At 39.8% G+C, this 65,098-nt stretch overlaps 6 protein-coding genes across 6 annotated transcripts; 2 read left to right on the forward strand and 4 right to left on the reverse strand.

Moving 5' to 3' along the window:
• Positions 1–2,764: 2,764 nt before the first annotated feature.
• On the reverse strand, positions 2,765–10,638 carry eif4eb (eukaryotic translation initiation factor 4eb). Its single transcript, XM_087779488.1, has 7 exons — positions 10,616–10,638; positions 9,324–9,427; positions 7,882–7,977; positions 7,744–7,807; positions 5,989–6,102; positions 4,180–4,319; positions 2,765–3,232 (listed from the first exon to the last, which is right to left on the reverse strand). The coding sequence occupies exons 1-7, from the start codon at positions 10,631–10,633 to the stop codon at positions 3,118–3,120; spliced, it is 651 nt and encodes a 216-aa protein (XP_087635614.1). The 5' UTR covers positions 10,634–10,638; the 3' UTR covers positions 2,765–3,117.
• A 120-nt stretch (positions 10,639–10,758) lies between these two features.
• Positions 10,759–23,523, forward strand: metap1 (methionyl aminopeptidase 1). The gene is made up of 11 exons (XM_087780253.1): positions 10,759–10,895; positions 12,608–12,659; positions 12,823–12,932; positions 14,240–14,300; positions 19,270–19,361; positions 19,430–19,513; positions 19,981–20,119; positions 21,444–21,575; positions 21,648–21,791; positions 21,885–21,950; positions 22,293–23,523. The coding sequence occupies exons 1-11, from the start codon at positions 10,779–10,781 to the stop codon at positions 22,457–22,459; spliced, it is 1,164 nt and encodes a 387-aa protein (XP_087636379.1). The 5' UTR covers positions 10,759–10,778; the 3' UTR covers positions 22,460–23,523.
• Positions 23,524–25,630: 2,107 nt separating this feature from the next.
• LOC148060570 (alcohol dehydrogenase class-3 chain L) lies at positions 25,631–29,671 on the reverse strand. The gene is made up of 9 exons (XM_087780001.1): positions 29,531–29,671; positions 28,362–28,463; positions 28,116–28,257; positions 27,957–28,044; positions 27,665–27,884; positions 27,299–27,559; positions 27,088–27,223; positions 26,821–26,959; positions 25,631–25,709 (listed from the first exon to the last, which is right to left on the reverse strand). The coding sequence occupies exons 1-9, from the start codon at positions 29,546–29,548 to the stop codon at positions 25,685–25,687; spliced, it is 1,131 nt and encodes a 376-aa protein (XP_087636127.1). The 5' UTR covers positions 29,549–29,671; the 3' UTR covers positions 25,631–25,684.
• Positions 29,672–29,964: 293 nt separating this feature from the next.
• LOC148060571 (alcohol dehydrogenase 1-like) lies at positions 29,965–33,092 on the reverse strand. The gene is made up of 9 exons (XM_087779334.1): positions 32,968–33,092; positions 32,370–32,471; positions 32,136–32,277; positions 31,328–31,415; positions 31,042–31,261; positions 30,727–30,987; positions 30,532–30,664; positions 30,131–30,269; positions 29,965–30,051 (listed from the first exon to the last, which is right to left on the reverse strand). Exons 1-9 carry the CDS (start codon positions 32,983–32,985, stop codon positions 30,024–30,026), a joined length of 1,131 nt encoding a protein of 376 aa, XP_087635460.1. The 5' UTR covers positions 32,986–33,092; the 3' UTR covers positions 29,965–30,023.
• Positions 33,093–33,569: 477 nt separating this feature from the next.
• LOC148060572 (alcohol dehydrogenase 1-like) lies at positions 33,570–37,860 on the reverse strand. The gene is made up of 10 exons (XM_087779333.1): positions 37,670–37,860; positions 36,544–36,627; positions 35,452–35,553; positions 35,214–35,355; positions 34,982–35,069; positions 34,691–34,910; positions 34,372–34,632; positions 34,168–34,300; positions 33,794–33,932; positions 33,570–33,719 (listed from the first exon to the last, which is right to left on the reverse strand). Exons 1-10 carry the CDS (start codon positions 37,739–37,741, stop codon positions 33,683–33,685), a joined length of 1,278 nt encoding a protein of 425 aa, XP_087635459.1. The 5' UTR covers positions 37,742–37,860; the 3' UTR covers positions 33,570–33,682.
• A 1,144-nt stretch (positions 37,861–39,004) lies between these two features.
• On the forward strand, positions 39,005–51,580 carry LOC148060573 (serine palmitoyltransferase 2-like). Its single transcript, XM_087779853.1, has 12 exons — positions 39,005–39,248; positions 42,917–43,099; positions 43,612–43,766; positions 46,172–46,320; positions 46,396–46,520; positions 46,661–46,754; positions 48,001–48,106; positions 48,166–48,385; positions 48,534–48,660; positions 49,689–49,824; positions 50,852–50,981; positions 51,053–51,580. The coding sequence occupies exons 1-12, from the start codon at positions 39,099–39,101 to the stop codon at positions 51,179–51,181; spliced, it is 1,704 nt and encodes a 567-aa protein (XP_087635979.1). The 5' UTR covers positions 39,005–39,098; the 3' UTR covers positions 51,182–51,580.
• The last annotated feature ends 13,518 nt before the right edge of the window (positions 51,581–65,098 follow it).

Here is a 65,098-nt window from a genome sequence, read left to right on the forward strand (position 1 = left end):
TCTTTGTGACATTTGAGGGACGAGCGTGGAGGAAACTGTTCGCACTATTAGCTGCTAATGTGAGTCTGAAGGGAAGATGGAGAGATTATGATCCATTAGATTTGAAGAGAGGAAAAAAAAAGAAGTTGTCTTTTAGCTGTGATTTTTCTGTTTTTGAGAAAATTCGAATAGTGGGATAAATTTGTATTCTTAGGGTTCGATTTTTATCTTGAGACATTTTTGACATTAACATGACATTTTAAATTGTTCTAGCTTATTCTTGTATGTACCTATTTGTAAAAAATGGGGGAAAAAAAGAGTCAAATTGGTTCAAAACAAACGATTAAACAAAAAATGCATCTAGAAAGTGGATTAATTAATCTAGAATTGTATTTAGAAAGATTAAAAAAGGGCACATTTTATGTTAATGCAATGTATCCTGATACATTGTATGGGTATTACTGTATCCTCTCGTCCTCAGTCATCGGTCTATACCGTGCTGTCGTTAAAAACAACACCTAAAAATTGAGAAAAGAAAAGTTATAATTGATGTTATTTTTCAAGTGTTATAGTTCAATCTTATATATATTCCTATACTAAGAGTCGACAAAAAGTAGGGAAAAAAACGAGATAACAGTTAAAAATTCAACGAAAGGGATTTACAGTTGTGCTCAAAAGTGTACATACACTTGTTAAGAACATAATGTCATGGTTCTCTCGAGTTTCTAGTTATTTCTACAACTCTGATTTTAGTGATAGAGGGATTGGAACAGATTCTTCCTTGTCACAAAAAAAACATTCATGAAGTTCGTTTTCTTGTATGACTTTATTATGGGTTAACAGGAAAAGTGGCAAAATCTGCTGGGTCAAAACTATACATACAGCAACTTGAATTAGCAATTTTGGTGACTGAGAAAGTTGTGTCAATGAAATGAACGTCATAGAATGGCCTCTTAACTTCTTGTGAGTGATTATGAGTGACTACAGCTGGTAACTTCTCTGAGGCCCTATTTATTGGTCTCCTTGAACAAGTCAAGGAAAGTCACTTGGAGTCATTTCAAAGCAGCTGCAGGTCTCAAGAGCAACAGTGCAAACACAGATAAGACCTTCTGGAGGAAAGTTCTGTGGTCAGACGAAACGAAAATTGAGCTGTTTGGCCACAATGCCCAGCAATATGTTTGGAGGAGACAAGGTGACCTTTAACCCTATGAACACCATGCAGAACGTCAAGCACGGTGGTGGTACTATTGTGCTGTGGGGTTGTTTTGCTGCCAATGGAACTGGTGCTTTACAATGAATCAATGGGGTGATGAAGGAGGAGGATTACCTTCAAATTCTTCAAGATCACCTAAAAATCATCAGCCTGAAGTTTTGGTCTTGGGTTCAGTTGGGTGTTCCAACAGGACAATGACCCCAAACACACATCAAAAGTGGTCATGGAATGGTTCAATCAGGCTAGAATTAGGGTTTTAGACTGACCTTCCAAAAGTCCTGACTTAAACCCCATTGAGAACCTGTGGTCAATGCTGAAGAAACCAGTCAATAGCAGAAAGCCATTACATTTAACTGAACTGCACCAGTTCTCAAAGATTCAACCAGAAGCTTGTGGATGGCCGAGGGACATGTAACCAAATATTAGCATTGCTGTATGTATATTTTTGACCCAGCAGATTTTTGCCACTTTTCCTGTTAACCCATAATAAAGTTGTACAAGAACCAAACTTCATGATTGTTTTTTTTTGTAAGTAAGTAATTCTTATTTGTATAGCGCTATTCTAGACCAGGGTCACAAAGCGCTTAAACAATCAAAACAATATTCAATAAAGTATATATTTTAAAAAGAAGAATCTGTTCCAATCACTCTATCAGGGAAAAATCTGATAAATTCTTCATAAGTTCGACCTATTTTAACCACTCAAACTTTTAAAAAAAGGCCAAAAATCGACGTCTCCGAAAATGGATAAACATGTTGGAATACTTAAGTTTAATATCAGACAGACCATGTGAGCGACAAAAATTGTTGCTCAAATGTGTAAAATGTTGTTTTTTGAAGGCTCAAAAGGTAGAATTCGACCTATTTTAACCACTCAAACTTTAAAAAAAGGCCAAAAATCGATGTCTCCGAAAATGGAAAAAAAAAGTCGGAATACTTAAGTATGTTATCAGACGGACTATGTGAGAGCAATTTGAAGGGGGAAAAAAGTTCCTACCAAAACAACATGCCAAAAACCAACCATTTAAAAAAAAGAAAATAAGTTTTATTTAATTCATAATTGTTATTACTATATTAATTCCGATTTATAATGACCGACGAAATAGCAAATAGAAAAAATTGTTTAATTGGTGCAAAACACTCTCAAAAGTTGAGTATATCATGAAAAAAAAGGAACCAAAGATAAACAATAAATAAAAAAAAATGTAGGACAAGATATTTAAAAAATATTATTTAAGAGGACAAAAAGGTTCCTACGAAAATGTTTTTTTTTCCCCATTTCAAATAAAAGTAGACAGCCTGACCTTCATCTTCATGTATATGGTAAACAGGAAAATATTGGTTTAGTTTTTGGAACCAAATTTTTTAATATTAACAAAATTATTGATTTCCTATCATGTCACTTTGTATTTAATTATTTTATGGAATTATTTTTTTGTCACAAATCTTTCTTTTTAAATCAGGAATAAATATTTCTAAACAATTAACATTATTTATTTAATTATAATATATGACTTTCATGCTATGAAACAAACAAGTGATCATTTATTGGACAAAGAGAATCTCAGTTGGTTTAATTGCAAAAACCAAAAGTTTAATTACAACAACACAATCAGCATTGGAACATTTTTTTAAAGGATACATGTGCAACAGTTCAAAAGAGCAAACACCTATCTCGCTAATCATATCCAGGCCATTTTAAAATAATAAATTAAAAGGGTTAAATGCCAGAGAATATATAAAACCGAAAAAAACAACTGATGCCACTGGAAATAAAGGAAAAGAAGGATTAAGCATTTCCTATAATTCAAATAAAGAACAATATCGTTGTAATACTGTTGTCCTGTAGTGTCGGAGGGTTGTCGAAGCTGTCAAATCTTTCGGGATCGGCGTCGTCTCCCCAGCCGGGTGAGAACGCGATCTCCTCAAACCACGTATCGGTTCTTGGTGGTGGAGCCGCACTTGGTAGACGTGTCCACGTGCGACTGGTAGCCGATGGTCATCTTGACGGGCAGCCTGAGGCGCTCCTTGTAAACTCTCCTGGGGAAGGAACGTTAACACCGTCACGCTGGTGAAGTCAGGACTGCAGACTCACCGAACTGATCGCTTGATGAATCCATCAAAATGAATCCAGTAATAAATTCGAATTAAACGACATATAAGGAAATAAATTATTTGATAAATGTCACGTTATTATTTTTAAAGATGAACATATTTAAATAGTGACAATAAAATATTAAAATATTGAAAAAAACGATTATAAAAACGATAAATACAGTAAATCAAAACATACAGTTGGAAAAGGGATGTGATAGAATTTACTTATTAAGCATGAAAAATAAAAAATGAATTAACTGTCAATATCTCATAATTTACAAATGTAAATAGATCTTAAAATATTTATTATTCATTTACATTTTGTTACGCTAATATAGACACAATTCTGAACAATATACAGTATATATGACACATTTACACATAGCTAGAATAAATAAGGATATAAAAAGCTCACAAATATTAAAACATGACAATATAAAATTCATTATTTACAAGTAATTTTATTTATATAGCGCTTTTCCAGACCAGGGTCACGAAGCGCTTATACAATCAAAACAATAATCAATAACGTATATACTTTAAAGGTCAAGATAAAACTGATAACACAACAGGAGTTCCAGAAAATCAAGGAAAAGCCTGAACAAATAAAAACGTCTATGTTTCTTAAAGGAGTCAGTAGATCCATCAAGTATTAAATAAATAAATTATGTAAATAAATATAAAAGTTAAATATTTGTCCATTAAATGCCTAAAAAACAATAAATATGACATAATTTTAATGACAGAATATAATAATTGTAATATTTAACGCTTTTTCTTTTTATTTCATACTTTCTATTTTACTTTCATGATGAGTCGTTTCCGTGTTGGCCACTAGGGGCAGTGCGCACATACTGCTGATTGAAAGCTGTCGAAAAGCTCCGCCTCACCCGATGTGGGTCACCGCCTCCCGGTTCTCGTAGTCCGCAGTCCAGACGGCCAGCTTGTCTCCTTTCGTGCGGATGTTGACCACGGCGCCGCAGACGTCGTCGCTGTAGTCGTCGAAGGTTTCGCCGATGAGACACAGGAGCTGGAGGGGAGCGGACTGTCAATCAAACGAGTCGGAGTAGCTACGACGAGTGATGACAGTCATGGGTTTACATTGTGTGAGGCAGAATCACACACTGACTCACACACACTCGCACACAAACTCTTTCTATCAGTGTCCAATTTGTTCATTTGGCCGGCGTCTATCCCAGCTAGTTGGGGCGAGAGGTGGGGGATACATTAATAAATGGAGAGAACGTACAAACTCCACACGGAAAGACTCCTGCCTGGTTCATATTTTCTGTCTAATTTTGTGCCAAAATATGTCTAAACATCGGGATTCGACTGTATCCTCTTGTCCTCAGTTTTCGCCAGGATCTTGGGGGGTTTAACCGTTCCTTGCTGGAAGCAAACCGACAACCTTTAAGCTGTGAGGCTATGATATCATTTTTTTTTTATAAAAATTTTAGGTCGATATTTTCTGTGTAATTTCTGACAAAATATTTCTAAACATCTGGAGTCGACTGTATCCTCTTGTCCTCAGTCATCGGCAGGTATCATTTCTTTTTGTAATTTTTATGCTAATTTATTTTGGGGGGAGGGTTACTTCTGGTGTTTTGTTTTTTTTTGCTTTACATAAATTCTTGCTTTTTGATTTGTGGTGCGGCCAAGATGGTGGTGGTGGAGTCAGCACTGTAGACTCACAATATTGACCACAACACAAAATCAATTTTAAATCAAAGTTACCCTTTTTTTTTACATTACATTGATATTCAACACCTCTGCATCGTTTAAAAAATATATAAATAAACCTTAATTTTTATAATTTTTCTTCTCTGGTTTACATTTCTACAGTGTGTATAAAAAAAATGATTCAATATTTGTTTGAGTTGCAATTGAACTTCTGGCCGCTAGATGGCAGCAGTCATTACGTCCTCCCATCTGAAGAAACCTTTAAATCCAACGAGATCCAGGCGATGACTGAGGACAAGAGGATACAGTTGACTCAAGATGTTTAGAAATATTTTGGCTTTCAGTTTATTTAATTTAACTAGAGGAGAACCATTACAAGATGTCACGAAATTCCAGTATCCCCTTAAAATTGTTCCGAAAATAATGCAAGTGTATGGAAATACATCGTATTGTGTTGTTTAATGAGGTGAAAACAGTCTCTGTGTATAAATATTAGTGTCACATCCCTGTTTATAATGGTTTCAAAACAGGTCTTTAAAAGAAAAACCCCATATAAATATGGATTCCAAAGCCTTTCTTCTCTCTGCGCCTCTTTTCAAAACGCAGCTTTTGTTCCCTATATTTTCTTCGGCAAGTTGACACAAAGAAAATATAGACGCTCATTCATCCGCCGGGGTGGAGATCGCTCACTCGACCGCCCGCCGAGACCTGCCGGCTCCGCTATTGACTCCGAAATGTTCTGTTTGCTAAAGCGACGCGTCACATCTTTTGATGAGCGATGTGTGTATCACTGTCAGTGACCTTTAGAGCAGCGGGGGGGAGAACATGGCGTCGCCGCTGGAGCTCCAGACTTCCAAGGGGAACCAGCCCGACGCTCCGTTCCCCTCAAAGAACTGTGAGCCCTCCTTAATCAGAACAGGGGAAAGACTGGCAGGAGGGAGATGTCGGGTCTCGTTACGATCGCTCCTCACATGTAGTGGCAGCTGGTGGGAGGGTTTTTTGTAAAGTGAACTACTCACGGTCTCCAGCCAGAAGCGGTCCAGGTCTAATCTCCTCTGCTGCTTGTTGAGTGTGACCAGCCAGCGCCCCCCACGCTTGTTCCTCTCATCCTCCCACATGGGTTCAATGCCGTCCTACAGGAGTCGGTCAACAACAACAATGTGTTTGAACATCAAACAGAGACAACACACACACACAAAAATGACCTAATTCTGTATTTTTATCTCACTTTATAGTCAACAGACCTTGAAAAGCTTCATCGTTTTTAAGGAAAATATCAATATGCTTTGATATCGCAATATTTATTTATGATACCGAATCAAAATTCAATGGCACTGTATTGTAGTTTTTGTTTTCTTAGGCTTTCAAATCATATTCTATTCTTATTATAGTTATTTTATGGTAACTATTAATTAATAATTAATTCTGTATAAAATACAATATTTTGATATTTTTAAACGTGAAAATATTCACCACACCTATTAATTTTTGTGTTGCAATTAAACTTCGGGCCGCTAGATGGGGTCAGTCATTTTGTCCTCAACAGCAAAAGAAACTACTGAGGACAAGAGGATACGGTGGACTCCAGCAGATTTTAAAGCTGATGTTTAGACATATTTTCAGTCCAAAATGTCACAGGGTCTGTAAATTGTGCAAAACCAGAGTCAAGTACTCGACAATACTACAAATATATACTTGTTACTACAGTATCATTATATATATCTCAAAATATCGTAGGTATCATATCACCAGATTCCCACCAATACACAACTGTAATGATGTTGTTTTCATCGTTTTATGCATCCTCTTAATTGTCCACAAGCGGCGCCGCTTCACTGTAAATAATTGACGAAGTCAGGACTGCAGACTATTATGAATATATCATCATCATATCATCACTAAAAAGATGCGATGCCACGGTTATTAATAATAAGGTGTGTGTATGTGGAAAGAATATGTGGAATGGCATATATATTGCGTTACAGTTGGAACAAGGATATATTTGTAGTATTGTCGAGTACATGACTCTGGTGTTAAAGACCACATGACTCTTGACGAAGTCGTAACTGCTTTCATTTGTTTTGAAACCAAAATACGTCCAAACATCAGCTTTTAAAAACCGGCTGAAGTCGAGTGTATCCTCTTATCCTCAGTCATCGCCGGGATCTTGCAGGACATTGTTCCCGTAGCTTTGGAGGACGTAATGGTTGCTGCCATCTAGCTGCCGAAAGATTATTTGCACCAAAACAATTTATTAACGGTGTGAATATTTGCATGTAAATTATCGCTGATTGGTTTATACAACGAGTCCCTTGGAGGTGGAGACTTCCGGGATTGATGACACACAGTGACAAACCTTGATTCTTGACCAATCACAGCAGAGTGGGTGTGGCTATGTAAACAAGATATTAGATTGAGAAAAATCATGCTTTTTTAGTGGGCGGGGCTTAAAATCGTTTTCTAATGTCAATATTTCAATAAAGAGAGTTTTGTACAAACAGAAACACACAATAGATTCAAGGATCTATTTAAGAGACACTTAAATCAACATAGTAGTTGACTTTTAGGTATCATGAGTGCGAAATGTCTTAGCAAAGTACCATCAAACAGCATTAAGTCACATCCAGATGACGTTTCTGTTGAATTGTGAGTTGAATTCAACTCTTGACTGACAGGTCAACAAACAATGCAAGTAAACACTCAAACTTCCCGATAGAAACTTCTCCTAAAGCTCTCGCGATAGACTCGACGCCCATGAATCGGCCTCGGCGTACCTTGAAGACGGAGTAATCGCAGCCGGAGCACAGGTCGCTGGACAGGTGGATGTGGTTGTAGAGCCTGAAGACCGACCACAACAAAAAACGACTAAGACTTTGACGCAAATCTCAGGATCACATTCGTTCCGCTCTTACGCCCAGAAGTCCTCCACCGTGTCGAAGTTGGAGATGAATCGCAGGTTGGTCTGCCAGGTCTTAGTCTTGTCATTCTTGAAGAACCACAGCGCCCACCTGTGGAGGTGGGAAAACATTTGCATAATCCCTGAGTGAAGTACACAAAAGTCGCAGGAGGTGTTGTGTCGGGCGGGGGGGCGGAAGGCGGATATACCAGCAGGACTCAAAAACTAGTCAGGTGGATCGCCGCGTCTTCCTCGCCATCCAATTAACGGTGACGGCGTCTGACACCGGGTTCTATAATTGGCTTCAGATATTTAAGAAGGTGCGATTATAATTCTTCTCGAGGTGTGACACATCTGCACCGCCAGACCGTTCTCCTCTGACACTAATCTCTGCGAGATCCTCCTTCAGTCGACGGGTTTTTTCTTTGTGAGATTCTCTCCTCTGTTATCTAAACACGCTCCTCCATCGATCCGTGTTGGATCACCTGCCTTGTCATTTTCAAACAGAAAGGTTTTTTTTTGTTTTGATTTTTCTGCCTACTTTATTCCTTTCATGTTAGATTCTCACCCACGATCTTCTCTCCCTGCCGCTCACGTCCCGTCAACCTCTCGTCTACCCCGCTACGCCGTTACCTCTTCTGGCACATTCTTTCATGAAGTTTTTTTATATCCAGCCGATTGTCACCTGATATAAGCCGCGGTTATCGGCTTTTTGAAACACCGGCGTTTTCGATCCGACGCCCCAGAGCACATATTTGTAAGCAGAGACACAAAATCAATAGTGTCGGATTTGAAGGTAGTTGATTGTTTCTAGTTGTTTGACGGCCTTTCTTATGGGTCTAGTTTTCCTGTCAAGAAATATTGGAGGGGAAAATAAAGACTGAGCTTGTAAATAAAAGTAAAAAGGAACCAGTTTTTTGGAACAAAATGGAATAAGTCAATCATCACGGAATCTACTTAAGATCCACCATCCAGGAAATAATATCATAATAACTTTATATTCATTGATTAAAATGAATATAATAACTTCTTAAAATGATAAGTACAGCAGCTTCAATATTATGGAGAAACAATATATCCTTCTTTATATAATCATAACCCAAAAATTGTTGTATTGTTTTAGTGATCAATTTAAAAAAAAGGCTCAATCAGTACTAGTTAAGAACCTGTTTATGGCTCCATCTAGTGTCGGAATAGTGTAATTGCAATTTCATTAACTATTTTAGATATTTTTATTTGTGCAGGCTTTTCCTTGATTTTCTGGAACTCCTGTGTTATTCTCCGTGTTATCTTGACCTTTTAAGTATATATTTTATTGAATATTGTTTTGATTGTTTAAGCGCTTTGTGAACCTGGTCTAGAAAAGCGCTATATAAATTACTTACTTACTTACTATTAATTCTGTTTTGCTGATTTTTGTTTTTACATAAAAAAACAAAACAAGAAAACTGTTCAAACCTGTTCTGCAGTGGATGTTTGATGTAAGACTCCGGGCTCACGATCTCCTGTCCGGTCTCCTCAGCTCCATCAGCTTCAGGCTGAGATGAATTCTGTTTAATTTCCTATTGAAAAACAAGATGGGGAAGTAATTTGCTATTGTTAATTGAGTTAATAAAAAAATAAAGTAAAATTAGGATAATACAGTAATTAAATAAAGAAACAAACGTGCTTATGTGGTTTTACAGACATTCCCTGATGTATTTTGGATCAAATATTTGCTTTTATTTTGTTTTTGTTATAAAAAATAAGTCATCATCACTCTTCATTGCTATCATTTTATTTTTCCTGCAGAAAGTAATGTTTTTTTTAAATACAAAAAGTGGAATGTAGATATTAGTCATTATGGTGACTGTGTAAAAACAACATAAAATCCAAAAGTATCAACAGTCCACTTTAGTATCTTGTAACAATACAATAATTACGACGCCAATTGTTTAATTACTTAATGACAACACGAGTAATTTGGAAATAGCAGTATGATGAGTCACAATTGGTTTATTTAAGCTCTAAAAAAACAACACCATTATGTTTTTGTTATTAAGAACATTGTATTGAGTTTTCATTCATATTTTGTTGACTGTAATAACATAGTTTAAACATTAATGTAATTTTTTTTATATAATTTGAAATACATAACATACATTTTTAATAAATTTCAGTTATCAATATTTTCTTTAAATGTTAAACCAACAACAAAAACGCTACAGATGTTTTAATTTTTGATGCTACATTTTATTTTGCCTTCGATCACTATTAAGTTAAAAATAAAAAATAGATAATGTACTCATTAATAATCGCAAACTAGTAGTATTGTGTAATATAAAAAATAAAAAATGACAACATGCTATTACTTCGGTAGTAACAGTATATTTAGCCATAAGTAGTATATTTAGAATCATAGTTCGAACATTAAAATTAAATAACTCTTTTTATTAATTGATTCTAAATAAATAACGGTCACTGTCATACGGTCCAGTGATCATTTCTGACTCATTCCTAAACTTTCCCCCAAACGTGTTCGCGTCTTCCTGAGGGAACGTCATCCTAAAAAAGTTGGGAGTTCACGCTCACATTCCTCCAACAGCAGGACAAGAAAGTTATCGAACTCGCTTTGCCAGCGCGTGAAACTCCCACAACTGCTCGTAAATGTAGGATGAACCGCAGAGAAACATTAAGAGTTGTTGCTTTTTAAAAAAAAAACTTTGCGTCAAAAAAAGCGAAGGTGTTTTTTTTCGGGAGAAACTACTCACCGGTTCGGCGGTCGCCATCTTACAAAAGCTGTGTTAGGGAAACTTGCTTCTGATTGGTCGAACGCGACTCTCGCTCGCCGCACATGCGCAGTGTCCCTCCGCTGCCGCCACCGCCGCTCCCCCCCTCCCTCCCTCAGGTTCCACCCCTCCCACAGACGCAGGCATGGCGAGCACCGAGGCTAGGAGGGAGTGCGAGACCGACGGCTGCGGCAAGGACGCAAAGCTCCAGTGTCCGACATGTATCAAGCTCGGCATCCAGGGCTCGTACTTCTGCTCGCAGGTAAGGGACGTGTTGCCGCGAGAGTCTCGCTAGGTTTCCCAGGCTTGCAGACGGCGGAGCCGAGGGCCCGGATGTGAGGTTATCACGAGGCGGCTAACTTGTCATGCTAGCTCCTCGAAACACCGGCAAATACTTTTCTCCGCACACTTACGGTTGCGTTTCTGCCGTAAACCACATGGTTGGTCTGCGAGTGTCCACCCGCTGCTTCCGTTTCAACCGCGAGTCACGAAATATCATTTGCTTGTTTTAATTGTGTTTGTCATAATGGGCTTCATAAAGTTGTGTACTTTACGTGAACATGTGTCGCAAAAACCCTCCCCTCCGCAAGCTATTAATTAAACCTGCATGAAAACACGCTTCTTTACGTTACAATGTTTCACCTGTTTTAATTGTGAACTACTCATCCAAAGTGAAAGTGTGTGTGGAATGTCATTGATGAATTGATTTATATGGAAACATATTGTTGTCGACTATTCTTTTTTTTCTGTGATAAATATGAATGAAGTCGTGGATTAGTAGAACAGGTGAAAAGGAACCAATTTCTGGTCAATAAGATTAAATATTGTAGGTGTGACCTTTTTTGGTTTAATCCGACCTTCAAAGAATCATGACATACCTAATATGTATCCCTTCTTTTTTAAAAGGTTGGTATCCTTGGGACTAAAAAAGAAAGAATTGGTTTCATTGTATAATAATGATGTTAATCATATTCTATCAATGATGACAGTTAAATAATTAAAAAAAAATATGCATAGAAAAAGCAAAAACTCCATAAGTTATTTAATTGTATAGTGAAAGAAACGTAAAGTACAGTTATTTTTGTGTTTTAAATAGATAGAAAACATGACATTAGCATTCAAAGTGACGGAAATTGTCGTTACACATGACTGGTCAGACTTGACCTTTCGGTGGGTCCGTAAAATAAGTTTGCAAATCCACAAAGTTTAGAAATATTTTGCAGACTCACAAATACGTCTATAACTTGCATTATTATAGGGATTGCAATGAAAAATAATCAGAAAAAAAAATCAGGTTTAATCTACATTTTAGAGGAATTTACTCAAAATAAGAAATACCACTTATTTAAAATGTAAAAACGATATGAATTATATTGGTATTATTATTTATTCACTTTTTTTTTTCTTCTCTGAATTGTCCGCTTTAAACTCCTGGAGCTGCATAAAGGGAGCTGTAGGTTATAGACCACTGTTCTAGACAAAAAAATAATATTAAGTACTGGTTTTCAAATTTTATATGCCTGGTTAAAATGAACCATTGCTTAGTCAAAAACAAATAACAAAACAAACATGAGATGTTCAGTGTCAAGTATTGACACTTATAATTAATATTTAGTCTTGAGATCAGGAGAAACTAGTATCCTGCTAAGAAGATGTAGGTTTCTAGCTTGTACTCTGTGGTAGTACAGTATATTTATTTTATTATGAGATGTTAAGAAAGTTAAAAGAAAACTCTGTTTCATACAAACTACAATCTTCAAAAGAACACATTCAACTTTCGCCACTAATTTCTTAGAATTCCAAGAACAGGTCGCACACATCCTGTTTGATTTCTCCTGACACCTGTTTAAAACGGCATCAAACCTGATTTTTAAATCCATATATGGCCTCCTTACCTTGTGGAAGCAACAGGTGCTTCAACTGTAGATGATCGGAAAAAAGCTCAACCTAATCATTTGACTTGTTTGTTCTCAGGAGTGTTTCAAAGGGAGCTGGACATCCCATAAGCTGCTGCACAAAAAAGCAAGTAGGTATCACAGCCCATGATCAGGTTCTCTAGTGGTGCCGAGTTCCTGTTAAAACAAGGCTTTAGTAACTGCTTTTTTTTTGTAATTGAGTCCTACATGGCGCTTGGGTGTGAACTCACGGAGTCTTGCCAGCTGCTTAAGATTCCATCTGTTTTTTTCTAGAGGAGGACCAGAACCAGAACGAGCCCAAGAACTGCGTGGAGAATGACGTCGACATAGACCCATGGCACGGCTACCGCTACAGCGGGAAACTTCGCCCTCATTACCCTTTGGTAAGTTTAATAATTTAAATCATAATAGAATATAAAAATATTTATAATTTAAATTATAATAGATGGATAAATAATAAACTAAGGTTTCTGCTGCAGATGTTGGCGAGATGCATAAAGATTCACTTTGAAATACAATTATTAATTTTGGTGTGTTTTAGCAAAAAATTAAAGCAGTGTGACGAGCTTCAAAATGTATGTCAGATGTGCAGTGAGAGGATAACTTCCTGTATTTGACACCTAAATTACAAAATACAAACTTTTACAGACCAAGAAAAACTGGAACAGGATAAAGTTTAGGATTTATTCAATATATAAAAACTGTCAAAACACGTTTTAAAATAATAAAATGTTTCTCAAAATAGAAAATGTCATAATTTATCCTCAAATTATTAATTTTAATTATAAATAATTATATTAGGCACTTATTTTCCTTTGCACCGTATTTCAATATCAAAACATTTGAAAACCCTTAAAAGCTAAAAAATGTTTTAGGGTTTATTTTTTAATTCTCGCTTATATATTTATTTCAAGTTTATCGCAGATGACTTCAACTGTTTTATAGCAAATAGGTTAAATAGTCTCTGCAGCAAAGACGTTTTAAATATTCTACCTTAACATTTTCAGCTCGCGTCAAGAGTCTTGCTGGTGCAGCACTTTACTGGTTTCTATAAATAGCAGCGATCACATGGCCAAAAAAAGTGGACTCTATATATATGATGCCATCTAGCTGTTGTTTTCACTCCAACGCTTCATGTGGCAGGAGGTTAACTTCAGGTCTCCTCTGTAGCTGCAAGTTATAACATTTGATTCAGTTAAAAGGTGAATAGAAGGATAGTGCGAGTTCAAGTCTTTCCCCCGGTAGAAGCCAAAAAAGGGAGAAAAAATGGGGAAACTTAAAAAAACATTATTTATGAGGAAAATAAAAGGGATTATAAACAAGGGTAATTTTGTCATGGCATTACAAATATAAGATGAATGATATTATACTTTTTAGACATTTTATTTGTAGGTTTTTAATGTGAAGTTAAGAGAGAGAGGTAAAATATGATTTAAATATCTTAATGATAATAAATAATTTAAAATATTTAAAATGTTTGTGGCTGAGAAAAACAAATATTAACCAAAGGATCAAATAAAAGGACATGGCTGAACACTGCAGTACAATATTACAGCGGGAAATACCGACGTAATAGGGGGAAAACAAAAGGGGAGAAAGATGAAGTTGTCAATCTGAAAGCTTAAAGTGATCATAAATGCTGGCACGTGTGAAAAGCCGTTCATGATTTCTCTCTTTCTTTAAAATCTAGACTCCTTTAAGGACGGTACCCAAAGACATCCAGAGACCAGACTACGCTGATCACCCCTTAGGTAGGAATGTCAACAGTCTTTACTTTCATCTTTTATTTGGAGAAACTCGACATGTTGGAGCCTCGACAAGCTCTACATCCATCCTGTTGGCCGGCCTGTTTTTATTATCTTGTCACTTTATTGTATTATATTCACGAAACTAAGAGCTACAAATTAGTTTTCCAGAAGAAAAAGAGGGGAAATAAACAACTTCCAGAGCCTTGTGTGTTTGTCGCTCGGAGCTTAGGAGATCGAGACGGAGTGATTCTTCTCAATTCCTAGAAAAGATCCAAAAAAGGCTTGAAGATTCATCTCTGCTGGTAAATTAGTTTTTGGTGCAGTCTGGACTTGTGATTCCAGTCCAGTAGCAAAGCTGAGTGGAAGGTTGGGAAGCATTTTCATATTCAACGTTGTCGAAAAGATGCAAAGTAGGGATGCTCAGGCGCCGCCGTGTTTCCACGCTCTGATAATTCCTCGTAAGACAGACATTGAAAGTGAAGAACCAGATGCTTGTTGAGAGAAACTATGGCGGATTATTCACAAACTGACAAATTGAGTTATCACTGAGTTATATACATGAAATTGTGGTTTCACTAGAAAATGACAAGATCACAAATGAGTTTTTCAAAGATCAGGTCATGTTTGTTGCTTGGAATCATGAAGTGGAAATGCAATATTTGAGGTTTAGGGAGAAAATGGAAGATGGTTATATTGAGGCTTTAATACAAGATGGACGTTAGACCAGCACCACAGAGGTATTTGGGTTTGTAAAATGTGTCTTTTTGGGCGAAGACGAAGACAACTGAGCTCTAGTCGCTACATTAAAATGAACATACGTTTTGGTCTATAACTCTTAATAGGACGAAAAATAATCCCAACCCGTAGTCGACATGAGGGTGAGTAGAAAATTAGTGAAGTTTGAATTTTGGCTGTTTCCAATGACTCTGGAAAATACACATAAACCGTAAGTTTAATTTGGATTAAAAGAGAATTTAATGAATCCTGGGAGTAGACGCACTGGTACAAGAGTAAAAATGCTAAATGCAGAAAGTAACCACGTCGATGACTCCAGATTAAATCACATATTTTTGAGAGAGGTCGTCTAAAATCTGATTAAGGCCCACAAAAACGGCCTTTGTCCATTTCTGCGTCTTTTATACAAAAACTGACTCATCTTTTCCCCCTGAAGCCAGAGGGCCACATGAACGCGTAAGACGAATCTACATTTATAACCTGCAAGCTAGAGTGAGTTACTCATCGAATGTTACTTTGAATTTCAGTGCTGGGAATAAAATGATTAATTATGCACCAAAAATAAACCTGACCTGGATAGTAACGCTTTGTTTGTTGCAAAATCGAACGTGCGTCAGATGCTGAGGACAATGATGACCATTGGTGCCGCGTCCAGTGTGTTTGGAAAAAAGCGTCTCCGCTCGCTCTCCAGGCAATAACATTATGACCATTAGTGGCGAGTATTTCAACCGGCCTGCTATGCACCGGGGGCTAAGGTCACATGACCATCAAACATGAGAGGAAACAGGTTTACGCTATCACAATATTTTTTTATCCTACTGAAAATCTGTTTGTTTGCAACCCAGAGACTTACTCACACATCTTTTGTTGATCGGGGGTCTGGGGTTAATAACATGAGCAGTACGCCAACACAGAACCATGACACTCCACGGTTCCATTTACACGCACCTATGCTCAAAATGACCTTTGCACCTCAACCTCCAACGCTGCAATAACAGGAAATATCAATTTTCATTGCAGCCGATATGAGGCTATTTTCTGTGTTTAGAAACACAGTGCAAAAGTGATATTTATTATCCATCAAATGAATATGGTCGATCAGTACCATTAGAATAATAGATGGTTGAATTAAACATTTTAAAATGTTGTATTTTTATGCATTTAATTATTATTTTTGTATTAATTTAATAAAAAAAAAACTTTATTTAAAGGTTAAATTTGTTTTTGTTGAATTAAATCATTTGAACATTTTCTATATTAAATTAATTTTGTATAGAGTTTGATATTATATTTACAATAATAAAAAATAATCAATATATTTGAATTAGGAGCATTTTAAATAAAACATTTTTTTTGAATTCATACCCCTTTAAATTCAATATAAAAATGCTGGTATTATAGTGCCGACCATGCCAAAAAAGGAGTTACTAAAACTCAAACATGGGATTTCGATGGCTGGGGTCTCGGCAAAAAAACATTAATTTTAGAAAATTAACTTTAAATTATTGGAATTAAAAATAAAACAGTTTGGGGGAAAAATTGTTAAAAGTGAACCTTTTTAATATTCCAGATATTAAATTGTATGATAAAATTCCCTTTTTACTTAATATAAATTGTTGAATTCAATATAAACCAATTCAATGATTAAAAATACAACAAAAAAAAGGAAAGTTCCAACATTTAAAATTGCAAAATTTAACTGTCCAATATTTGCCATGAAATTCTCCCATAGATTCAGTTTAACAGTTAGTCAGTCATTGTGAATGCAAGTAAAACCGTATTACAAAACAATCTTGCATTGCTAAAAAATCATCTCAACACTAATAGACATACAACTGATTATACCACGTTTCCATCCACACTTGGATCATCCTTGCAGAGGCCGATGGCCACGTCTTCGCGCGGCTTAATTTATGAAGATAAGATGCAAGTCTTCTCGCCTCTGCACTGAAAATATTCTCATCTAAGCCACTACAGAAGTGTTCTCTGCTGGAGGGATGGTTTTGGCTCATTTAGTACATCGATTATCTCGTCGAGACCATCTTTGTTGACATTCAAAATTCACAACCAGGTCCCGACGACGAGCCGCTACACTCTTAATGCGTAGAGATACGAGTTTATAGAGCAGCAACAGCTGATGCCGTTTTCTCCTTCATCGATTCCTCATTGTTTGGAGTTAATTAGAGTTGTGAGTCTTGCCTTCAAGTGTGTAGTGGGAGTGGACGGCACAGCTGTTTTGACACAGTGGTGACATTTCCACAAACATATGATGTGCGTTTTAATTAAACTCCAGCTGTTTCAAGTCTTCCCACCATCAACCTACGAGTTCCTCCTTTTGTTTTCATTCTCGCCAATTATATGGTTCCCGTGGCGCCGAGGTTCCTTTCGAAGGCTACCGTCCCCTCGGTCAATACGTCTCCAAATTGCCATCAAACCGTAATTGTGCGGCGTTTAATCTACATCTCCCCCCCCAGCCAAGTCATCCGTCCCGCAACCATGGCAACCCCTGCCGCCCCATCATCTCCACGGCACAGATCTGTGCTCAGGTAGTCATGGTTACCGTGTCATTCTCCCCGTGTTTCCAACATCAACTTGGATCCATAGTCTCTCCACTGATTCCGGTGACGTCTTCCGTGTCGTGTTCTCCTTTGTTGCGTCCCACCTCTTGTTAGCAAGTCGAGTTATTTAATTCATCAACATTTACCAGCTTCCTGACTCGGATCAAAAAGGATGATCTTAGTTGTCACGTCTGAGCTTTGTTGCCAGGCAACGGTTCATGCTCATCCAGCAATCACCTCGAGTTAATAAATAATAGATCAGTGAATTGTTGATGACTCGTGTGCGTTGACCAACACCTATTTAAACTCCACAACATAGTAGCAAACCCTGTTAAATATCAAGTTGGGCTCAATAAATGTGAGCGAGCACACACACACACACACATGCATGTGGAACCGGCCCCTCCCTTCCTTCTCCTCTGGGCCCGGGTCACCGGTGTTATGGGACCATCAAGTTCACCGTAGCAGAGAAATAGAACGCTACCGCCAGACACTCGCTGTAGATGTAGGCGACATAGCGACAGCAGGGACGGCGCATGTAAAGAAGGGAAATGTCATGTGAACCACATGAATTAAACATGAGTTTTGATGAGGGGGGGGGGGTCTGTGTAAAACTGCGGTGAAGAAGGAAGATGCTTAACTGAGCTGCTCGTAAGCTCAGTGGGCCGGAAAATAAACCAACGGTGAAAGCAACAAGCGTTGTGCGACGGATCTTTGTCACTCTGCACCTCCATAAACATTTGTGTGTGTGTTGTGGGAATATTTAACCGCATCCAGTTGGGCTGAATCCATTTGTCGTGTGACTTGAATAAACCTGTAATTTCTCCCCAGAAGATGAGTCGTGCTTTCATTTTTTTTCGATTGCTTTATTTGAGAAAGTAAAGCGTCAAATCATTTTCACAGTGTGATTGGGGAGGGGAGGGGGGGCTAAATTGTGGAGTAAATTAGTTTATTTGTGTTACATGAAGCACTTTAGTTGTCGTCAAATTGACAAAGTTTTACTCAGCGTCAGATGCCCCATGTGACTGCTTCAGAGTTTTAATGAAAACATTTTATCTCGATGTGTTTAAGATGGAAACTGGCTCACAATCTCGGGAAAACGTTGTGTATTTATTTAAGCGCTTACTTTGTTAGGTCAGTATCATGGAAGTTAAAAGTGTCTCCACCAAGTTGGCATCTGTATTTGTTCACAAAACCAAAGAAAGGTTCTTGTTGTGCCAGTTTTCTCTTCCTGGAAGTGCAATCGACTTCCCCTCAGTACATCGGCGACAATGGAAATGAAGGCAAGTGCCGCTCCGACCCACTGCCGTAAATCTCTATCGCTGTGGTTATTAATATAATAGTTAGAAGAGAAGATCATTAAAGAAAAACTTTCTTTAAAATGTAAAAATTTACATGGTGTAATCCGCCACTGAAGTTACCAGAATGTAACTCGAGTTCTATGAGATGCAATTCCTCTACTGCCATTAGTTGTGTATTGCGAAAATCCTTGGGTTTGTTGTGGGGTTTTTTTTGCGATTCATCGTAATCATATTCAGTTGAATGTTAAATCGTTTACTTGCTACTTTTTAAGACTCTTTCCTTGCAATTCTCCAAAGACATTAATTCAGAAACACTGAAAGTTTAGTTTTTCATCCGTGTTTCGCATCATAGCCTCATGGCTTTTCCTCTCATCGTAGGAATGTCGGAGTCCGAGCAGTTCCTCAAAGGTACCTCACAGATCAAAATCCTCTGCCCCGACGACATCGAGGGCATGCGGGTGGTGTCCACGGTAAAGACGCGAGCGCTTCGACGCTCCACTCCGCGTTGGTCCGTCTGACGATTGGTTTCTATTCGCAGCTGGCACGAGAGGTCCTCGACATCGCTGCCAAAATGGTGAAACCCGAAGTCACGACGGAAGAGATCGATCACGCCGTGCATCTGGTAAGCTTTGGCGTAGACGTGTCTGAGCTGTCGTTCCCCGCCGAGGCCCCCCCGTCGTCCTTAAACAACCCTTTTGAGCAGCTCGCGGGTCTCGCTGCGCTGCATTTGAATCGAGTTTTCCCATCAGGGAGATTAACAGTGTTTCGCCTTTTTAGCGTTGTCCTCGCGATTTCAATCAGATTCCTTTGAGCATCGGCGTTCACCACGAAGACGCAGCCGGCGGCTTACGCAACAACGGCACACCGGGTGTAATCAAAGACCCCCTCCCACCCCCCCGCTGCGCAACATTAGCTCAATTTCTATTAAGTTCTCATGACGTGACAGCGCACAGGCTGTCGTGTTTAATGGTTTCCAACACATGCGAGCCTTCATGGGCTCTTAGAGACGACCTGCATGTTAAGTCTCTCACTTCAGTGTCTCGTCTGTTCACGCTTCACCGTCTGATCCTCCTTTTTTTTTCTGTTCAGGCCTGTTTAGCCAGGAACTGCTACCCCTCCCCTCTCAACTACTACAACTTCCCCAAATCCTGCTGCACTTCCGTCAATGAAGTCATTTGCCACGGCATCCCCGACCGGAGACCCCTGCAGGACGGAGATATCCTCAACGGTAGGAAAGCTGTTATGAGGAGAGTAAAGAAGTGCAAATGCTTTGTAACTAGTGTTAATTTTTGGTGTTTTTTTTGGTCTCTGTTGTCGGTGCCCGAATTAGTTTTATTTATGTGAGCGCACTTTTACGTCTATTCACATCTCTAAGCCTTTTTTTTATCTAGCTGTAAAACGGTTCAGTTTAATTAAATCGTGTTTGAATCTATTTTAAGTAATGCAATATATTCAACTCAATCAATAAAGTATGTAGTATTGTCGACCAAAACGTTTTCTTTTGGCCAAATCCATTTCATTCTTCTGTTATTTGTACCTTAAATGCTACATATCAATTAATTCATTTTTATTTTTTATACATACTGTAACAGTCATAACTCATGCTCCCACTAGGGAGCTGGAGACGCTTCAGTTTTCACAATAATGTTCGAACAGTGAAAGGTGCTAGACAAAAAAAGGAGTTTATTTTTTATTAATTATTTCAGGGGAGTTTCATACAGTTGTTGATGTGTTCATTAGGAGTGGTTAAAATTTACTCTTGATTTTTATACCTGCATTTTATTTTTACCTTTTTTTTTCTTTTTTTTTAACTATGTTTAGATTTCATTTTGTCTTTTTCTCTAGCCAGTTGGATGACAACAGCCCCTTTCTCTGCACCACATATATATATATATATATATATATATATATTTTTTTTAACATTCAAGAATGGATTTCAACATCAAAAAATTGTCTATTGTATATTGGATCAGTTCTGATCACAAGCCCAGAATGTCTGTTGCATCATCTTGTTCTCGGCCCATAATATAGGACTTTTCTACTGGACTTTTCTTGTAACCTCGAAAGGACTCAGAGACGGACTCAAAAGTAGTACCGCACATCACCAGAAGACAGCCTTGTAGGTTCCTGAGGATGGGAAATCTCAGAGAAACGGATGAAAATCGATTTATAGTGTCGGTGTAAAGTCAGTATTTTTTGTTTGGACGTCGCGGTGTCGTAACTAATGTGTAGCAGCTGTAGATAATGAAGGAATAAATAATTTCAGGTGTGACAGAATTTGCCTTTACCTGCTTGATAAATGGGGCGTCGGCGGGAGTCGTGCCTCTTTTAGTATCTTTATGAATATTTCTGTTGAGACCTGGTCTTCAATCCCAAACTCCCCCCAGAGCAGCTGATGAAGTGCTCGCCGCCTACTCCTCTCTCGCCGCGTGCGCCGACAAGATGAATCGTTTCATTAAAACGCACCAGTGGGGCTCCGCCACTCACGACTTCCTCCTTTCTACTCTTGTTTCGTGGTTAAAGTGTCTCTCTCTCTCTCTCCTACCGATCAGTGGACATCACCGTCTACCACAACGGCTTCCACGGCGACCTTAACGAAACCTTCTACGTCGGCGAGGTGGACGAGGCCGCCAAGAAGCTTGTGACGACCACTTACGAATGCCTTATGCAAGCCATCGACTCTGGTACGACCGACCCGTTTAAGGAAAATGTTCCTCCTTCTTTGCCTTTCGCTCAACACGGTCTTCCCGTCACAGTGAAGCCCGGGATCCGCTACCGGGAGCTCGGCAACATCATCCAGAAGCACGCGCAGGCCAACGGCTTCTCCGTGGTGCGCAGCTACTGCGGCCACGGGATCCACAGACTTTTCCACACCGCCCCCAACGTCCCTCATTATGCCAGTGAGTAGCGCCCCCTGCCTGTCTGGAGGGACATAGCACCTCACTGTGTCCGGGAGAGCTTTCGGGGAATTAATTTTGTCGTTTGTTTCCCAGAAAACAAAGCTGTCGGAGTGATGAAGCCTGGACACGTGTTCACCATCGAGCCCATGATCTGTGAAGGTGAGTCGTTTAAGCGCTTTGTGACCCTGGTCTGGAAAAACGCTATATAAATACAAATGACTTACTTACTTACATTTGATGAGTGGCAAACTATGGTTGGCCTTTAGTTTAGCACCTCCTGTGAGGTAAATGTCTTGACATCTCTGCAGTGGGTATTTCAAAGAATCGTTAAACCCGGTCAACACTATGAGCAACTCGTGTCTATATAATCCAGTATACTCTGTACTAAAATTAGACAAGTGTATCAGTGGGATTTAAGACCTCTAGTCGATCCACTCATTACCTTCATTTTCTCACATTCGATTCGGGGCAGAACCTTTAAATAAAATGGTATTTGTTCAGGGGGGTGGCAGGACGAGACGTGGCCCGACGGCTGGACGGCGGTCACCAGGGACGGGAAGCGCTCGGCCCAGTTCGAACACACGCTGCTGGTCACGGAGATCGGCTGCGAGATCATGACGCGTCGTCTGGAGGACAACGGTGAGGCCCACTTCCTGAGCCAAGTGTAACCCCCGGGAGTGGACCAAGCCTGTCGCTCGGAGCTCGGCTCTTTAAGTTACGGTCCTCGAAAAAACGAAGCAGAAGTACTTGAACGTGTCTTTATCGTACAGTGGGACGGGGTTTGTTAGCGAGAACTGTTTCGGAGAAGTATTTATGGAAAGGGAGTCGCGTCGGCAACACGGCGCACAATCTCACAAATAAACTTAAGACAAACGAGACGTTTGTACGCAGTTGATTTTTACACAATGGAGAATAGAAACATTAGAAGTCACTCTTGAAATAAAATCAGATTATACCGTTTTTTTTCAATGTGAAGCTAAATCGATCAAAAGAGAAATCTACAGCTGTTAATATTCGGGTCAAAGGTCAACACCTTTCAATTGAACTTCTTTATTTACTTCCAACTTTCACACATGCTGGCCTTTTTTTTCTTACTTTCTTTGAAGTTCTGATTACTTGAACGCATCGTTTATCACTCCAAAGTAAATTGCCTTAAACTCAGATAAGTGAAGTATTAGTTTTCTTGTAGGGAAAAAATGTATAAAATCTTTCTATGTCGTGTTTGGAGTCATAATCGCTGCATTCAAGGTCAACGTTTTGGACGATCCGCCTCCAGGTTAAAAAAGGGCGTTCACTTTTTCCTGCCAAATAATTCGGAAATTAAATTAAAAATGAAATCTTTCATTCGAGTTTGGCCTTTAATTTGACATTTAAGCCTGAAAATGTGACGAACCTCTCAAAAGCTGCCTTGAATCAATTTTAGAAGGTGTCGTGAACGGACGGAGTTTTACATCCAGGCTGGTTTCTGTCTGTAATCATCTCACAGCTACAAACATTGAGGGTGTTTTTTAGAGGCTCCGTCTGGATGTATGTGGCCGTCTGGTCTTCAGCACACGAGCTAGAGTAGACGCCACTTCACAAAGGAAGGCGACGTTCTAAACTTGTAGCAAAAGAGCCTTAAGTTTGTGAAACTCATCCCCCTCAGCTGACGTTCACCTTCATCCACAGTTTCTTGTTCTTCAGCGATGTCTGGTTGTTTCTTCTCATGGAGTGAATAAATGACTCTTGTGTAGCTTTCGTCTGCGTGACTTTCTTCTCGACACGAAGCTGACCCGAGTGGCTGCTTGAGGTCATGGATGATTGACATGTGAGCAGTAACTAGTAGAGTGTTTGACTTGAGAGACCAATGGTTACAAAATAAATGGTGTCTTTGAAATGGCCAGAACATGGAAAGCAATACCGGGTTGTAGGTAAACTTGTCACACTTGGATAAATCATTAGTTTTACATGAGGAATTTTAACTTAAATTTAACTAATGTCAAAAAACAACTTTCTGACTAGCATGTTTTCACTGCAAGTCTTCCTCTCCAAGATGCAGTAATTCCCTCATCATAACCATGTTTTGAACTTATTTCTTTATAAAATTCTCCCCAGTCTGAAATCTCAGCGAATGAGTGGTTATGAGAGCAGAGTTCATTATGACGTAATAAGGGCTTCACTCCTCCTCCAGCCAGCTGTAATCACGTCCCACTATGTTTATACAACGAGTCCCTTGCAGGTGGAGACTTTTGGGATTGATGACACTGAGTGACAAACCTCAATGTTTGACCAATCACAGCAGAGTGGCTGTGGTTGGTCAAGTTAAATCTCAAAAAAAAAACTTCAGTGGGAAGAGCTTAAGATAATTTTCTAATGTGAAAGAGTTTTGTACAGACAGACACATACTGATGAGTGCAATAGAGTCCAACATCTATTTAAGACGCACTTAAATCAACACATTAGTTGCCCTTTGACAAAAATAAATAATTTTAGAATGAATATTTCGTGAGCCTATTGGTGTTGACAAGATGGAAAATGTTCATGTTTTTGCTTAAAAAAAGTATATATATTGACAATAATACACACGTAACTCTTTTAACTTATTAGTTTAAAATAGTCTTACCCAACCAGATGACCTGCTACTGGTCAGCATTGGTTTATTATGTTCAATTGTTCATTACTGTCTGTACGGTGTTCTGTTTTGAAGAAAAAGGACCTGGATTTATACAAAATAACTTTAGAACGTGAATCGCTGCGTCAAGTTCACAAACTCTATATAGGATTGACCAAGAGCTGCTGCTGATTCAGACATAATCACACAACAAAGTTTTTTTTTGGTGGCAGAAAAGAATAAAAGAATGAAGAAAGATAAGCAATAGAAAAATGGAACCAAGCACCAAGGCAACCATTCTGCGCCCCCTTAATGCTATTTTATTGTCGCTGCTTTTATCCGGAACCTCGGCTTTAAAACACATTATACGTAACACTGCTTCCAGATCCTGTTGTCATAGTGCTTCCTGGGGTTGTGTTACCAACACAAGTAGATAAAGGAAAAAAGCTTCCTGGCTTAACATCTTTAACATCCAGCCACACATGTTTCTGTTCTTCTCTGCAGTTGCAAATGGTCGACTAAGGATCGTCCTGATTAATGTAAACGGTTAACGGAGGAAATTGGACCATTTTTTTTAAAGCTCTTTATTCAATTACTATCATTGGTTAAAAATGCATACCCGTATTGGTCTGGTGACCCGTCCAGGGTGTTCCTCCTACCTTTGGTACACCGACGCCCTGGGAATATCTTGAAGATAATGAGTGAACTCATTGTCTTCTGTGATCTCCGTCGCGCTGCTTTCGTCGCATCGTTTGCATATCAAACGTGGACAAAAGTCTAATATAAGGAGCAATTATGACGCATCTATAAATGTCTTTTCTTTTCCGTTTGAACCCCGGACCAACGGAAGAAAAGATCTATAGAAAATGAGAAAGCTTAAGATCAATTATTAATTAAAGGCCTGGAGTCTTTTCAAGTGTCCACTTCGATATTGCGTCCTCTGGTGCCAGAATCCTTCATGTCTTTCCCCCCAGAGCTCTGCCTCCGCTCAGAAATAAAGACGTAAAGTTCTGAATGAAAATAATCTTGAAAGACACGTTCGGTGAGCCTTATCTTTTTTTCCTTGAATACAGTTTGTTTGTTTTACTTATTATTCAGACGAACCGGATCAAAGAACGTTTCTGAATTCTAATATTGTTTTTCCTCTTCCAGTGGTGTGTGTGCAAGTGTGTCATTTCTAGGGTGGAAGTGATGATCAAAGGCCTCTCTGACTCCACATTGTCTCGATTGGGGAAAAAAAAAAAGAACATTGTAATGATGTGTTTTATTTAAGTTTGAGAGAATCGGAATCCTTCTCTCGCGTCTAGAACTGGAGGACGACGCGGATGCTGGAAGACAAGAAGTGGAGAATAAAAGTTGGAAAAAGATTTACCATTAAAGCTTAGAGACATAAATCACAGTTGCTTTACTTGTAGGGGAAAACTGAGGTGTTCCCAGGTCAACCAGGACATGTCTCTACAGCGCCCCCTCTCTATGGGGGCCTCATTCATGTTCAGTTCAAAATAAGAGTACTCGATGTCTATGGCCCCCTGGACCGGCGGAGTTCTCTCCTAGGTGGACTTCTCGCCTTTGCTCGAAGGGAGAGCTCAGACACCATTACAACCAGTGTTGACTGCCTTGGTAAATGTGCCTGTGCCCCAACCTGGATATAGACCTTGGTCTAGGGTTACGAAATTTTGTAAAGAGTTATAGGTCAAGTACAATCCCTTGCTTCTGAGTGGGGTAGGATTGAGGGGCTGTTGGGGTCTTCAGGTCCTTATTTCATTTGTGTTTTGTTGTAAGGCCCATGACTCCACAATGACATCTGGCCACCCAAGTGAAACCCCCTCGGGGGTAAATGTTACCCCCGATGGTCATTTTGTAGCCCAGTTGTGGTCCTTTCTCTGGACCCAGAGCCAGCTTCTTCTTCATTCGGCCACGTCAGACAGGGATTTGACGGCCTGTGAGAAGGCCTTTCCTTGCACTCCCATGTCTTATACAAGCTTGGCTGTTGACGTCGAAACAAATCCTCTCATCCTCAGCCGCTAATCTTTGAAGCTATTCCCTAGTTATTCATTAATTTTCCCAAATGAAACCAAGCCTTTCCAATATCTATTAATCCATCCATTGGTACAGTTAGCAGAAGGACTCCCCGAATTCCTGTCCAAGGTATCCCTGACCAATACACCGCAAAAACAGACTCCTGTTCAACTCTTGCCTTTTTTCTCCAGGAATATGGTTGACATTGAGGTCAACACATGGCTATAGCATGTCTTTCTGTGCCAGAAAATTCAATTTAAAAAGTTGATTTATTGTGAAATGAAAGCCTCCCGCACAGCGCGACATGATTTCCATCGACCAAACAATTCAATGCTTCAGTGCTCCCCATAGGGCAACAGTCTGAAGCCCAGAGGAGAACCATCGTTCTGCATGTATTAACATACTGAAATCACTGCTCACCATTTCCCGGCGTGCATGAGATCAAAACCCTCTGTGATCTTGTGGAAAGGAAGCTTGTGAGTGACAAACTCATCCACCATCAGCTTCTTGTTGAGGTAGTCCTCTACCAGTTTGGGCACACTCTCGACACTCTTGTACCCTGTTGGAAATGAGGTGATGATTTTAATGTGATAGTCTTGGAAATACTTAAATGTAGTGCTCGTACTTTAAAAGCTACAATTGGCTTAGATTTACAGCCATTTTATATTGTCATGACAGAACATTCACCTCCAAAAGCAGTGCCCTTCCAGGTCCTCCCAGTGACCAGCTGAAATGGTCGCGTGGAAATTTCCTGTCCGGCTGCTGCCACACCGATGATGACGCTTGTGCCCCATCCTTTATGACAGGCCTCCAACGCTGCCCTCTGGTACCAAAAGCAGGAACAGAATCAGTACCCTTTAGTACCCACCCCTAAAAACAAACCTTCAAAACAACCCACCATGATGCCAACATTCCCCACGCATTCAAAAGAATAGTCCACACCGCCGTCCGTCATCTCTACTAGAACCTCTTGGATGGGCTTGCTGGAGTCCTTCGGGTTCAACACATCTGTTGCACCGAACTGACGGGCTGTTTCAAACTTTTCCGGGTTAATATCAATTCCAATGATTCTACCGGCACCAGCGACTTTGCAGCCCATAATAGCGGCAAGGCCCAGTGCCCCTAAACCAAAGACGGCGCAGGTGGAACCGGCCTCCACCTGAAAGACATTTTAATTATATTTTATTTTATGTGACGTTTAAAAGGACATGCTTAAGTGTTGTTTACGAATCAAATGAGCATCTCAAGGACAAAGTTGACTCACTTTGGCAGTGTTCAGTGCAGCACCGTACCCGGTTGTGATGCCACAACCCAGCAGGCAGACTTTGTCCAAAGGTGCCTTGTCATTTACTTTGGCCAGGGAGATATCAGCGACGACTGTGTATTCTGTGAAGGTGCTGCATCCCATGAAGTGGAACAGACTCTTGCCCTTGCAGGTGAAGCGGGTCGTACCATCGGGCATCAACCCTTTTCCTTGAGTCAACCTGGAAGTACCAAGCAGTTACAGAAATTCGCTCACATTTGCTGTGATAGGTTGTACTGAGAAGAGGACTTGCCTTATCTTCTGACACAGATTTGTTTTCGGGTTCACGCAGAACTTGCATTCACCACACTGTGGAACATACAGTGGTATGACCGTGTCCCCTAGAATACAGGAATGAAAATGTAACTTTGTGGTGCATCAAAGATCATTCTCTCGTTCATGAAATAAAAACCTGGCTTGAACTTGGTGACTCCTTCTCCGACACTCTCGACCACACCGGCACCTTCATGGCCCAGAATTACAGGGAATACCCCTTCAGGGTCAGAGCCGCTCAGTGTGTAGGAGTCTGTGTGACAAATTCCTGTTGCGTCAATCTAGAGTAGGACACAATTTGTAAGATTTCTTTGTTAGTCATTACATAGTAAGAGGTTCCTACATACAGTATTTCACACTTCAAAGTCTGAATGTCATCTATTACCTTCACACGGACTTCACCCGCTTTAGGGGGCGCCACCTCCACCTCCTCTAAGGTGAGCGGTTTCCCTGCCTCCCATGCTACGGCAGCCTTGCACCGGATTACCTACAACATGAATAAATGTTCTATAAAACCAACAAAAAAAGTCCATCAATCTCTTTAGCAGTTTTTTTTTATCTCTCAGAACTGTCTTTGACCCTTTAACAAGGAAATTATTGCAGGTTAAAGGTTACCGATATTTCTTGACTAATAACTATAATGAACGTTAAATAATCTAATCTTAACAATCTGAAAGGATGATAACATTTATTGTACAAATACGAAGAGTTCCTGAGCAGATTTGTACTGAAGGATTTTAAGTTATTAAACGTAATACATCCTTATACTGGATTTACGACACAAAAAAACGCTTTCTGTCTGGATTGAGTCAGTCTACAGTTTGAGGTAAAGTTCTGTACTGTTGTATGTTAGCATTAAAAATATAACTTACAGTACTAGATTCAGTTTATTTAGAAGGACATGTGCAGTTCAATTAAAAAGATGGCTGCACCAGATTTAGCACAATGCTACTTCCAATCTGTAGTCCTCAACAAAGATGCAGACAGTTTACATAATACATCATATAAAGCAAAAACACGATAATGCATAATATGCACAATAATAATATGCATTCTAGGAAGTAGAGTAGAATTATTGAGTTTGAAAAAGATAATTTGTTAAGCTAAATGAAATATGCAGCCAATAATACTGTACATTTTAGTATAGCAATATGATAGCAGAAGGAATTTTGCTTAGCTGTATATGTACATGTCAAAATGAATAACTGTTAGCATAGCATAACCTTATTTAGCATAGAAAACATCAAGTAAGTAGGCTAGCATTAGCATGAATGGATGATTTAACTTTTAAAAACAGCTTTGGCTTCAAAATAATTTCAAATAAACAAGCCTATTTTACAATAAACAAGTATATTTAAGTTTAGCATAAAACTATTAACTCAAAGTAAACTCATAAGAATAAGAAAACAACATCTTTCCTTCAACTAAAGCATGTGGTACAAGCTACATTTATTGTGCTCTTGTTTTTCTGTTTACTTTGGTCGACGCCCAGATACACTTCACTGACATTTAACTCTAAACGTTTACTTAAACAGAAGATATCAAAGTTCTCACCTTCCCTTTCGTCGCCATTCTGCTTCACCACCAGTGTGGACTCGGGTTGTGCAAGAGACACTTATCGCGTAGAGAATGGAGTTCCTGTTTGTGTGTGTGTGAGTGTGTGGATGTGTGTGTGTGTGCATGCATGCACACGTGTGCTAGACATAATCTGTGTATACATTCATCAAGAAACCCTCCCACTTGTAAGTTTCCATTCTAGCTCTTCCTTTTCTCCGGGAGCGAGTCGAGACCCTCATTGTAAAACTATAATCTTTGACCAATGATTGGACTTCTGATCTGGAGAAAAGCCATGGTTAATAGTTAAAGCAAAAACAAATAGTTTAAGAGGTTTTTCGAATTGATCAGTGTGACTACCAGAGCCACACTGTGACATGTCGTAGCTACAAGGATTTGTAGCTTAAAAGAATACGTTGCAACAAGAGAATATTGTTAACATTCTTTATTGAAGTGATGTGTGAAACTGGCCAAGCTTCATTTGACTTCTTCTTTATTGGAAGTTAAAGACAGTCCGGATGCTGCGTCAAAAGGCATAAATAAATCAGTCAAGAACGTCCGATATATATAACGTTAAACATATGATGAAACGTTCCCAACCATTTCCCTTCTTCCATCAGTTGAAAGGCATCGTTTATGCGTTCCAGCGGCATGTTGTGAGTGATGAACTCATCTAGCTTCATCTTCTTGTCCAGGTATGCCTTCACCATCCCAATCACTCCATCTTTACCCTTGAACCCTGAAATACATTTGTTTACTTGTTTACGAACACATAGATACCCAGAGACCCTATTTTATGTGCACAAAATTCCACAATCTTGATAATATGCAATCTTACAATAACTGACCCGAAGTTAGAGTTGCATTGGGGCATGACTTCTAGGAGCTTCATTCTATTTATTGGTGCTGGGGGCTAATGAAAGGTGGGACTGTAAGGTTCTCATGGTGTTTGGCAACCCATGAGAACCCTCAATTGTAGTGGCTATCATATACTAAGTTACCTCCAAAAAGAGAGCCCTTCCATATTCTTCCGCAAACGATATCAACAGGTCTGGTCGAAAGTTCGTCCCTCTCTGTCCAGCCGAGGATGACGCTGACCCCCCAGGCCGGGGAAGAGGATTCCAAGGCACTCCGCTAGTTAAGGGGGAAAACAGAAATGTGTGCTTCGGAACTTAAAGGTTTTTGTCTATACTCACCATGGCGGCAACACTTCCAACGCATTCCAGAGAGAAGTCAACTCCACCGTTGGTCATCTCACAGATGACTTGGCTGATTGGTTTGTTGTGATCCTTGGGGTTCACAAAGTCGGTGGCTCCAAAGACCTTGGCCTTGTCAAACTTGTTTGAGTTTGTGTCAATAGCGATTATCCTCGAGGCCCCAGCAACCTTGCAGCCCATGACTGCAGCCAAACCAACTGCTCCAAGGCCAAAGACGGCACAGGTAGAGCCTGGCTCGACCTGAAATGGACAATCTTTAGCCACTACTGCGCCAGAGAAACCATATCCACATACCTTTGCAGTATTCACTGCACCACCGAATCCTGTGCCAACCCCACAGCCAATGAGACACACTTTTTCCAAAGGGGCAGTTGGGTCGATCTTAGCCACAGCGATCTGTTGAACGACTGTGTACTCGGAGAACGTGCTCATTCCCAAAAACTGCACCAGCTTCTTTCCCTTACAGCTTAGCTTGGACTTTGGCAGACTTGTTTTAGTGTGAGGAACCACGTCCCTAGAAAGAGGGGGAGTATTAACTCTAAGGTTGTTCTATCTTGAATGGGATGGTTGTCTGACTTACCATGCTTTCTCGCAGTGGTTCGTCTTCGGACTTTTACAGAAGTGACATTGTCTGCACTGGGCCATCACCACAGGGATCACTTTGTCTCCTATAATACCCCCAAGGAAATTATATCATTATCATATCATAATATTCGGACAAATCACAGCAGTGTGGGTGTGGTTGGGGTAAATGATGTCACATACTAATGAGTACAATAGAGTAAATAAGTAAGTAAGTTATTAATATTTATAGAGCGCTTTTCCAGACCAGGGTCACAAAGCACTTAAACAATCAAAGTAATACTCGATAAAATATATACTTAAAAGATCAAGATAACACTGAAAACAACACAGGAGTTCCAGGAAATCAAGTAAAAGCCTGCACAAATAAAAATGTCTTAAGATGTTTCTTGAAGGAGTCAGTAGATCTATCAAGTGCAAAGAGAGAGGAAGATCGTTCCAAAGCTTAGGAGCAACAGCCTGGAAGGATTTCTCTCCAATGGTCCTTAACCATGTGCAAGGAACCATCATTAGATTCTGATCCATAGATCAGATCACTGATGGAAGGAAGAGTCTGACCATAATTAGCTCTGAAAGTAAGAACCAGAATTTTAAAGTTGATCCTGAAAGAAACTAGTAGCCAGTGAACAGTTTTAAGGATCGGAGAAATGTGAGTTCTTCTACTTGAGCAGGTCAGAATTCTTGCTAGAGGTCCAAGATCACTTAAATCAACATATATACGTTTGCCCTTATAGGTTCTAAGCCTGCATTTCTCGAACCTAAGACATCAAAGGATGCTTTCAACAATTAAACAACTTGGAACGAACCTCGCTGGAATTCTTTTACACCTGGACCAACGCTCTCCACAATGCCAGCCGCCTCATGGCCAAGAACCAATGGGAAGATTTCTGGCCACTTGTCCTCGGCCAGGTAGTACAGATCAGTGTGGCACAACGCTGCAGCAACGATCTGTAATGAAGACGTTCACATCTCCTGATTAAGAATGGGACGGGTTGATTTGGCTTGCTTATAACTAGTAGATTATCTGGTTTTTGCTTTACCTTGATGCGGACCTCTCCATCCTCAGGGGGCTCTACCTCAATCTCTTCAATCACTAAGGGTTTGTTAGGAGCCCACGCAACGGCTGCTTTGCACTTGATGACCTGAAAGACAAGTCAAACAGGGCTACAAGTTGGACCTGACACGCAACGCGTTTAGTTTTGCTAAACGTGCAAGAACATCGGTTGCACAACCTAAATGTCAACTTTACACCTCAGTATAAACATCAAGCTCAACCCAAAATAACTCTAACTATATTTAAATAACCATTTTAGGGAGTTTTACTTATTTTTTCCTCCATATTATACCATATTTAACTGAATCAAAAATATAGTTTAATATGTCATGGTCTGCTCTTTTATCTCCGTCATGGCATTTTAGTAGCCCCTGCTGGCCGAAAGGAACGAACATAACAAGTAGGTCCAGACAGAGAATTGACAAAACAGATTTACAAGAATAAACTTTCAGGCAAGTTTTAAATACAATCGCGGAAGTTACATTTGAATGAAAGCAGAGGCCAGAACAATATCTGTAATAAAGACACACTAGCTACTTTATAAAAAAAAACATGACTAACTCCCACCACCTGAAGACACCTACCTTCCCCTCCGTTTCCATCTTGACGCCAAATGATGAAGGACAGTAGGCAGCTTTTTGGGGAGTTTCCTGAAAGTCCAATATTTTAAATGGTCCGGGAAGGGCAGGTAAAAAGCAGACGGCAAGAATTTAAGACACAATATCGCCACCCTCTGGTTCAAAGTGTCTCTGCTGTAGGCAATAGAAAACGCCTTTTACAACTGTACATGAGGTTGTGCTAAAAATAGATGTTAAATCTCCACTAAAACTTCCTTTGACTCAAACATAAAGGTTACATTTAGCCAGAATAATATGTATATGGTTGGTTATGAATGAACACGGTTAACCCGTAAAATTGTAGTTCAAATGGGCGTTCTTAGTGGTGAGGACTTTGAGACCAACACGGATATAAGCAGTTAACTAGTGATGCAACAAATTAACCTGTAGCATTTAATCCAAAGTTTAGTTTAGAAAATAAAAAGCATGGGCTCAAATGTAACATTATCATTTTCAAGCGATTCCTGTGCAAGCAATATTAGCATCTGGCTAGGGATTTTTTTCGTGGTTTTCATATATAAAAAAAACACCATAGCTAAATGTAGAGTAGTCACGAAGACATTTGAATGTTTTTTTATTCATTCATATGAAACACCTTAAAATGTTGGCATATTAGCATAAAGTCTTTTGACACATGCTGTAGAGTCGGGGCCGATGTCCAGCTGATAGTGCCATGTGTTTCCTACTTAGCTGGTGCAAAGTTCATGACACTCCGGATGCTGTTAAAACAAGACAAAAAAAACATTTCAGTCTACAATGTTTTTGATTGCTGCTATAAAGAAAGTGTACCAACCATTTTCCTGCCTTCAACAGTTCAATCGCCTCATTTATTTTTTCAAGCGGCATGTTGTGAGTTATGAACTCATCCAGCTTAATCTTCTTGTCGAGGTACGACTTCACCAGCCAGGTCACACCGTCTTTACCCTTAAAGCCTGAGAAATATTTATGGAAAATTCAATTGACAGACCTTTTTTGATGTTCAAAAATATAATGCCGATCTAAAATGGCCTGATGTAATCGATTATCTCTGATGTCTGTCTTTGGTAACCTCTCCCAAAAAGGTCCAGTCAGGGACCAGTATGTATCTTACTCATACTATTTGATACAACAAGTTATAACAAATAGTTTTAGTAGTAGATTTAATAGTGATAGATTAAGTTACTACACCTCCGTACGCAGAGCCCTTCCATGTTCGGCCACAGATCAGATCACCAGGTAGAGCCGAAAATTCATCTCTCTCCGTCCAGCCGACGATCACGCTGACCCCCCAGGCTTGTAAACAGGATTCCAAGGCACTGCGCTAGATCAACGGGAAGCAAGACGTTATGCCGAGGAACTTAAAAAGTAAGTCTCAAGGCTTTGCGATCTCACCATGACTGCAACATTTCCCACACATTCCAGGGAGTAGTCAACTCCACCATTGGTCATCTCACAGATCACTTGGCTGACTGGTTTGTCGTGATCCTTCGGGTTGACAAAGTCGGTGGCTCCAAACACCTTGGCTTTGTCAAACTTGTCAGAGTTTGTGTCGACAGCAATTATCTTGGTGGCCCCGGCAGTTTCGCAGCCCATGACTGCAGCCAAACCGACCGCTCCAAGTCCGAAGACCGCGCAGCTGGAGCCTGGTTCGACCTGAAGTGGAAGATCTTTTGGTATCTTCGGCAAACAATATCACACATGGCATGCAAACCTTGGCAGTGTTCACTGCCGCTCCAAATCCTGTGCCAATCCCACAGCCAAGGATACACACTTTTTCCAAGGGAGCGGCAGGGTCGATCTTAGCAACTGCGATCTGTTGAACGACTGTGTACTCGGAGAAGGTGCTGGTTCCCATAAACTGCATCAGTCTCTTCCCCCTGCAGCTAAGCTTGGATAGTGGAGCTTTCGCCAAATTGTGAGGAACAACTTCCCTAATCCATGAAAAAGAATACTTCACAAACTCCAGGATGTGTCCATCTTGCAAGGGTTGCGTTAAACTCACCATGCTCTCTCACACTGGTTGGTCCTCGGACTTTTACAGAAGCGACACTCTTTGCACTGGGCGATGAACATGGGTATGACTTTGTCTCCTGCGATAGTAAGTGTATTTGCCTCAAGAAAAAATAAGCGTTCAAGCTTACAAATACTGCTGAAGGACAGTTGACCTTCTTACACGTTCAGTTTCTGCTGGATCAATGCAACACCTGACTTATGGGAGCCAATTCTAAATATACCTTGCTGAACCTCGGTGACACCTGGGCCGACGCTTTCCACGATTCCAGCCGCCTCATGGCCAAGAACTATCGGGAAGATGTCTGGCCTCCGATCCTCAGCTAGATAGTACAGATCGGTGTGACACAATGCCGCCGCAATAATCTGTAATAAAGAACCCCATAATGAGGACGTCTGTAAGGAGTTTGCGCTGACCAGGTTAGTAATGTTTAAGTTTGATTAAATCTACCGCTTCCTTACCTTGATGCGGACCTCTCCTTCTTCGGGGGGCTCTACCTCAATGTCTTCAATCACCAAGGGTTTGTGGGGCTCCCACGCAACGGCTGCTTTACACTTGATGACCTACAAGAAAACAGTGAAGAAAATAAGACCATTTCTTAGGGCTTTTGTGTAATGTAGACAGGATAATGTAGTGACTCTTGAACCCAGAGACTTACCTACCTGATTAAAAAAAATGTTATTTCATCGAGTAACTGTCTGAGGTTGCGGTCAACCAGTGTCACTATATGAAGCTACTCATTTTGTATTCTCTAAGCTGCAGTCATTGCAGAGACTTGATTAATGTGCCATCAGTTTTGCAAAGGTGGGGTCCATCTGAAATTGCAGGAACCTAAAAGCAAATCTCTTTCTTTCTTGTCGACAAGGATTTAAAACCGTGTGGCTATCAGTTGACCATTTTCAGACCATTTACATCCCTAACTCTTGTGCTCTGGGTCGAGGTGACCCGGTGGCCGAAAACAATTAGGGTTTCAGGAATCTCTTGGGTCGCCTCTATATCAAGGCCCAGACACAACACAAGGGATACCTCAAAGATATTTGGACACCCGGGTCACCTTGACCTAGAGGCCGCACACAGGTTAATAAACTTAAGACTCTACCGAAAGCTGTTGAATCAAAGGACATGGAGGGTTAAGCCTTTTTTTTGCAGGTGAATTTCATTTGCTTCGTGTATGATATGCAAAGACCATCGCATTGCCCGGAACGTCCCACGAGTGCTGCACCAGTGAAGGGGGTTAAAGTTCAGATTCAGATGGCTTTTATTGCTGTGTTATCTCGATACCACCTTGTCTGTTGTGACTGTTTAACTATTGTATAAGCTTGAACTCATTGAAATCATTTGATGCTTGATTGATCCGTTGTCACAAACATGTTTGACCAAATACTTTTTTCTAGCATATAACACATTTTATATTAAACTTGTTTTCTTGGGGTTTTTTTCTATTTTGTTGTATCCGGCAGCACCAACGGTTTGACAAAGACATTGCAACATCTGTGCGGTGAAGGAAAGACACCAGCTCACAAATCACTCGCCATCTAGAAGGAGCCACCTACCTTCCCCGCCGTGTCCATCTTGACGTGAAAAATGGTGTCTGGAGTTTGTTTCGACGGTCGACGATCTGAGATCTGAGCAGATAACTTTGGGGAGGAGATAAGATGAGGAACATGGATAGTGCTATTCTGCCATCGATTGGTACTTCATGGTACTACAGAAAACGTTTCTTCAGTTTTGATTAAATATTGATTGAAACAATGTTATGAAGTATTAGAATAAAAACGAATATGTGTGATGTAAAAGGGAAAAGACGTGAAAATATATAGTTAATTTAACAGATTTTTTTTAATGTAAATTATCAATTGGAGGGTCATAAATCTACTTGAAAATTCACTGAAAAACCACGACAGAAAGAACCATTTTCCACCTGCAGGTAATTCTTGGAATCCCAGTATTTTTGCAGTTCCTGTCAGAATGAAAATGTACATTTAATTTAATTAATATAAAAAAATTAATAATAAAGAGTAAAATGACATTCTAGCTTTGAGCGGCGTAGTACACCTTAGATCACTATTGGAAATCAAATTCCCTCCCAGGGCCACATTATATACAGTACAGTGACTGTCGTGAGGGAGTAAAAAATCCGAAATATTTGGAAAGAAATAGATACATTTACTAAAACAATAAATAAAACCAAGCTTCATATACTAAAAATATTATTTTATCTATATATCTTTTTAAACCCTGATATAACACTTTTCCCCCAATAATTATTTAATATGTAGGACACAAATACTAACTGAAGTAGAGGACAAAGTTCCTTAAGCAAAAACCCTATAATAATATTTCGAGCTAAACTCGTAATGAATAATAAACAAAAAATAAACCAAATGAAAATTCATTTCTGCATGATCACCTATTAAGGGCCTCATACATTGTTTCAGAGGGCAGCATGAGGCCCCCAGGCTGCACTTTTCCCAGGATCTGCCTTAGATATCTTATGGTGAATCTACATTCAACAAAAGTCAAGACACGTCATTTTATTTATTTTATCTAAGTTATGGACATGTTTATGACATTGTAATCTCCCCGTTTGTGTTTGTTTATGACTTCAAAGGAAAGGATGGTGTAACCCAGATGGTTGACGTTTGCATGGACCATAAAATTAATCAGTTTATAACTCACAATATGTTCCCGTAGGAGGCTGGTCTGGCTACTGAACTGTGGACGGAAGGAAAAAAGGTGAAGAAGAAACATCAAACTCCATACACATGTGGGTCAAGTTGAATATGCGAGAGTATCTTAGAGTCAGTTCACCATCATCTGCATCTTAACATTCGCTAACATCACACAACTCAATAGATCTGTTCGACTGTTTACTACACTGTCGTTGTTTAATGACTCAGTAGGAGCGAGTACGTACTTTTGTCACGAGTGAGCAGCTGATTTTATCAGACAAGCCACATGTACAGTATCTGTCATTTGGTCTATTTATATTTTTTTCCAGATTGAGTTCTTTTTCTTTTTAAATAAACAACAACTTGTTTGAAGTATTTGCGTTTTAAATAAAGTAAATGTAAGTTTATTTGAATAGAATTAGTCAAAATATTGATAATAGTTTATTTTCACAATTATATAAGCAGCAATAAAAATAAGCAATTCAAATGGGGGGAAAGCAAACGCTTAATTACTCTTAATTATAGAGAATTGTTAGTTCATTATTTTCTCTTTTTTTCCAGGATTTCTAAATTTGTTTGGGTTGAGTTTGGTTTGGTTTGATTTGTTTTAGAAAATTCTAAATTTGTGTCAGAGTTTGTAAATTTGTGTTTAGGAATATTTTAATTTGCTTTAAAGTTTGTCAAATTTGTTTATTTATAGAGATGGTGAATTATTGAAACAAATTGAACATTCGTTAAATTCGTTTCGGAAAATTGAATTTTTCTTCAGATATAAATTCCTTTAAGGACATTGTAAATCTGCTTAAGGGTTCGTACATTTGCTTCAGAAAATTCTAAACGAAACAAAACGCCCCAAAAAAACTCCCTGGTCCGGTTTTTGATAAGGAGGAATAAAACGTGCTATATAAATACAAATGATGATATTATTATTATTGATTTGTGAAGTATTAGTAATAACAGTATTCAATCCTCGGGCTAGTATCTGAATGTTCTGTTCTATGTTAGTCTTTGTATCCTTTGTCTTTGTTATTTTTCTTTGATCTATGTTCTTTATCTTTAGACTTAGATTGTATCATCTTGTTCTTTCTCTTTATTTCTCTTTGTTCTTATTTAATTTTGATTTATTTTTTATGAAAATTGCTGTATTTTCTGTGGCTATTGGAAAAAAACAAATTTCCCGAACAATAAAGTTTTACCTTACCTAACCTTACCTTATTCGAAGCGGAAGTCCCGCCCCCCACACACAGAACCAAATCACCACGTGATCATCGCGCCATCCGCCCCTCCCTCACTCATGTTGCACAATAAGCCCCGCCCACCCCGCTCTCTTGTCCCCGCCCCTCCTGTGGCGGACGAGCACCGGAGGCGTCGATTCGTGTTCCGGGGGCGGCGGGCGGATGCAGAAACCAGTTCGCTAACCGAGCGAGGACCCAGCCATGACGGAGAGCTCCAGCGCCAAGCCCGCCGCCGACGAGGAAGTGCGCCGGCGGGCGAGAGTCAAGCCGGCGACGACGACCAGCAACGGCTCGCTGCCGAGCCACCATCGCTGCCATGATGCCGCTCACGACCGCAGGCAGGAAAAGAAGGTGAGGCTCCGGCGGAGGAGGCTGGAGACATCCCCGGGAGTTTTTGGAACTTGCTCCGGCGAAACTTTCATCACAAAAAACCGTCGCCGTTTTTATCCTCCTTCGCTAGTGTCGACACTTGTTTGTTTTTTAAAGTGTCATCAAACCGACATTTTGTTTTCACTCCTAGAAACATGTCCGGCTCTTTTTTTTTTTTTATTGACTTGTCGAGAAGTGATGCTTCTTCGGCTCTTCATGTCCATGTGTCATCGCTTCATGGAGTCTTCTTAAAGGCGCAGCCGGACATGTTTTATTTAAAACTCTGAAATAGAAGTTTATTTAAAAAATGATGTAACGAAGGTTATAAAACAAACTATTTTAATCATGGCGCAGACAGTTACTAGAGAGTCCTGTTGCAGTTCCTGGTTCCTCCCTCGGACCAAAACATGCGCGTCGAGTGTCAAGAGTCGGTGCTTGAAGATGCGTATTTGCTTTTTCCACTCGATCCGTTTAAGTTATACACACACACCTGCAGACACACAACTCTTCATCTACATCTCCTGAACAGGTTTTATTTTTTTTATAGTGTTAACTGAAGCTGTGGTCACGGGGGCAGCAGCTGGAGCAAAGACACCCAAGCTTTTATCTCCTGAGAAACTTAATAGAGGGGGAAAAAAAGAAGGTATTTCCAGGGTAAAAGATGGACATAGACTTTACAGCATGTCTTAGTATGTGTCGAACCTAGCTCGGGCGTCCAGAAGAGTTTTAAATGTCCGTCTGTTATACCTCTATGTGTCTGATACTGACGTCGCAAAGTTTTGTGCTATTAACTAGGAGTGTCGATACTTTTATAGTTCCGTTTCCATTTAAACACCTCCTAATCCTACAATGGCAAAGCCCTTCTAGTCGTTATCAGACCAACTTCAAATGTGTACTAAATCACGAAATCCAATAAATAAATAGATTTTTATTAAAAATACCATTACACCTTGTAAGCCATATTTATTCATTCTGGTGATACTTATGGAACACATTTTATGTTGTACACGGTGCTCGAAAATACCTGTAAGAGGTTGGTAAACTAGGAAGCCGTATCACAAGTCACTGTTTATTACTCCCCGAGTAACCTTATTATTACTCTGTGAGACTCTGTAGTTTTACTCTGCAAGACACATAATATTACTTTACAAAACTCTTTAGTATTGCTCTGCGAGAACCCATATTATTGTTCTGCGAGACCCTATATTATTGCTCTGCGAGACCCCATGTTATTGTTCTGCGAGACCCCATGTTATTACTTCGTGAGACTCCATAGTATTACTCTGCGAGACCCCATATAGTTACTCTGCTAGACCTCATATCATTACTCTACGCAACCCTGTATTATTACTCTGCGAGACTGCATAGTATTACTCCACGAGATTTAATAGTATTACTTCGGGAGACTCTACAATATTACTTCGGGAGACTCTACTGTATTACTTTGGGAGAATCTACAGTATTACTTTCTACGCGAGACCCTGTAGTATTACTCCGCGAGACCCCGTAGTATAACTCTGTGTGACTCCAAATTTGCAATACTACATTGATTTTGTAATACATGAACATCTTAAACTTTTTGTATCTTCTTTACAATTCCTTATAAAAGCTCGAGAAACATCGCTGTCAATAAAGTTCCAATAAAGTCTTGAAACTTTATTGACGACACAGTATCCCGTCTCACGTCAAATTTACCAAAACACACACACAAACACCTCATTGGTCAACAGGAGCTCCCTCAACATTTATTGATTCTTTTTATAAATGGTTATGTTTTTTTTATACTTATAACTGGATTCACATGTGGACGTTGACATCTTGAGTAGAATCAGAACCGAGCCAAGACCAGAACACTTAAAAACAATGTGAATCTCAAGTGATTTCACATGTTTTCGTGAGAACATTTGTGGTCTAATACCCAGAATTATGTCTATTTTCGAGCTAACTCCATTTTAATCTTATCCAGTTTACCATCTTCAAATGTGAAAAGTGGATTAGAAGTGAATACACTTGTTGACCACCTCATGACACTTGCCAATGATTGGTGAACTTGATGACGGCTCACTGTCAATCATCTCCTCCCTGACTAGCCTCATGACGGCTAGTTGTTTATTATCCAGTCATTTTTTTTAAATTTTATTCCGAAGCATAAAGTCTTGATGCGTAGCAAGGGAAAGGCGACCATTGTTGGCTCACGTACCTTTTAGAGAATGAGTGACTCTGGTTACTCAGTGTCGGGGGCTGTAGTTCACGGAGGTATTTGAGAGGAAAGCATGACCGGTCACATGTTGTGCTTAATGGCTGTGAGCGCTGAAGGTCTGGTGATGGAACTGGAATTCTTTCTGTCACGCTCGTGAGGATTCCAGCTTCGTTGATTTGATTATGGAATCGGTCTTGAGCGAGATGTCTGGTGGCGAGGTGGTCGACATGTTTGTTTGGGGTTTATATAGAGTCGACGCAAGCTCTTATTATTATTATTATTATTATTATTATTATTATTACAAACAAGCTGCTGCTCTTGTTTGGCATCTCTAGGTCAGCATTGGTCAGTACCTGTCAAATAAGCTAAAGTGGACGAGTCTGAACTGAGCTAGCAAGAGAACACCAGTGATGCCATTGAAGAAGGCACAAACTAAATGCCAAGTTTTCATCATTAGTACTGGCGTCCATGTTGGTTTTCATCCGGGCTATCCAGCTTAAAGCCCGTTGGCCATATCTGGCCCTCGGACCCGCCCCATTTACCCATAGATAATGAATATTGAAATCAAAAGACAACACAAAGTTTTAAGACTCTAATGACCCCGACGACTCAAAATAATTTATGTACGATAGTTAAAAGATACAATAAGTTAAATGTTTTTCTCATAGACGAATGCTGTTTTACTTATAAAGGGTTCAAAAGGCGTCTAAATATAGAGAAAAGCAGATATATACCATGCTGGCTTTGTAGTTTAGCAGCATTTTGGCATATCTTTTTTTTTTAAACCGTGTGTACCAAATGAAATCAGTTCGGGTGCAGTAAGTAAAACCGGAATTAGTACTTAAGGTCTATAGTAGGCACTGAAGATTTTTGAGATAATTAATCGATTTTAATTGGCCTTATATTCTAAAAGTAACAGTAAATGAAGTCATGTGATAATAATGTAGCACCTATTTGAAGCTACTTTTGTCTAATAACTACTAGAAGGGCTTTGCTGTAATGGGATTACGAAATGAAAATCTGGCCCTTATGACATTTTTATTTGAATACCACTGATTTACATCGACCATGCTGACAAGCCTATTGTTTTCTTGCAAGTGTTTTGAGTACGACACACCCAATCGCAGTGACACGAGAAGCTCGCAATGAACATCATAATGACATTATAATTACAAGTTCAGTTGTAAAACCAGAATGTTCAGGTGTCATTTTTCCCATTATTGCGGTAGTTTTTCTTTCAAAATGGTAGCTGGGACAGAAAAGCTAAGAAATAAAGACCTTTCTTTCCCTATTATGGGAATACCACGATGTACCCCACAGTCCAACATGAAGGATCCTTCCTTTGAAACTGTTATGTTGGTCTTTTTCTAGATGGCGCTGTTACGCCAGGATTAGCAACAATAGCGCTAAGCATTAAAAGTAAACAGACTTGCGACCCCTGTCGTTCTAGGCGCAAGCTAACGGCCTGTACAAGCAACCCTTCCTGGAGTCCTTCGAGGAGACGCCCATGGTGATTGCCGTGCTCACCTACATGAGCTACGTGGTACTCACCTTCTTCGGCTACTTCCGGGACTTCCTGCGGCGCTGGAACATCGAGAAGTGCTGCATTGCCACGGAGCGCGAGGAACAACGGGTGAGGAACATGTGAACACGGTGGACATGGGGGGTAACCACGTCGAAAATGAATTGCGTGCGGGATTTGTAAAGGTCGTGATACTCGATTTACTTATGTGACACCAGAACCGCACCATTGTGTCTATGACAAGTGGGTCGGGTGTCAAGTGACCGGTCTTGCGTCATCGCCACGGCCTCGTAATCGCGGCTCTTTCCCGGACTTCTGAAGACAAAACAACAGATATGAGAAGGAGGATTCTTACATTGTTTTAAAGTCCACGTTATCTCTCGTGAAACACAAATGGAGGAAGTCGAGGAGTTTTTAAATCTCCAGCGTTGTGTAACGCTTTCAATGTCGGAGCCAAGAGGGAGAAGGTATCGGCCCAGGATTTGTCGTTGCGTAACATTTGATAGGCTCATTCTTTTTTCAATTTTTTATTCCTTTTTCATGAGAGCGAAGATAAATGTGGAGTCACTTCCTTTCTTGTGTGTCCTCCGTCTCACGATGTTCTCCAAACCCCTCGCGTCCAGGACTTTGTGCCACTCTACCAGGACTTTGAGGACTTTTACACGCGGAACGTCTACATGCGAATCCGGGACAACTGGAACCGACCCGTGTGCAGCACGCCCACCGCCAAGATGGAGCTGGCCGAGCGCGTCTCCCACGACTACAACTGGACGTTCGAGTAAGTGCAGTAACGTGTTTGTGTTTATGCTCAAAAGAGTCAATATTCTTACATATTGAAATTATATAGTAAATCAATACTGTTACTAGTTAGCAGAATTATAGTACATTTAGTTATAGTAAATGTATATCTGTTTGAAAAATGTCTTGAATAAATAAATGATACAATAGAAGTACAACTATTGTATAATACAATTAAATAATTTTGGTTGTTTAAAAAAAGTTAAATAATTTGTTGCAAAGGGGAAAAAAATAACTTGAATTAGAATACACTTATTATTATTATTAATAACATGCAGTTGAAATACTTTTTAATCTATAAAATATATTCATAATTAGTTTAATTGATAGTTAAATATAATTTAATATTCATGATACATTTGTGACAATAAACACAAATTTTAAAAGTCAACTAGTGAACATGTTAAATCAATAAATTAAATGGAAGAAGTAAATAAAATTATTAATGGGTAATATTTAATAATGGAGCACCACCATTAAGAATAACAAACCCATTCATGGTTAATATAATTCTAAAATACTGTAGGCAAGTATAATTTAGTTTTTACGTTTACTTTAATTAAGATGAAGAATAAGACACTTATTTAATTTAAATTGTTTCAATTTAGCATTTTTCTATGTTCATTTAATAATTGTTATAATTCACAACCAAAGTCTGCTGCAAATTCAGTTTTAGACATGTTCAATCAAATCCTTAAATATTTTTTCATACATTATATCTTGGCCATTGTCACAAAATAAATGAACATAGTGTAATGTATTATTTTGACATTTTATGACAGAAAAATATTTCTTTTAACCTCGTCGTATCAGGAATAAATGAGCTGATATGTTTTTACTATTATTTACACATAATTGTTCTGTTGTTTGCCGTGGCTGTGAGGTTTCCTTCAGCTACGTGAGCTTAAAAAAAATTCTTATCTTTGTGCGTGATCGTCTTGTGTAAATGTCAATGCGACATGGAATGACTGGGAAAAAATCCAGATAACGGAGCGGAACCCTTTAAATGGTCTCTTCTTGCTGCAGGATTGCTGCAGTTTGTGTTTCTGTCAGGGGAAGACAAACGGTGGAAATAGTCAAAGTGAGCACAGTTGTCGACTTGAAACAAGCAAAAACACGCTCGGTTCCCAAGCTGCCTGCCACATACCTGTCAATCAAACACACACACACACACACACACACACACACCTCAGCACACAGCCGAGCGACGTCTGTTAGGAGGCGGATGATTACAAAAGGTAGACGAGCATTCCTGAGGAAACGCTTCCCGTGAGAGATTCTTGCAAGATATTATCTTCATTGTTGGATATATTGAGGATGTCCTAGTTTTAATAGGTATATTTAAGCACTTTCACTCGCAAACACAGGCGCCCAAACCTCTTGTGACCTCTTGTAACCACTATAATATACAACTAACCAGCCGAGGGATTGTTAAAATACATGGTCGATGGACTTTAAGACAAAACTCTTTGTCGCCACTTAAGGAAAACGAGTGAATGTAAGTAAGTAAGTAATTTGTATTTATATAGCACTTTTCTAGACCAGGTAACAAAGTGCTTAAACAATCAAAAAAATACAAAAAAAATTGAATATCCAACTCGTACCTCAGTACTGGTACGATCAGGCCTGAAATTAAGATGGATACCGAACATGTCCACTAAGGAGAAACGATTATTTTCAGTTTTAAACTTTATTTCAGTCTCACTGACTTAAAAGTAGGGGTCTAGAAATGAACTGGCGCGTGGGCCATCAGGAGTACATTCTTGTTAAGCTAAGCATATTCATATTATCAATTTAATTCCTTTACCATCCGACATTGCTTGGCCTGTACTTATCGTTAAGATTCAGGGGCTGCAGAATATCCTTTCACAGGCCACAAGTGGCCCCTGGGCTGCAGGTTTATACCTATGCACCGAAGTTTAGAGAAAGTAAGCTGTGTTTTTTGGTGTTTTTATGTGATATTTGTGCTACAAAAACTGTGAGTCGCAACAAAATGATGTATTTGGTTCAAAATCACTCTGACACAAACACCTGCGTTGGTTATTCCATCGATTCATCTGATTAAATAAAACGATTATTAAAAAACAGAAATGAAAAGTGAAATCAACTTGTTTCTCCTGGAACATCCAATCAGTTGAGGGTTTCTGTTCCTGTTTTTTTTTTAGTTGAGTTGAGTGTGCACTTTGGCTGTTCTCAGCCCTTCATCCTTTTACGAGTTAATGGCTACATTTTACAAAAGATTTCCGGTGTGGAAACACTTAACAGCTCCTTGTGTGCAATAATAGATAACTTTTCTATTTAATTATCAACCTTCCCAAACGTCTACTCGACCTTTTAATTTCATGCCTGCTGAATAAAAAGCTTTAATGTGCGTTCGTCTCGCAGGTCCACGGGTCGAGTCCTGCACGACGTGATCAACCTGGGCTCCTACAATTACCTCGGCTTCGCCGAGAACGTGGGCCCGTGCGTGGCCTCTGCAGCCGAGATCACCAGGAAGTACGGCGCCGGTGTCTCCAGCACGCGGCAGGAGATGGGTAACGACAAAAATAATAATAAAAAAAAAATCACCTTTTTTGAATTTAGTAAATAATTTTTCTCCTCCTTTCAAGGGAATCTGGACCTTCACGAGAAGATGGAGGAGATGGTGGCGGAATTTCTCGGCGTGGAGTCGGCGATGACTTTCGGAATGGGATTTGCTACAAACTCCATGAACATACCAGCACTTGTCGGAAAAGTAAGACCGTTGTTTATTCACGTTTCTGTTTGTTAAATCAAGCAATAGCACCCCCTGTGGCTAGAGGAAGTATTGATACTAGCAGAAGTGATATCGTTGTCACAGGTTCATGTGATATTTCAATAAGTGTTTGTCTTCAGGGCTGTTTGATCCTCAGTGACGAGCTCAACCACGCCTCCCTGGTGCTCGGGGCACGACTCTCGGCTTCCACCATCAGAGTCTTCAAACACAACAGTGAGCTCAATGCGTAACTCAATATGTACATGTTTGTCAATATTCTCTTTTTAACTCCCTCTAAGTAAACGCATCCATGCAGCAGATTTTAAAGTTGGTTTCCACTTTATACGATGTTTTACTTTATCTGTTTTTTCCCCTGTGTTTTGTGTTGCGATCTATCTTTTTGATTTTTAATTTGATAGCTTCATTATAAAATACTCCTTCTCTGTAGACCAGGCCTGCGTATTATGATTAATATAGATTAGAATAAAATATATTCATTTAACTTTTTAACTGTCAAAATAAAAACACTAAAAAAGCACTGAACAAGACGCCTCCGATGGACAATAATAGTCATTATAGATATCACACAACGTTCAGTTCATACATCTTTAAAAAGCTTGATGTTTTTTTGCACTTTTTAATACAAGCAAAGGAAGAAAGAAAACAATAAAAAGACACCTGATCACTGTACGCTATTGTTTTAAGGTCCACAAATTTGTATTATCATGAAACTTGCGGTACGTTCCGCGTCATGATTCAGGGTCAACGATACAATAAATTATGATATTGTAGGATATATTTGTAGTGTTTTCCGAGTACTTGACTCTGGTGTTGCAAGTATTACAAGCTGCTTGACTCTTGACAAAGTAGTAACTGCTTTCATTCGCTTTAAAACCAAAATATCTCTAAACATCAGCTTTAAAGGCTGCTGGAGTCGATTGTATCCTCTCGTCCTCAGTCATCGCTGGGATATTGGTTTCATTGTTCCTTTAGCTCAGGAGAAAGTAATGACTGCTGCCACCTTGTGGCCGGAAGTTTAATTGCAACACAAATATGAACAAACTCCTTTAATATTTTCATGTCAAAAAATAGAATTGTTCATTTAAAAAAAACTTTATTGAAATATAATTAGAATAAATATGATTTGAAGCCAAATATGCATAACATTGCTGTTGGTTATCGATACAGCAAAAATATTGCTATATATATATACAACCAGAATTAGTTTAAAAATGTCATTTTATTAAATCGGAGAAAAGTCAGACAGTAAAGACTCTTGAATCTTGAATGTTTTTAATCGTACTGATCCTTCGAAGTTATTGTAGCAAGTGTCATTTGTGCAGGTGAATCTAGTCTATGCTTCTCTTATACAATACATTCATGCAAGAGAAAGCCTGGATTATCAGCTTTCCGTTGGTGTTTGTGGATCGAGGATTTGCGGTTCAAAGCAAGTGTGTTTAAAGACGTCTCTTCCTCTCAGATATGCAAAGTCTGGAGAAGCTGCTGAAGGAATCCATCGTCCAAGGTCAGCCCAGGACCCACCGGCCCTGGAAGAAGATCCTCATCCTGGTGGAGGGAATCTACAGGTAGGTCTTTCGGCCGTCGTGGGATCCTCCTCACGCTCACCCCTGCCCTTCTCCTGCAGCATGGAGGGCAGCATCGTACGTCTGCCGGAGATCGTAGCCCTGAAAAAGCGCTACCGGGCCTACCTGTACCTGGACGAGGCCCACAGCATCGGGGCTCTGGGACCCCGCGGCAGAGGCGTGGTGGACTACTTCGGCCTGGACCCCGCCGACGTGGACGTCATGATGGGGACTTTCACCAAGAGCTTCGGCGCGGCAGGAGGATACATCGCAGGGAAGAAGGTAGAGAGGGTTGTTTTTAGGACGCGCTTCTAAAAATAGTTGTAGAAAGACTTTTTTTATATTTTCACATCCTGACACAGACTTTGAGCTCAATAAATTCTTTCATCTCAAGCTATGATCATCTTAAATGATTGTCTCATGTTCTCAGGAGCTGGTCAACTACCTGCGCTCCAGATCCCACAGTGCAGCGTACGCCACCTCCATGTCGCCCCCAGTGGCCGAGCAAATCATCACAGCCATGAGGTGCATCACCGGGGAAGACGGAACAACGATAGGTGAGCGACAAATGGAACTTATTTTTTATTATTAAAAGAATGAAGTAGAAAACCATTACTTGTGCCGATAAAAGTAGAATAAAGTTTCTTTTTTGGGGGCATTTATTTTGGAAAGAATACACCGAAAACCCCTGATAAGAGTTAAGAAAGTAAGAAGTAAAATCCTTTTTAACCAAAGAATATATTAAGATAATGATTATAAAAAAAGAGGAAAGTAAAATTGTCATCAACAATAACAATTTCTAATTAACTAAATATAATAATGTCGAACAATATTTTCGTTGGCAGCAGCTGCGCCTCTCACGTTTGGCCAGCAGGTGTCAGTGCTTCCCTCCTTTAGGTTCTCGCCTGTGTTTTGAATACGTGTCATCAAAACTATAACGGAATAAGTTACATTAAAAGTCAGTATTGATTCAACGATATACTTCTGTACCTATAATGATTGAGTACTGACCACTGCGGACCATAAGCAATGTATAGAGATTAAGTTCCTGCTTAATCCCATGAACTTTTAATAGTTTATAATGTTGTGGTTCAGCTGGATCTACTATCAGGTTCATTTAAGTGGATAAGTCTGCAGACAAAATGGCCGCAAAGAGTCTATTTATCTTGTATTTAAAACCTCAATTCTCACGATGCTTGCGCTCAATTAAATCTATCGACGACGTTTTAGATTCTCAGCGTGAAGTGGGATCCGTCTGTTTTGACACGTACGTAGAATATTAATCCAGGGAGACTTTGTGAAGCAGAACGATCCCCAAAAGTTTCGACTTCTCCGAGAACCCGAGGAGGAAATCACAAGGGAAAAACTGAAATGACACACAAGGCTCCGTCTCCCTCGGGTGTCCCCGGAGTTTCTTCCCTTTGCCTTCGTTTCATTCATCAAACAACCTGAGCCCAACCAGCTGTCGTCGTTCAAGCGTTCCCCCTTTTCAATTTGTGTCGGCTTATCAAGCCACTATACGTCACGCAGGCGACATATGGAGACGAAGTCGTGAAGAATGCTTACGGATTCTTGTCTTTTTCAGGCCGAGACCGTTTGCGGAGACTCGCGGAGAACGCCACCTACTTCCGCAGGAGACTTCGGGAAAAGGGTTTCGTCATCTACGGCAACGACGACTCACCCGTCGTACCCATGATGATCTACATGCCGGCCAAGCTCGCGTGAGACACTTTTTCAATACCTATGACCAGACACGTTACATATCAAAAAGGTTAGAGGTTTGAACGACTGTTCGACCCTTTCATCGTTTCTTCTTTCCACCTGATGCATCTGTGATGATCTGGAGAGTAGCCGTGTGTATTAGCAAGAATCTGGAGATCACAATACAGCAGCAACGATATGATATATTGTGATACTAACTATTATATTTGTAGTATTGTCGACTTGACTCTAGTGTTGCAGAATTTTACTGCTTTCATTTGAAACCAAAAAATGTCCAAACATCAGCTTTAAAAACTGCTGGAGTCGACTGTATCCTCTCGTTCCCAGTCAGGATCTTGCAAGGGGGTTTATTGTTCCTTTAGCTTCCTTTGAGGATGTAACAACTGCTGCCATCTAGTGGACTAAAGTCTAATTACAACACATAAAATATGCATGTAATTTGTAAATTTAAATGTTTAATTAATTTTTATTTTAATTGCTATTGAAATATTAAAAAGCTGTGATAAAAATAATATTTGATTTGAAAGACGATAGTAAATTGATACAGTATTGTCAAAATAAATCCCAATATAATAATGTATCGATATTTTCTGAATGTGATAAACCTTAAATTATCTAATGACTAAAGTTTTTTTTTTATTAAATGGGTATTTTCTTTGTGTTGTCCATCTTTATTTGATGTTTCAACTCATTGTTGTATTTAAAAAAAAAAATTGAACACTGCCGTCGAATACAGATACAGTATTGGTGAGATAAAACGGGATATTTACTTTAAGTGTATCAATATTTTTTCGTGGTAAATGGCTTTGATTAATCACGATTTTTCGTAAATTTTGAATAATGTGATTAACTTGAAATTATTTAATGTCAATAAGTGCACTTTTCTCGTTGGATTTCTTCTCTTAACTTTTAAGAAGTGCTCGAGCGAATGATCGTATTTTCTCGCGGTACGACCCAGACCCGAGTCGCTCACACGTCTGACCACGTTTAACGACCGCAGCTGACTCTTAGTCTGTCCTCCTCCAGAGCGTTCGCCCGAGAGATGCTGAAGAGAAACATCGGGGTGGTGGTGGTGGGCTTCCCGGCGACCCCCATCATCGAGGCCCGCGCACGCTTCTGCTTATCGGCGGCTCACACGCAGGAGATGCTGGATCAGGCGAGTCACGGTTCTCACCCAAGCTTCTCACAATCAATCACAAAAATTTAACCAAAACAAATCCCCAACAGGCGATCAGTGCCATCGACGAGATGGGAGACCTGCTCCACCTCAAGTACTCCAGACGCAGGATACAGAAGTCGCCGACGCCGTCGTGCGACGCCGACGCGTACCAGGAGACGGGCGACGTGCCGAGATGACTTTGGTTAAAAAAATCGGACAAACACGGACGAGTCCGGCACTGGAAGCAGCAGATCTATTTGACTCACTTTAAATCATCCCAAATTGACCAAAAAGTTTAATCTCTGCTTTCTCGCACACGTAACCACCGACCGCCAGCGAAGTCCTAATCATTTCAGCTCTAAGCCGATCCACGCGTGTGTTTTAAAAAAAAAAAAAAAAAAAAATGGTTTCGATTAAAAACCAAAACGTCTGTTTACCTGCTACAGGTGTCTGTCGCCGCCTCTCGTGCCTTCAATGCAGAACTTCCCTTGTTACAGTGTTTTTTTTTTTGTTCCCTGTTTACTAATTGCCAGGCATTCGTTTACAGAATGCTCGTCAATATAATTTGCTAATAAAGTTTTGTTATTGTGTTCTAATTTTTTTTCTTCTGTAGTTTATTAAAATAATGGTTTAAAAACTTCCGTCGCCTCGACTCGTTTGATGGAGACGCAGAAGAGCCGAAGTGTTACTCTTGAGAGAGGAAATCTGGGTCGTCTTTGTTTTCAATATCGTACAAACGTCGGCGACGTTCGTCCGGTCGTATTTCACGCGCCAAAAAAAAAGAATCAGAAGAAGTCGACGACGGGGACGCGGGAGTCCATTACCGCCACTTTCGGGAATTTCGAAAAACAGCGGTCGCCGTTGTCGCGGCGTGCAATTTCCTCAAAGCATTAGCACCCTAATCTGGTTACCAGCCTCCCAGTTATGCATTTAAACGAGATGATTTATCGCCGAGCGGCTTTAAAACAATCTCCAGGAAAACATTTTTTTTTTTTTCATCTTTTTTCAATTTACAGACGCTTATAGAAGCAGCGCTCGTCTGGAGAGGAGACGCCGCGAGAGAAGTTAGAAAACCATCTTTTTTTCTTGGTCTGAAAAACAAGATTTATGAGCCAACTTCGCACCTGTTTTTTTTTTTACTTGGGACGCGTTTCTCAAGTTTGTGGTCGGTTTAAAAGATGCTATGCTAATGCTTGCAAAAAAAAGCCACATTTCAAGACACTTTTTTTTTCTTTTTCCCCCCAGACAGCGAGAATTCAAATGTCAGAGACAGACGTCGGCGAGTTGATTAAAATTCAAGCGGCGCCGCCTTTTTATCTGATCGCTAATCAAACATGTCCGTGTCGGATCTGAGGGGGACGGTGGGTAGCGTGACACATGCGCGAGCACATGCGGTCGGATGAGCGGCTGAAACACAAGATAAAGACGGATTATGGAAACAATGCTGTGATTTTTTTCCGGGGTTGTTTGGACGTGTTCCTGCTCTCGTCTACACATGTAGGAAGCTGCTCGGATGTTGAGAAGAGCAAAAGTCCATTACGGTGTTAGCTAGCGTTGGCTAGGATAGAGGAGACCACTTTGAGTAGATACAATTTTAGTTTATATGAGAGATTTTAGGATATAAAATGGATAGATTGACTATATTAATCTCTCTGAAGATCTTCTTCGGGAAAATATGGTTGAGCTGCAGTTTTCTTTGGAGTGAAGAGAAACTGTAGCTAACAGCTTGCGTTAGACAAGCTAATGTTAGCACAGTGCTAACTTCTCTCCAAAGCAAAACAACTCTTTGGTGGATTTTTATACCATGTTACAAGTTAGTAACTAATCTATTACGATATCACTACCTGATGTAAACGCCAGCTGCCCATGCTTGGATTGTGCATGTGGTTAGCGGAGATGGCGTCGTACAGTTCTCACTTTTAGATGATTCAACTATGATAACATGTAACATTCTAGCTCAGTCATTTTTAGCTAGCATTAGCACATCAAATGTAGTTGCTGAAGGCTAATGTTAACACAGCAAAAGTAGTTGCATAACAAGAGCTAGCGATAACGAAGCAGAACTATTTGCTAACGGCGAGGAATGTCAAAGCACAACTGGTTGCTAACAGCAAGTGATCTTGAAGCAAAACTAGTTACTAACAGCTAGTGTTTGCACAGCCAAACTAGTTATTGACAGCTAGCGATAGCAAAGCAAAACTAGTTGCTAACAGCCAGCGATAGCAAAGCAAAACTCGTTGCTTACGGTGAGGGATGGCAAAGCATAACTAGTTGCTAAGAGCAAGTGATCTTGAAGCATAACTAGTGGCTAACGGCAAGTGATCTTGAAGTAAAAGTAGTTCCTAACAGCTAGTGTTAGCGCAGCTAAACTAGTTGTTCATGGCTGGCGATAGCAAAGCAAAAATAGTTGCTATTAATAAGTGATACTCAAGCAAAATGAGTTGCTAACAGCCAGCGATAGTAAAGTAAGTAAGTAAGTAAGTAATATTTATTTATATAGCGCTTTTCGAGACCAGGGTCACAAAGTGCTTTAACAATCAAAACAATACTCAAAACAGTACATACTTCAAAGATCAAGACAACACTGAGAACAACACAGGAGTTCGAGAAATTCAAGGAAAAGCCTGAACAAATAGAAACGTCTTAAGATGTTTCTTAAAGGAGTCAGTGGACTCCATCAAGCGCAAAGAGAGAGGAAGATTGTTCCAAAGTTTAGGAGCAACAGCCTGAAAAGATTTCTCTCCTCTGGTCCTGAGCCGTGTGCGTGGAACCATAAGTAGATTCTGATCCACAGACCTCAGAGACCGAGCTGGGGTGTAAGGCTGGATCAGATCAGTGATGTAATGAGGAAAGCAAAACTAGTTATTAACAGCCAGCGATAGCAAAGCAAAACTAGTTGCTAACAGCCAACGATAGCAAAGCAAAACTAGTTGCTAACAGCCAGCGATAGCAAAACATAACTAGTTGCTAACAATAAGTAATACCCAAGCAAAATGAGTTGCTAACAGCCAGCAATAGTAAAGCAAAACTAGTTATTAACAGCTATCCATAGCAAAGAAAACTAGTTACTAACAGCCAGTGATATCAAAAAACTAGTTGTGAACAGCTAGCGTTACCAAAGCAAAACTAATTGCTAACAACTAGTGTTAGAAAAAGCAAAAATAGTTGCTAACAGCTAGTGTACCTAACTAGTTTATTTAAATAGCATTTTCATGATCATTTCATCATCCATATTTTTCCGGAGAATTAAAGCATAAAGAAGAATATTCCGTAATTAAAAAAAACAACTTTAATGTGGTTTATAAGACCATGGGTGACGGTAGCGCTTATTTATTTTTAATTTCTTGAAAACTTATTTGCGATCTGTTCATATTTGGAAAAGTTATGTTAATGTTTAGATCTTTAAATTGTTTTTAAAGTCAGTTGTGTATAGAAAATGGACAAAGTAGATGTCATTTTAATTATAGACATATTGTTTATGTTTTTTATCATGTCATGTTAAAAACACAATTATTTTGATTGAACTGTCATAAAAGAAAACCAGGAAAAACAATAGTTTTATAATAATATATAATAATAATATATTTATAATAATAAATGGTATCAAAATGTAGATTTAATGTACCTCTTATATAAATCTAAATGTACTTTTTTCCTATTTTCATTTACCTTTAATATAATACGTTGAAAACAGCCTTTCACAGAATTTTATAAAAGAAAAAAGGTTTTAATTAATGAAAAATGTGACCCAGATGTAGAAAGTCATTACATTATGAACGTTTGAAAAGTGTTTTTTGATGTTCCAAGAGAAGCGTTGGCAACAAAAGATTCCTGTATTTTAAAAGAAACTTCAACTCAAGTCAGGGCCTTCCTATTGGGTGAGACGTTGTCACGGCAACCTGCACTGGGTTCTTTTATTTCCTGTGAACAAGTTTGAAGTGACTGCTGTTTTCAATCACCGTCTTATTCCAGGCGCAGGTTTTTCTTGTTGGATGCTCGACTCTCCTTTCAAGTGTTCCCTCTCTCCACACCTTCACAGTGAGCCCCTGGCCCGCTGGGACATTTACCAGCTGATCATTTCACGCTCCAACACTCTGGAGATAATCAAGATCGGCGTGAAGCTGGAAGAGGTTTCGACGTTGCAGAAAAAAAAGAAAAAACACCTGCGGGCCGTTGACCTCAGCCGAAATCACTGAGTCATCAAAATAGTGTTTGCACGAATGTCTTCGACTTATGAAATATTTAAGTAGTCCTTCTTTATTCACACTGTTGTTGTTCTTCACATCTTTCAGCTGCTGATGTTTTTCTTTAATCACTGTTTTTTCTCCCTTCATTTCCCAATTTTTGATGGAAATGTTTTAATTGTATTACTATATGTCGTTATTAATCTTATTTTTTGGCTATTTACTTCTTAAATTGTTATAAAACTAACTGAACTTTTAGTTATAAAAATGATATTTTAAATGTATTTCTACAGTCGATCTTTGTGACTATTATGTGTTATATTATAACTTTTTTTTTTAAATGTTTAAATTGTTTTTATACACAGACTTTCTTGCTAGTTTGTATGGTGTTAAGATCTTTTTTTGTGATATTATTTTACAATTTTATTTGAATTTCACTTCTTTTTTTATGCAATTATCCCTTTTTCCCCGCTTCAATCGACTTAAAAAAAAAAAAAAAGAAACTTGGTAGGTTTTTCTCTAGATTTTTCCCTTACGCTGTCTTAACTATCTTTTTTTAAATCAACCTTTTAGTGTTTCAAGTTTCTCTTGTTGTTTTTAAATTTCTTTGTTTTTGTTCTGAATTTTTTAGCATTTTTATTATTTCCCTCAAGTTGCTTTTTTACCTCTGCGATCAACTTTTAAGTGAAAACTTTTAATTCATTGAAACCTTTTTCCTGAGTATATATATATATTTTTAAGTACTTTTTTTTACTCCCCAACCATTGAATTATATTCTTAATTTCCTCCTTAAAACTTCCGTAAAGAAATACGACTGAATTTGGTTGAAACTTACATAAAGTAACGTAGAGATGTCTTCAAAAGGAATGTTATCGTTGCTATCTTAATTTTTCATGTTGCTGCATCAAGGAAGGGAAAGTGACCTCTCGCTCGCTGACTTTGTAGCTTTTTCTTTCATCACTTCTTCAGTCAGACAAGAACGCATCTACTCCTCCACAAAAGAAGAAGAACTTTCTGTCCGCTTTGAAGCCGGTGCTGTTATCTAAAATGTAAAATAGGTGCCGATAGCAGACGCTTTCAAACCTAACTTTATATCTCTCCCTTTGGACGTCGCCGAGGGCAACACTCGGCAGAGCACCGTCTTCCGAGGAGACGTCCTCCTCGTGTGCTTTCATCAACTCACGGGATCCTGATAACACGTCTTACCGGCGCTTCGCTGCCGTCTCGCTCAGGTCTTGTCGAGTTCGACTGTGAAACTGGTGGGGGAAAACAAAATCGAGTCAACACCTTTTTTAGCGTTTCAAATGTCGTCTTATCTGATTGCAGATCAAAAACGGAGCAGGAGTGAGCAAGAAAGAGTCTGACGTATCCTTCAAAAGATTCCTGGATCCAGATAGTTTAAACCTTTAGTTTAAATTCAAGGCAAGTATTATTGAAATACGTTCATTTTTTTTAAAGTTATCGGCAATCTCCAAATGTCTTCAGTGAAGTTTTACTTGAGTTCCAATGAATCTTATGCGCAGGAAGTTTTCGATTAAATGTAAAAGTGATAGTTCGTAAAAAATTCCACTCACTCTCATGTCGAGAAAAAGTTTGCGATTATTTTCAGAGTACCATATTTTCCGCACTATAAGGCGCGCATAAAAGTCTCCTCTTGGTCCTCCTTCACTGCTGTATCTTTGGGTGATATTTCAGCACTAGTGAACAAGATGAAACCATCCTCTTGCTTAGATGACGTCCTTCCTTTTAAGCTTTTTATCAAAGTATTTGATGTAATTGGCCCCTGGGTTACCAATATGGTGAACCTCTCCCTTTCCACAGGGGTTTTTCCCAATGCATTTAAACATGCCATTGTGGAGCCTCTGCTCAAAAAACCAGGCTTAGACCCAACTGACCTCAGTAATTTCAGGCCTATTTCTAAGCTCAATTTCTTGTCCAAGATCTTGGAGAAGGTGGTGTCTGAGCAGCTGTCTTTGTTCCTGGATCAGAGCGACATCCATGAGAAGTTTCAGTCTGGCTTCCGTAAACATCACTCTACGGAGACAGCTTTATTGAAAGTGTCCAGTGACATCATGATGTCGGCTGACTCTGGTAAATTCACTGTTCTGGTTCTCTTGGATCTGTCCTCAGCCTTTGACACAGTTGATCACCAGATCCTGCTGAGAAGACTGAGGGATGAAGTGGGACTGTCTGGGTCTGTGTTAGAATGGTTACCATCTTACCTTTCTGGGCGCAGTTTTAGTGTATCTGCCATCCAAATGAGGTCTGAATCGGCAGATCTGTCGAAGGCAGTCCCTCAAGGTTCTGTTCTGGGTCCTTTATTGTTTTTGCTGTACTTGATTCACCTCGGTAAAATCATTCAGAGATTTCCAGATGTTTCTTATCACATTTTTGCTGATGACATCCAGCTCTACTGCTCTTTTGACCCAACTGAGCCCCAAAGGCTGAACAGCTTAGTCAATTGTTTGCTAGAAATCAAACAATGGCTGAGTGAAAACACTTTACAGCTAAATGTGGACAAAACTGAAACTCTGGTGATTGCTCCTGATGATAAGATTCCAGGGTTGAGTCAGTACTTGGGTGACTTAGGTCAGTCTGTCAAACTGAGCCTGAGAAAACTGGGTGTTGTATTTGATAAAGACATGTCTCTTGTTCAACACTGCAGAAAACTGACCAGAAACTGTTTCCTTCAACTAAGAAAAATCTCTAAACTTAGGAAAATGTTGTCGGAACATGATCTGGAGCTTGTAATCCATGCATTTGTTTCTTCTCGTCTGGACTATTGTAACAGTTTGTTTTCATGTCTTAACAAGAAGGAGCTGTCTCGTCTGCAGTTGATTCAGAACTCTGCAGCGAGAATTCTGACCCGCTCAAGTAGGAGAACTCACATTTCTCCGATCCTTAAAACGCTTCACTGGCTTCCAGTTTCTTTCAGGATCAACTTTAAAATTCTGGTTCTTACTTTCAGAGCTATTCATGGTCAGGCTCCTCCTTACATCACTGATCTGATCCAGCCTTACACCCCAGCTCGGGCTCTGAGGTCTGTGGATCAGAATCTACTTATGGTTCCACGCACACGGCTCAGGACCAGAGGAGAGAAATCTTTTCAGGCTGTTGCTCCTAAGCTTTGGAATGATCTTCCTCTCTCTTTGCGCTTGATGGAGTCTACTGACTCCTTTAAGAAACACCTTAAGACGTTTCTATTTGTTCAGGCTTTTCCTTGAATTTCTCGAACTCCTGTGTTGTTCTCAGTATTATCTTGATCTTTAAAGTATGTACTTTTTTGAGTATTGTTTTGATTGTCTAAGCGCTTTGTGACCCTGTTCTCGAAAAGCGCTATATAAATAAATATTACTTACTTACTTACTTACTTACATAAAAGCCCTTACATTTCTCAAAAAACGACAACCATTACCTGGTTGGTGACTTGTTTACAAACACTTTTCATGACTCATGCAATTACGCCATTGCGTCATCACGGCGTGGGACTAATGACGCACGTCACATCATGGCGGACGTCTATGGAGTAAGATTACTGCCACCGTTTTGAGCGAGTGTGTCTTGGTTTTTGTACACACAAAACATTTTTTTTTGGAGCAAAATCACTCTTCTGCGCGCTCAACCAGTCATACACACGCGCTCTAGTTGTCATACACGGGCTTAAATTCTCTGCTGCACAATCAACCTTTTCCTTCTCACAACACCTTTCTTAAGATTCTTAAAAACATCAACAAAAACTTCCATACTGCTGGTAACTAATGGTAACGTCCATCTTGTATTGAAGCCTCGAAATGAGAAATAGTTTCCAAAAGTATTCAAGCAAGTCTATATTTTAGAATTGTTTTTAGCAAAAGCTAAAGTTGAGTGTTTCCTCTCCATGTAGCATGTTAGCCCTTTAGCGTCTGCTACAAAGAAGCTTTAAATATAGACTTTAAAATAAGCTTTTTGAGTTTGTTTTCCAAACTATTTCTCATGTCGAGGATTCAATACAAGATGGACGTTACGGACGAGCAGTATAGAGGTATTTTGATGATTTTAAGAATCTTTTTGGACAAAGAAATTTGAGCTCCGTTAGCAACGGTAATAGGGACATACATTTTTTAGTCTTTAGCTCTAAAAATTAACGGATTACTCAGAAAATAATGGTGTTTTTAAGTGTCTTTTTGGACGAGGAGCATTAGGAAAATTAACTCTGTAAGCGACAGTTATATGGACAAACATTTTTGCCTATTACTCTAAAAATGACTCTAAATAATCTCAACCCTTAATGGACATGAGGGTGTGTAGAAAATGAGTTTTAGAGTTTGAATTTTGGGTGAACTATCACATTTATAGGCACGATTATGACACCATTTTTTTTCAACTTTGCTATATGCAAAATAAAAAAACATCCCATCGTCAATCCTGTAGCGTCTGCTTCCAGCCTCATCCCTCGACATTCGTCGATATCGTGGCTGAAATCGCAACGTTTCTCTCAGGTACTCTCTGTGGAGAAAAAAAGTTTAACCACGGAAGTAAACGATGCGTTTCGCTGACATGAATAAATAAACCCGTCTTAAGTGGATGAGCTGAATCTCCAACCGATCTGGATGCTCTCTCACGCAACTCAACAAAACTTCTTCAAACTAAGTTTCCGTAGCCGGAGGAAGCTGATGATGAAGATGATGAAGTGGAATAATAAGAAGCACGGCGGGGAGCTCACGCTGCTCCGCCGCTTGGCCTCCGACAACTTCATATTCAAAAGGAATCTAACGTGGATCGCTTCTTCAGGCATTCATTTTGTTTTCAGTTCTTAAATCATCTTCCGCGTTTTGTCAGAGAATCTCTTCCACTCGGATCTCTCACCGCAGGATTTGGCTAATGCAGCATTCTGCCTTTAAATCTCCCCCTTAATCCTCTCCCATTCTGCATCCTCTCGCCACAAGACTTGCTCCAGTTTTGATTTCATGCAACCAGTTTTTTTTTTTGCATTTTTGATGGCGGAGGGAGCGCGAGGAGGAAGCGAGACGGGACGACTGCTGCGAGATTCCAACAGAGTCACCTGAGGAGACCATACAAAGCTCAGTGTGGCTCCTTTGCACTCTCTCGCGGGGACCGGACGGCAGGTTTTTGTTGCCTGCTGAACAGTTTTGCTTTGATCCGGCTTATTTGGTTATGACAGACTGTTGCACTTTCACTTCGGCGGCAGGATTAGCGGGAAGTCTGTGACCCGGGAACACAAGTTCTTAGATTTATTCCCCAGTAGAAAAAAAAAGGATAAACGATGGGATGGAAGGCAGTGTGAGCGACAGTTGACACCAAACTACTTTTGACGGTAGTTTGAAATACACCCAGCAGTGCGTTGCATCAGTTCTTCCCCTTGTTCTCCATCTTTGTTGCTATTTGTTTCGCTCTAAAACCTGTTGTTTTACCCTAATAATACTTTTCTGTTCTAGCCAGGATACAGGTTATCAATGATCCACCTGTAGCGGATTCTCAAGGCACTATCCCGGTCACCTGATACATCTCTGGGTTGATCCACCAATCCTCACAGTTGACGAATACAGTATGAATCCAATGGAAATAGACATGGCATTGCCAGGAGTTGCAACCACTAAATAGATGCCTTCAGTTTGAAGTTTGCTTAAGGCAAAACAGTAAAGCACTTGTGTCCCAATATTTTCTTCTTTTGGTACCTCCTCTTGGAACATCTTATGCTGTGTCTCAAATCCCATACTTCTCTTAGTGCACTGGTGGTTAGTATGCATCAGGAAATGTGTACGTACTAACAATTACGCAAATTCTCACAGATAGTGTTAGATTAAAATTATTATATACGTATACGCCATACTTAAATTACTGCTAAAAGATAATTAAAATATAAAGTATAAATTACAAAAGTTTGACTACACATTCACAATCAACATTCCACTCAGACTTATTCCCACTCGTTCGAGGCAAGCTTGGATCAGAATTAGAGATACGACACCAGTCATTTAAAACATCTGTATATCTGCAAATCATACCTTAAATTGTAGATCAAAGAACGAAGCAAGACACACCCGGGAAAGGTGGGCTAAAAGACGGAAGAGAAGATAACCCCGCCCGAGAACATTTGAATGATTAGATTACAAGAAAACAAATTAGGATGTCTCTCTGTGGGTGATCGTGACACAGGGCACTTGAAAGAATCATTTGGCCGGAAAGAGACGATCTCCTGGACGGGAAATTTTCCTTAAATATAGCGATGTTTCTACAGCTCGGGACCTTTTCTCCCGGGGCTATTGATCTGTACAGTCGCCGGGAGAAAGTGCGTCTGGTCGATCGTAATTGAAAGCTTGTATTTTGTTTGACTTGAAGCGCCGAATAAACGACCCGTTACACACTCTGGATTGTTCATTTTTCTCCACGACTAGAAGTATAAGACCCGGACGGAAATGACGTTGTGTTGGAGCGACGGAAGGGACTCTGTGTTTTGATCGTTTTAATAGTATGTTTCAAATGAAACACTGCCGCTACACACTAACTGGAAATTACGCGACAGCTTCTTCTTCTATTACTATTTAACGATGGTTGCAACCAGCTGTAGGAACACTATCATCGATACCTGCTGGCAGCACGTTTTGCAAGTTTGGATCAAGAAATATAAGAAACTAGCATACTAAGAATTGAGACGCACTTTTGCGCTAAAAATACTAAGTTTTAGTACGCAAGTATGAGATTTGAGACACAGCTTTAGTCTAATAAAAGTATCTACAATTTCATAATTTTGACTGGTCTTCTATCTGTTACTTTTGCTAGCAGCAGCAGCTAGCTTAAAAGGCTAGGGGCCTATCCCAGGCAAGGTCCCAAATTTTAGTTATTTTTGTTGTTGTGTTGTTTTGTGGTAAAATGTTCGGTATCTGCTCCGAAGACACGTCGTCAGTGACGTAGCTTCCGTTTAGCGCCATCTACGTCACTAAGATGGAGGCCGTTAAGGGTGGAAAGTGTCTATCGATCCACACTAAATTTTCTGTCTGTTTGAGTGCACCAATTGAGTGCTCATTGCGCACTACTTTTTCTACTGCTAATTGGGACACACCTGTGCACTTATTAATATTAAGTGGGTGTTTTAGGGCACAAAATATATATATTTTTTTATGAAACATTTAGAATTACTTACAAGCTAATGCCACTGATATATGTCTATTTGTTATTATTATTATTATTATTATCCGCTGGCCTAAACATACTCAGAAAAGTAAATCTATATTGTATGTTAGGCCATATTGTATCAAATTAGCAGCACAGTTTCTAGTGTCAAATATTATTTTATCCAATCACGTTTCAACATGCTAGTCACGTGTGAGGCCAGTAGAATCACGATAGCTGGCATGCATGTGCTTAAAGCCAACGGACACGGGCACAGGTGCTAACCTCTCAGTTCTCAAGTCTGTAGTAAACAGAGTAGCTAGCGGTAAGAGTACGTCAAGTGACATGAACTTGTCCTTTTATTGGACAAGCACCATTTACAATGACTGGACAGGTTCCTGTTGTGTCCTGTGATTGGATAAGCACTTTGTTAGCTGCACTAAATGTTTCAAAATATACACTGTGACTAAAGGAAGAAAAGTTATATATTTGATTGTGGATAAAGATTAAAAAATGACTTTTTCGTGGAGCTGATGTGCACAGACAAACGTCAACAGAGATGAGAAGAACATCCAATTTGGTGAGTGCGAGCATTTTATCTGTGTTTTTGAGATGTTTTGGCTTTTTATTTGCTTAGCAATTAATCAATGATGATGAAATAAAAAGGCTACAAGTCAAAAAATGAATCTTGGTGCAGCTGTTTTTGCTTTACTTTTTATCATTTTCAATTGTTTGTTTCGTTATCGCCTCGTTCGTGTCTCATATGGAATGACAGTAATTTATTGGACAAACTTGTTGAAGCGCAAACCTACTTTTGGTGGATTCAATCATTGTTGTACTAATCTCTTAAAATCAACTTTTATTTTTGAGATTTGGCAAATGTATACGTGATCTTAGTTTCCTACTCTTAATGGTGAATTTAAGCCTATTGGTCAAAGTACTCGGATAAAACCATACACAAGAAGAACTACTTAGAAGCCACTCAGAACCGAAAACTGACTTAAGTTTTGCATGTTTTTAAACTTAACACATACTTTAAAGCTAGACACATCAGAGTAAAAGTTTCCGCAGCAGAAGTTAAATATGAAGCTCCGCCAGTCGAGCGTCTTGAGCGGCTAAAGTGCTTCAACACAAATGAGCAGATTAAGTTTCCTGCAACTTTCTGATTGAGTTACTAATTGCTTGTTCCACTTCATCAGCTTTACCTCTGTTTGAGAATTTACCGCTACAATATGTCTAAATTGCTGGAAGAAAAAAAAAAGCTGCTAGTTAGCATAATAATCGGAGCCGGGGACATTTATTCACAGATGGATTCGGAGAAAAAAGAGAAAAATCCTTTCAGAGTGAATCGGATCACTCGCTTGGCGTCGATTCTCGTAGACCGCGGTGTCGTCTGAAGCCGCTCGCCGTGAACATCTGCCACGGTGGCTGCAGCTGTCGTATCTCGCCTGCTTCTGTACTCCGGCCAAGATGGCAGGTTTTTTTTAAATTTAACTCTCCCGGTGGAAACACCAGCCGGATTTTCTGAGGGTTGTCACGTCTCGAGGGAAGTGGACTTTTTGTTTGGAATCGCTCCCGTTGCATCGGTGAGGGGTCCAATCGGAGCGGCGGAGGGCGATTAGCAAATGGCGCGGCGGTTCGTCGTCGGTTCAAAAGACGATAGCGTGGAGTCATTGAAGCTTTTAGATCTTGGATTGAAATGATAATGCCAGACCCATTATTTTATTTACCTGAGTGGGGATACAGAAAGGGTACTGACCAATAGAGGTTGCCAGGAAGCAGGAGAGGGTTGGCAGGCAGATGGAGGGGGGATTTGTTTCGTTTTCAAGTGTCTACGAGGGGGTCTTTTTGAGGGGATACCCAGCGCTACTGGGTGGTGGTGGAGTGGTGATTAAAATCTCAAAGTACATTGTCTTCTTAATTGCCCGAACCATGAACCAGCGGTTGAGAAACAAGGTTAGAAAAAGTTGCTTCTCAGCTGGAATTATAATGACCCAAACTTGGTTGTTCGACTGCAAAAAACACGGATCATCATTTGTGCGTACGTGCCTGTCAAACCATTTTCTTTTTTTTTGTTGTTCTTCCGCCCTCGGAATTGACGAAGTCACACTCGGTCGCGGAGTCTGGAAGTTGCAACCCTTCAGGAGGAGTCAGGACTTGTCACACCAGTGACCGCTCTCACCCCCGGCACTTGTCAGATTTATCTCTGGCAGCCAGCAACACACACACACACACACACACACACACACACACTTACACACACACAAACACACACTCATCTGTTTCCATCACTTCCAAGGACTGTGGAGTCACTTTCTGACCCTGATTCCGAGCTCGCCCAGTGCCTTGCGGCTCCTTTCATTACTAATTTCTTGGCCTGTTAAACCACCATCTTCGTCAAGAAAGGTCATTCCTTCATCTCTGCGGGTGATGCAAATATTTTTCTTTGGTTCCCAAGCATGCGATATATCCATTATTTGTCCCGTACGAAAGGAAAATTTATATTCTCTTTCCTTAGTTTCCCATCAGCAAGTCCCCCTAACTGCACCTCATGTAGCAGGAATCAAACCCATCAATCCCCCCTGAGAAAAGCAGGAATCAAAGCGCCGATGGATGATTTTTCGTCGACCCTCGGGGTGGTGGCGGATATTTCGTGGGGTTGGCGGGAGGTCCCCCTCCCCACCCCCCCCCGACAAACCAAGTTCTCAGAAGCATCTTTGAGATAAGTTATCTGAGAAAGACATTCCGATGCTACGAAAATGGGGATTTCAAAGACCTGCAGAAGTTAAAGATGCAGACACAGCGACAGAACTATCAGAA

This window comes from Callionymus lyra, chromosome 18 (assembly GCF_982586985.1).
Source record: "Callionymus lyra chromosome 18, fCalLyr1.hap1.1, whole genome shotgun sequence".
NCBI classification, from domain to species: Eukaryota; Metazoa; Chordata; class Actinopteri; order Syngnathiformes; family Callionymidae; genus Callionymus; species Callionymus lyra.

Excerpts from the sequence above, each read along its gene's own strand:
- LOC148060572 (XM_087779333.1), bottom strand. The coding sequence starts at position 37,741 with ATGTTTCTTCTTCACCTTTTTTCCTTCCGTCCACAGTTCAGTAGCCAG. Across the intron at positions 35,070-35,213 it reads TGTCACCGAGGTTCAGCAAG|GAGACAAAGTCATACCCATG; the intron begins GTATATTTAGAA and ends TTACTATCGCAG. Across the intron at positions 33,933-34,167 it reads GAAGGGCTCTGCGTACGGAG|GCTTTAAGGGTAAAGACGGT; the intron begins GTGTAGTAACTT and ends AATATTTCTCAG.
- LOC148060570 (XM_087780001.1), bottom strand. Across the intron at positions 28,258-28,361 it reads CGGGTGAAGTCCGTGTGAAG|ATTGACGCAACAGGAATTTG; the intron begins GTAATAGATGAC and ends GTCCTACTCTAG. Across the intron at positions 27,885-27,956 it reads AATCTGTGTCAGAAGATAAG|GTTGACTCAAGGAAAAGGGT; the intron begins GCAAGTCCTCTT and ends TGGTACTTCCAG.
- metap1 (XM_087780253.1), top strand. The coding sequence starts at position 10,779 with ATGGCGAGCACCGAGGCTAGGAGGGAGTGCGAGACCGACGGCTGCGGC. Across the intron at positions 14,301-19,269 it reads CTACGCTGATCACCCCTTAG|GAATGTCGGAGTCCGAGCAG; the intron begins GTAGGAATGTCA and ends CTCTCATCGTAG. Across the intron at positions 19,514-19,980 it reads TCGATCACGCCGTGCATCTG|GCCTGTTTAGCCAGGAACTG; the intron begins GTAAGCTTTGGC and ends TTTTCTGTTCAG.
- LOC148060571 (XM_087779334.1), bottom strand. Across the intron at positions 32,278-32,369 it reads ATGGAGAGGTCCGCATCAAG|ATCGTTGCTGCAGCGTTGTG; the intron begins GTAAAGCAAAAA and ends TCTTCATTACAG. Across the intron at positions 31,262-31,327 it reads AACCACTGCGAGAAAGCATG|GGACGTGGTTCCTCACACTA; the intron begins GTAAGTCAGACA and ends CCCTCTTTCTAG.
- LOC148060573 (XM_087779853.1), top strand. The coding sequence starts at position 39,099 with ATGACGGAGAGCTCCAGCGCCAAGCCCGCCGCCGACGAGGAAGTGCGC. Across the intron at positions 43,767-46,171 it reads GACTACAACTGGACGTTCGA|GTCCACGGGTCGAGTCCTGC; the intron begins GTAAGTGCAGTA and ends TTCGTCTCGCAG. Across the intron at positions 46,321-46,395 it reads CAGCACGCGGCAGGAGATGG|GGAATCTGGACCTTCACGAG; the intron begins GTAACGACAAAA and ends CCTCCTTTCAAG.
- eif4eb (XM_087779488.1), bottom strand. Across the intron at positions 7,978-9,323 it reads AAACATCCACTGCAGAACAG|GTGGGCGCTGTGGTTCTTCA; the intron begins GTTTGAACAGTT and ends CCACCTCCACAG. Across the intron at positions 3,233-4,179 it reads GAGGCGGTGACCCACATCGG|GAGAGTTTACAAGGAGCGCC; the intron begins GTGAGGCGGAGC and ends TTCCTTCCCCAG.